We start from the raw sequence: 72,089 nt of genomic DNA, 5'->3' as shown, positions 1-72,089 counted from the left end.
ATCTGTTAGGATAAAGAACAAGGTACAGTTTTATCACAGAGAAAAAAAATTAATTATTTGATTAAAATGGAGTCTATGGGAGATGACCTTCCTGTAATTCGGACATTCTGGATAATGGGTTTCCCATACCTGTATGTCCATGGGTAACTTGTACATGAAAAGCATGTACACAGAGACGATCAATGGTCAAATATTAACACAACTCCTGGATAAGGCGGTCATTGGTTGTACAGGGGATTTATGGTGACAAAAGTTTGTTTTGTACCATCTTAGAATTTATCTCACTATGGATTCTTTGGTTATTGCAACAATCTGTTGCACCTCTGGAGAGTTAGAAACTCATTGCAGTTGTCTCCCCATCACCTATTCTTTATCATTCAGTTGCAGATATTTTGATAAAGGAAGCTCCCAATTCTTTATGAACGTTTCACCTTTTCACTTAAAGAACGACAATAAAAAAATCAACGACCCTCTAAATATTCTCCTTTGTGTTGGAAAGCGTGATTTACACTTAAGCAGTAGCAAAAATATTCTTCCAGTCCTAAGGTTTATTATACATCACTGTAGCTGGACAGCTTTATTATCATTTCTATTTACTTATCGGTAACTAATATGTTTTATAACTGTATGAATAAATATATTTTAAAATAGGCATTTCACTGCAACCTTTTCCTTGATGTAAATTAAGGAAAATGGAGGGACTGCGACTTATTTCGATGTATTCCTTTTTATGATGAGCATTGTCACAAAATACAAATGGGCCCTTTATAAAAAAAATTGTCTCAATTGGGCTCATTTTTTAACCATTGCAGCGACAGTAGTTTTAATAGAATGAAAAATTGCAAGATTACAAGACAAGATATAAGCAATTACCATATTTTCTTTATGCAAGCTGGTGCCATGCTGATCTGGTAATGTTGGCTCATTCAAGAAAATAATTATCATTAAGTGGTGTGAATCACTGTAAGAACGGATACATTTGCTCATAAGGGATTTAATTGCAGAGTCATACATGAGTGAGTCAAACCAGTCACTGATCTCCAAGCCAAGCCCTTGTAGTTTTAATGTATTTGTACTTTGTCACAAATACAAAATTGACATGATTGCATGTCTCAGACATATTAATTTCTGCCACTCTTTAGAAAGCCTGACCATTTTTCAGAGTGTGGACATTATGCTAGCACTTACTATGTTTCCACAGTTCTGTGGTATATGGCGAAATTCATAACATTTCTAGTTGTTATTGTTAGCAACCTTCTTGCTGTAGCAATATATGATATCAAAAAAAATTATACAGATATATATATATACAGTATATATATATATATATATATATATATATATATATATATATATATATATAAATAATCCTCATATTCTAGTATAAATTAGAGGACAATACACATTGATTTTACTTTTGGAAAATAGTTTATGTATAAATGAGCAAAGCACTAGATGGACGGCACTAGAAATTTCTTTCACAGATTTAAGGAATTTTATAGGAAAAAAAAAGGAACAAAACCTGAATTAAAATTTTGTCTGCCACTGACAGAGCTGCCTCTGTTTAGAACGAGTCTGTAACACTTGAATAGCATGATGAGGGCAGGTCAGTCGAGAGGTCCGCAAGCAGGGTGCAGAGTGAAATGAGCACAGTGTGTGCCTAATATTCAGCCACAGTTAGTGCAACATTCTTTTCTCTGGTTTACAGTCACTTGAATGCACTGAATACAAGAAAAAGAATTTGAATGTAATTCATTGACCTAAACTTTGTAAATAATCAAACTGGAGCTTCCTGTGGTTTTTTTAAAAAGCACATTTCCTTTGAAACCAGCCTGTAACTAGTCATGCATACTGGAGTCAATTATCTGGCCATGTACAGTTGACCACAGATTTATTAAGTAAGTCCTACCCACTAACATCTGAGAGAAAGTATGCCTTTTGGCAAGGCTCCTTCACAATCACGGCCAGACAGTGTTCTGATTTATTGCCAAAATGCTCTTCAAGTAAATTGCACCAACCTAATCCAAACTTGTTTAAATCATCTACAGTGCAATCACATAATATTAGCTGCTAGTTAAGGAATTTTCACATTTCTACAACATATCTTTTCTACCTGTTGTTTGCTAAATATAAATTCTGTGACATTCGATTGAGTGTAGCTAGTAGACTTAGGGGCTGATTCACTATGGGTCGAATATCGAGGGTTAATTAACCCTCGATATTCGACTAGGAATTGAAATCCTTCGACTTCGAATATCGAAGTCGAAGGATTTAGCGCAGAAAATTCGATCGAATGATCAAAGGATTATTCCTTCGATCAAACGATTAAATCCTTTGAATCGAACGATTCAAAGGATTTTAATCCAACGATCGAAGGAATATCCTTCGATCAAAAAAACTTAGGCAAGCCTATGGGGACCTTCCCCATAGGCTAACATTGACTTCAGTAGCTTTTATCTGCCGAACTAGGGGGTCGAAGTTTTTTTTAAAGAGACAGTACTTCGACTATCGAATGGTCGAATAGTCGAACGATTTTTACTTCGAATCCTTCGATTCGAAGTCGTAGTCGAAGGTCGAAGTAGCCCATTCGATGGTCGAAGTAGCCCAAAAAAACCTTCGAAATTCGAAGTTTTTTTACTTCGAATCCTTCACTCGAATTTAGTGAATCAGCCCCTTAGTCTAGCCTGTTCTCACATAACAATTTTATGTGGAATTTGTGAGAAAAAATTAATTGGACTATAAACAATGATTATATATGGGAATTGCCATACTGAATATCTTCAGTTATTCATTGCCATAATTCTGCTATTCCTGTACTGAATAGTTGTTTTTCAGGGACAACAACCTAGTTCCAGTTGTGCAATACATATAAACTCTTTCTAATATTAAACTTTTATAAAATCTATTGCATAGAATGTCCCTTACCATGTAAGAAACCAAAAACAATATTTGTGTGTATGAGTGAGCTGAATCTGTTTGACTCTTCAAGCTGCTTTTAGATGTTATCCTTGAAACATTTAGGGGTAGATTTATTACAATTCATAACTGCGGTTTGAGCTTTATGTTGTAAGGAAATGCATAAGAATTCTTAATCTTGCTCATGTTTTCTTGCATCAATTACTTTTTTTCACCAAGATAGTGTTTAAAATCCATAATTGGATTTTTTAAACAAATAAAAATGTACCAATTAAATAAATTTGCTCTTTAATGGAGCACTTGGATTCCACTGCTTTACTTCTTGTTTATCTCAGACAAAAATATTATAATCGCATAGGAAACTACTATATTTAGAATTACTTTGTTTTACTTGCCTTCAGCAAGTTTATTACAAAGAAATTCACACGTGTGCTTTTGACTAATTATTCCTGGAATAGAGTGCAGAAATATCATCACTGCTTTAGGTTTTTGGAACTCCTATATGGTGGTATTATATGTGCTTTTACTCAGGTGTAATTACAACAGATATCTGTATTGGCAATACAGCTGTTCGTTTTTAGAAATGTTACTATAACACAAACCATACCACAGCACTGTAATATAAGTGGGTTTCTTTGTCTTGTAGATTTTCATAAACAATGAATGGCACAATTCTGTAAGTGGAAAAAAATTTCCTGTCTACAATCCAGCTACTGGAGAGAAAATATGTGAGGTGGAAGAAGGAGATAAGGTACGTTGTAATAGTCATGCATTTGTGTTGTAAAAATTGTTGAAAATGTGAAGACAACTAGGTTTTTGAAGAAACTGTAACACAATTTAGTCTTTCTCTGGAGTCCCAGTGTCAGAGGAAGTGTGTTACAAAATGCAGCCTTCCCTTTACAGTGTCCCCAAGTTTGCTGAACTTCTTATCACACCCAGGCTCCCCTTTAAATGCCTTACCTGCTGACTAACTGGCAACATAACTCTCCAACCATGCTCCAGCATCTTAACCTGTCTTACCCTGGAGATTTAGAGGAGCCAACCTCAGCCTGGGTGCTATATATCTACTATCATACACAAAATTCCAACTAGGACAACCCTAAGTAGGCACATTTTACCGTCACTCAGGCCTACTTATGGCATGCTACATCTACTATAATTTATGTCAAAAAAGGAGAAGATTCATATGCTAATACTGAACTCATCCAATTGGATGTTTAAGATGGAAAAATCTCATTCTTATCTTATCTTAAAGTGTAATGTTTGAGAAATCTTCTGGTTCTCTGCTTAAGTCAGAATGCAATCTACGCCAATAGGTCTCAAAAAAACTGTTTAATTCATATGATGACTTTTAGAGCCACTCAGTGGTGTTCTACTGCAACATTTGGAAGATCCAAAGATAAAAAAGTCGACATTAAACAGAAACAGTTGTGCATTTAATTTGCATAAAATAATTTTTTGCCTTTTAGGAAGATGTGAACAAGGCTGTGAAAGCAGCAAAAGAAGCTTTCCAGATAGGGTCTGCATGGCGAAGGCTGGATGCTTCTGAAAGAGGCAGGATGCTTAATAGGTTGGCTGACCTTGTGGAACGTGATAGGTTGATTCTAAGCGTGAGTATTTCAAATTGCTCAAATTCTACCAGGTGAAATTAAAAAAGAAATTGTATGAATTGATTATTGAATAGTAATGATTCATGCCTTCAAAATTGTCCGTAGCAGCTCTCCATCTTCTGATCTTGTTAAGGTATCTTTTGCGTGTCAGTGGCACTGCACATTGAGAAACGAAGCCTAAGGGATGTCAGAAGCTAATATTATAGGACTGATTGTTAATAATTTCTGATGTGGAATTCTATAATTTCTTTAATTCCATGTAATTTGAAACTGCATTAACTACTAGTCATATATTGACTGGTCCCTAAGTTCAGGTTAACTGTCTAGAAGCCTAGAGCATGTTCTGTAAATCGGCAGAAAAGAAGTCGTGCAGGCCTCAGATCTTCACTACTCTTTTCTGCAAATACACAACACATGAAGACTGACTCACAATATACAGAATATATAAAAAAATTCACATTACAAGACTGATTAGTAATTAATACAGACTTTCACGACAGCATAGAAACAAGAGCGCAACAAAGTATTCAATAACAGATGCTCAACATCAACAATAATAGGGGTAACACTGATTTCATGGACAGCATTGAAAGAGCATCCAATGGAAAAAATCCAGTAGCACACCAGTAGTGTTGAAAAAATCTTCAGTGTTTTATTAGCCCATACATACACACAGAAGGGCAACGTTTCGGGCCCAACTGGACCCTTTATCAAGCTTAACCCAGCTTGCAGGCAAAGGTCCTCCAGTTTAGCACCTGGACCTACACAGGTGAATATAAGAGGGTAGAGCACTCCTAAATACTTGTTGTTGAGCATTGAAAGAGCATTGAAAAAAAAAACATTTGTGTACAGGGTGTGGCTTCATGTATAGGGCCCCTTTGAGGCCTGCGCCCAGCACTCCCTAACTTACATGTCCGAATGAAGAGCAAATTGTGGTATAGGAAGGGGGTCTATGTGCTTTCCCCCCTAACCTCCCCTTATAAATACAATAAAGCAGAAAGCAGGGGCCCTGTAAAGCACACAGGTATCTGCACATTAAAATGGAATGCTAAGCAGCAATACTTAAACCTGCAGGCTAGGGCACAAAATGCAGAAAACCAAAAAACTTCTTCTATAGTATTAATAATTTCATACAACCCCTAAGCTTAACTCATCAGTTGCAGCCCTAAGCACACTGAGCATGTGCCAAGCAAATGGCACATAAAAGATGGCCTTGCAAGGTGAAAGAATGGGAGCTGTTGTGGCAATTTTGAAGGCTTGGAAGGTTATTGTTATAGGGCTACTGGATGTCTCAGTAAGTTCAGCATATTAATAAGCATTTTAGTCATAATCTGTTTTAGGCTTCAGTTCTGTGTCAAAATATACTGAGTATCATTCATAAATAAGAGAATTTAGGAAATTTTTGTCATGATTCCTATTTTTGACAGGCATGCAGGTGGCAGAGTTATTTATTCAATTTGACACTTAATAAATGTAAAAATTACATGCATTATCTTACAGAAAAATTTAGAAAAGCAGGCAATGGATGGCCTATGCAGAATATTGATGCAGTAATGAGCACATTTTTTAGCCAGGTTTCGGTGCGAAAATGATGTCCATAGACTGTAATGGGTGAAAAATGTTGTCACACATCAAAAATTTTTTGTCGCCCATAGATGTTTGCCATTTTGCTAATTTTCGGCAAAGCAGAATGGGTCAGATTCTCCCATCACTAATTGCAAGATATCAGGAAAGCAATGAAATTGATAATGTAATTTATTTATCAATGACAGTCAACTTATTCCGCCGTTTTTAACAATATCATATGGGGACATTCAGAAAAAATATGAAAATACAAATGGTATTAAACATCTTTATATATATTTTTTTATTATAGACCATGGAATCTATTGACGGTGGAAAGCCATTTGCTGCATCCTATTATGGAGATATACCTGGAGCTATTAAATCACTGCGCTACTGTGCAGGATGGGCTGACAAAGTCCAAGGCCGTACAATACCAATGGGTAAGGCAATTTATCATATTATGTGGTATTTTTTATATGATTTGATAGCATTTGCAATGACTTTGTTTGTAGTTAAAGACGTCATATGAGCAGGAGAGCAAGAGCTCTGTGCAATAAGCAGCTGCAGTCATTTTGTAAAATATATCACCTGGGGTACACCCGAAGCAATACAGAAGGGGATATGGACATTATTGCTTCCTTTAGCTACTTGCACCTCAATCTAGGTTGCTATAGGCAGCATCATTTCTATTTGATTCCTGTAGCTTTTGTGGAGATTTATATACTGTAAATTGTGTTTGTAATGCCCTTAAAGGAAAATGTTTTATCAGCTACTCTGATAGAAAAGTATTATAGGACAATGTAATAAAAGTTGAAAATGGGTAAACAAATCCATAAATAAAAAAGTAGAGTTTTCCATTGTAACGTTCTCAATTAGACTGTTAACACAATGCATATTTAAATTGGGCATAGCTTAATTATAGCATAGTTTTGGTGGAATATAATATGTATGCGTATGTATTTTACAGTGGTACATTTATGCAATTTGTCTTCTGTCTTTCATTTTAGATGGGGACTATTTTACTTTTACAAGACATGAGCCTGTTGGAGTGTGTGGTCAAATAATCCCAGTATGTTAAATTTTATTCAAATGCATGCCTATATCTAAAGAATATTTTAGGGCCAGCTTTACATGGGTGACTGATGTTGCTGCAGTGTGACCCTTTACATAGTGGTGATATGAAGTAGCTAGTGTAATGTATCTCATGAATCTCTGGTAAGGACTGGTAATCAAGCTCAGTCTGGGTCATTTGCACTTCGGTACTAACCCAAAGGAACCAGTGGTTTGTTCAACCAGCTGCAGGAAGAATAATAATAAGGGTGACTATGGGCTACTGCAATAGTGAGAATTTGCCCACTGTTAGTAAATAAGCCCCAGTGAAGCCAGGCAATCCAGTTCAGGATGCAAAAAGATGTTTTGAAGGTGTAATGCAGCCTGGTGGTAACTACAGGCTCCAGCTGCATCTTGTTCCTGTCTACAGTTCCTAGATTGTGTGTATTAACTTCATCATTCCCATCATGAGCACAGTGCTGCCAAATGCAGGCAGTGTTGTATTCATACAAGATTCAACAAGAGTTTTTTCTTGCAGCACGCCACTTATTTATCCATACAGGGTGCATTTGTATCCCAAGCTGCTTCCAAGCCAATTATGTCATCCAGATTGTGTAGGGAAGAAGCACACCAACTTTTTCTAGCAAAGCCTTTATCTAAGTTTCTTGCAGAAATTTGAAGCACAAGCTTTCAGGGACCAACCCCTCCCCTAAGGCTTTGCCAGAAAAAGTTGGTGTGCTTCTTCCCTACACAATCTGTATTCATACAAGAAAAACAGGTCTTTGTGCTCTGTGATGGAACACAAAGATCTGCATGTAGGGACCCAAGTGCAGGACAATGTTCAGACTGCAAAAAACATGACAGTTTGTTCCTTTTTAGCACTTTTCAGAACTTGCACTTAGTGAATAAAGACTAATGCATCTTATGGGAGATGCATTAGGCCCCATAATACCATAATGCTTTTATTTGTCAACATATAATATAGTCAATATAATCACAAATCATGGAAATACAGGGCTTAATGGTTGTGGTTTTAGACAGATTGGGTTGCATCTCTGCATAAATGTTGGTTAGGGTCATTTCCTTGAATATGCTTTTTTCCCAATGTTAGGAGGCATGATAACTAATTGTTAATGTATTTATTATACAGTGGAACTTTCCGTTGTTGATGTTTTCTTGGAAAATTGCTCCTGCTTTATGCTGTGGTAACACAGTTGTCATCAAGCCAGCTGAACAAACTCCACTGACTGCTATCTACATGGGGTCTTTAATAAAGGAGGTAAGAATAAAACTAGTGCTTTTGTCCAGTTATGGTACAGATCGCTCCGTCTGTCTATCTCTCTATTTAGTTTCCATCTATCCATCTATCTATTTACCAATTCTATTATCAAATCACCTATTTATCATCTGGCATCTAACTACCTATCTATCCATCAATTATCTAACTACATATTTAATACAATAATCATTCTAATCCCTTTTTTATAAATTGTGTAGTAGGGAATAATATTTACATAGCTATTTACATAGCTCAGAGGATGATATAATGGTAGGGGGTAATTAACCACATAAAAGGCAGGGTGCAAAGTACAAAAAAAAGTGCAATTTTTTTTTCATTTTGTTGTTTGCCTTTCACCTTAATCACAGCTGCTATTTAGAGCACACAGACCTACAGCTGCCTCATGAATATAGCACTGCCTACAAGCAAATACACATTTTATCTCTCTTACAACCATTAACCTGTAACGCAAATATGAATACTCTGCACATCTAGGGTAACCATTTTAAAGCCTATCTCCCTTGTTCATAATGAATTTATGCAATTTAAACAAGGCTGACAGGATCATAACAGAGACCATATTTCGTGTGTCACTAAGACAGATGCATCTTGTATCATTTTACTTTTACCAAAAGCAGAAGTATTATGACAAGGGTGTCAAAAATGGAGCTGATTTTTCTAAATTAGTTATGTGTGTTTATATCATCCATCTCTAGCCTAGTCATATTCTTTTTGTATTATATTTACACTCTGTTTAATCCCACTATTTGTTTTCCATTGAAAATGTAAATAGCTTATTTTATTCTTATTCTTTCAGGCAGGAATTCCTCCTGGGGTAGTGAATATTGTACCAGGATATGGACCAACAGCCGGAGCAGCTATATCTTATCATATGGATATAGACAAAGTGGCTTTCACTGGTTCAACAGAGGTACTGAGGACTTTTGATAAGAACATGAATCTAAATAGAGCCCCCGAAACCCACCCACAGATGTTTATATTTGATCCACCTGCTGGATCACTGTCAAGTTTAGAAAGAAACATGGTAGCTCAATGCATACATATCCTAATGCAGTATTTTAGCAGTCACATGAATCACTATAAATATACTGAAATAACAGCCTTCACTTTCATAATCTGCACAATTTATAGTTTGCTCGGTTCATGTGTTCACATGATTTAAAAATGTGTACATTATTGTTGGTTTGTGTGAGACAAGCCTAAGCTGCACGGCAAGGCATTTGATTAGAGGGTATCAGCAATATGTCTCCATAAAGATCTAACTTCATTTTTTTCTAAATTCAGGTTGGAAAGCTGGTAAAAGAAGCAGCAGGAAAGAGCAACCTTAAAAGAGTCACACTTGAACTTGGTGGAAAAAGCCCTAACATCATTTTTGCAGATGCAGACTGTTAGTAGTATTTCATTGACTTTTGATATTTAAAGAAAAATGACTTTTGACATATAGTAAATATCTTAAAGGTAACTATTAAATGGTGCGTCGTTATTAAATAGTGCACATGTTTTACTCCACAGTGGATTTGGCAGTTGAGCATGCACACAATGGCCTGTTCTATCATCAGGGCCAGTGTTGCATAGCAGGATCCAGGATCTTTGTTGAAGAACCAATCTATGATGAATTTGTGCGTAAGAGTGTTGAAAGGGCCAAAAAACGTGTACTTGGAGATCCTCTTACTCCTGGTGTATGCCAAGGACCACAGGTAGACTTTAATATATTCATTTTCAAGTAACCTACTACTATTGTGATGTGTAATGTTTTTTTAAAATGTTTCCTGAACCGGTGATATTAAAAATAAATACTTAATTGTATGACCTGTGATCCTAAGAGTACTTCTAGATTCATGTTCTCAGATGAGGCATAATCTTAGCATGAGTTAAAAATATAAATATTTATAATAGGTAAGGGTTTGTTGGTGTTCTATGTAAAAACAGGCATGAAAAGTTCTTAGGTAAAGGTCACCATAAATGATGAGCCCCTTATGGCTGTAGGCAGCCTGCAGCAGCACCAAGTGTCAACTAAGATGCCCATTCAAATAAGTTGCAAAGATAATCAAGTAAAGGTGGCCATAGTTAAGATTCTTTGACCAATTTTCGTACGATCAGACAAATCCATCAAATTATCGTAAGGTTAATGGGGTACCGAACGATCGTGCATCTAGCGATTTTTGCCCGATAAATGTCAGAAAATCGATCAGTTAGGTTAGAAAATGTTCAGTGGTCACAGTGAAATGTATCCAGTGTCCAATTGTTTGCAGGGCCAAGCAGGCAACTACCCACAGTTTCCTAGCTTAAACTAGACAATAACGCTCGAAATGGTCTTTTTTGTTAATGGACAAATCGTACATTTAAACAATCATTTCAGGTCCTACAGTAATGAAGAGATATTTGAAAAATCTTAACATCTATGGCCACCTTATGTTTCTCTGGGGCGACTGAAATCGGTTTTTCATCAAACCTGGAGTTTGACAAATAATGGCCTGTACCATGGAACTTCATCACAGTGAAGCTTTGTACATTGTGGCACACTAGCAGTGATAATAGAGCAATGGGTATTACAGTTATAGGACCTGTTATCCAGAATTCTTGGGACCTGGGGTTTTCTGGATAATAAATCTTTCCGTAATTTGGATCTTCATACCTTAAGTCTACTAGAAAATGATTTAAATATTAATTAAACCCAATAGGATGGTTTTGCTTCCAATATGGATTAATTATATCTTAGTTTGGACCAAGTACAAGGTACTGTTTTAAGTTTACAGAAATAAATAAAATCTGAAAATAATTTGGATTATTTGGATAAAATTGAGTCTATGGGAGATAGCCTTTCCGTAATTTGGAGGTTTCCGGATATATGTTTTGTGGCCGAGCATCATTCTCTAAAGACTGCAATTGTATATGCATATAACGTGTTACTAACAGATCATTTGCTGTTACAGTTCAATTGGTAGTTCACATGTGTAAAAGTATAATGGGGCAAACAAGGGAAAGTTGTGCTCACCACTATTTTTTAAAACCATTAGGCGGGGGTGCAATGAGGGTGTGACCACAAAATACATATAGTCAAATACAAGAGTCCTCTGCACTCAACCCATTATCAATATATTTAAGACAGCGACATTTTGTGCATACTGCACAACTTTCCCTTGTTTGTTATAGTTCTACAGGAGCAGTGACCATCTCTATGTTGTAGCTCCCACCCTTCCCAGCTATAATCAGGTGATCCCACTGGTGTCTAATAAAAGGGCAGCCAAGTTTGGGAGTTTTACTTTGAAAGCAGCAAGTTAAGTTGCAGGTAAAACCAAGTCCCTTTGTAAAATGTATAATGAAGCAACAGAATTCTTAATGAATCAGATGAATATTGAGCGTAGGACTGGCCAGATATGGGATGACTTTGACGTAGTTGGCCAGCTTAAATATATTGCAATATATGGACAAACAATCCCTGTTTTGTTTAAAGGGTAAGGCATTTTTTAGTAGCAGTATGCACAAAATGTCTCTGTCTTAAATATATTGATAATGGGTTGAGTGCAGAAGTATAATGGGGCTCATTTATAAACACTGGGCACCTGGGCAGTGACCCATAGCAACCAATCGGTGATTAGCTTTTTTCAAGAAGCTGTAGGTTGAAACCATCTGATGCTGTGGGATACTGCCCAGAGGCAAATTTCCCAAGATTTTATAAATAACCCCCTCTGTGTTTGGAAGGAATCATCATCCAATTAATTATGATGCCATCTTTGTTTATATGGGGTCATTTGAAATGGAGTTTTTAACATGACTGGTTTGTAAATAGTTTAATTTGCCACTGTTACATTTAATGTAATACTGTCATATTTTGGTTGCCAAAATGTAACATAATTTATGTAAGGAATAATTGGAGAAATGGGGCTGGTTGCACCTCTGTCCAAACTTCTTTATATTTTAAGGCAAATATGAACTACACCACAATCTTCCTGCCTGTGGACCTACAATTGGGCAGTCCTGGTGGAAAGCAGAAATATCTTCCAGTCGAGCCACATTTAACACTGTAGAAGTATAACTGGAACTTGAAAAATATATCAGAGTGAAATACCTTAATATTTTGGCTAGTGACCCTGGGGATTTAGCTTTTCCACAAAGAAACTTTTTTTAATGATTTCTATTTGGTGATACCTACTTATCACTTGCTAAGCTTGATATCTCATGCTATCAATACATTTCTATATTATATTCCTGAACAAAATCCCAGTTACGACTGTTGTGCGCAGCTGGCTAAAATCTTATTCAGAGTATAGTCAGATTTTTATTCATTACGTTATCTTAATCAAGACCAAATGGCATTAAGATTATATATGCAAAAGAAATCCAGCTGTATCACTGCAATGTGAATGTGCCAGGTTCCCAGGCTTTTTCTGCTTAGGGATCAAAATGTGCAAACAAATCACTAGTCTCCTTTGGCATGGTTCCAAGGTGTTGTGTTCAGTCCTTGGCCTATCCACATGATTAAACATCTCACTTGAACTGCTACTAAGTAGAATTCTGATGTGTACTGTGCATTTATCTTTATAGGGAAAAAAAGAGATAAGAAGACTATGTCTTAGTTCAGAGATTATATGCAAGAACTTTGAGCTCGTTGATTGTGCTATTTTAACAAGCAGGATTAATTGTGAAATCTAACTGTAATTTTTTGGCCAAGTTTAAATTAGGTGCCTAATCATACTATCGCTTTTCATGACAAAAGATCTAAAGCTTTAAATCCCATTTGAATTGTGTGCACTGATAAGGTGCAGCTGTATTGGGAGGTTCAGTGTCAGGGGTAAAATATCGCTTCAGAGATTTTTTTAAAGAAACTATTTGCATTAAAGTATTCATAATAGAACTGCCTGAGGTGAGTTTCTCAACTTGCCTATTTGGCCGAGCGCCCCAGTGGTTACCAGGGGCAGCAAATATTTTGCTCCTGGTAACTTTAAGAGCTGTATTTCCAGTTTTCAAAGAGTGAAATTTGTGCTCTCTCGCTACCATCCTGGACTCCCTCAGATGGCATTGTGGACCCCCTAACACCAACATTTTGAACAAGGGGGGACAACAGCAGCAAGTTTCCTCAGGCAGTAGAGGGGCTAGTATTGTCCCTGACTAGAGCTGCAGCAATCAAATGTAAGTGTAGCTAGGCATGGCCAAGACACAAATTATAGGCAATAGCTGAAAAGTCTAATAAGGGGAAAAAAACTAAATAAAGAATTCATAAAAATGGGACTTACCAACGCTGGCTAAGTTTGCATACCCACGGCAACTAGTGATTACTTTAGTTATCCATCTGAAGGAAGAACAATGTACAACGTTGTAAGCAAAATGTAATTGGTTGACATGAGTTACAACCCCAGGAAAATGAGCCTGACTACTAGTCACTGTAATTCTAGACTACATATAAATCATTAGCTAATGTGCAATATGGGGTATAATTTTGTCATTCAAATATTTAAATAAAAATCCAAGAAACAGTCAATGCAACAATGGCTCTGAATATGATAAACTGGAGGCCAACAATCCGGTCTATTAGAGTGACAAAGTATTAAGTTCACTGCACATCAAGAGTAGATTTTCAATGCTCCATCCTAAGTGAGGGTGTCCGCTTTGGAGTGTAAGGGGACAATTGTATCTGTGTCTTAGATGGGGCAAAAAGGTAAACAACTGAATTCATTGAGCAGTATGAAGACACAAAGAATATGCTAAACTAAATAAATGGTTGTCTCCTTTCACCAATGTTTGTTATTTAGATACTGTAACTATAAATATTAGTTCTTATATAGTGTTTGTTTTGCACAGATTGACAAAGAACAATACAACAAAATCCTTGAATTGATTGAGAGTGGAAAGAAAGAAGGCGCAAAGTTGGAATGTGGGGGAAGTGCATGGGGTGAGAAAGGTTTCTATATTAGCCCCACAGTCTTTTCAGATGTGAAGGATGATATGCGTATAGCCAAAGAAGAAGTAAGTTACTGTGTGTGTGTATATATCTATGTATATATCTATATATATCTATATATATATATATATATATATATATATATATATATATATATATATATATATTCTTTTCTGAACAGTAGAAAAGAAACATATACATATGAAATGTTCCCTATGTTTGCTGTATTGCACTATATGATTCTGTTACATTACAGACACGTAATATTCTTCATGCACTTTTATTCAGCCTATATTTAACTGAGCTGTAAATCTGTGGTTTGACATTCTGAATATTTGTAATACCGTAAAGCCAATGCAATAGCATACACACATTCTCATTGCCAGATAGGGCACCTTAAGGGGCATATTTATCAAAGTTCGAAGTTAAAAAAACTTCGAATTCAAAAAGACCAACCGAATGGTGGACAAAGTTTTTTTGGGTCGAAGTAGGCCTACTTCAAATCAAACGAATCGAAGTAGCGCTACTTCGATTCAAAGTTTTTTTAACTTCAACCTTCGATCTCCCAAACTCCCCCAATTGCCTCCATACGGGTTCTAGGAGGTTCCCCATAGGTTAAAACAGCACTTCGGCAGCTTTTAGGTGGCAAATGGTCTAAGTTGAAGTTTTAAATTAGACCTTTGAATTTCGAAGTTTTTTTCAACTTTGAATGGAAGTTGGACTATTCTTTGGTAGAAGTACCCAGAAAATACTTCGAAATTGGAAGTTGTTAACTTCGAACCTTCACTTCGACCTTTGATAAATCTGCCCCTAAGTGTTTTATTGTCCTACAAATCTTCAGAAAGATAAATATGATGCATACCTAACAAGTGTGTATGTTTGACTGTTAGTATGCCAATGGGAAAGTTAGCAGTAAAACACATCCTCTGAAGTAAATAAGAAGAAGGTAGATTCTTGGGAATGGATTCTGACCCACCTATTTCATTACTGCCCCTCTCATTTTCAGATGTTAGGAGGGATGGATATAGAATGTACACACAGCACAACTCACACACACAGAACACATACATAGCAAGCTATTCTCCAAAAGAATTCAGGTATTTTAGGATATCTTAACATTACACCTTGGAAACAGAAATAGTCTATCATGCATCTTCCTTCATTGGTAGTACATGGGACTTTATGAAACTGTCTCATTCTGATCAAGTTAAAAGCAGAAAAAAACCCATATGGAACAGCTGTCACTTAATCTGGACTTGTGTTTCAGTAACTGTGAACTTTTATGTATTTAGATGAAAATAGTGTTCCTCTGCAATATGCTTTAAGACAGTGCTGTCCAACTTACTACATGCAGTGGGCCAGTTATATGTCAAACAGCATGTTGGAAGTCTGGTTTGAATTAAAATGATTATGTCATTTAGTGAAGCCGGTGGAGCCAATGGCAGATTTGGGGCCACAAAAATTCTTTGGAGGGCCACCTCTGGCCCACAGGCCTCCAGTTGGACAGCTCTTCTTTAAGCCATAATGCTGTAGTAAATTGTGCTTTCTCTGTATATAGTGCCCACATCTGCAAAAACACTTTTGAACAGATAATGGGCAAAATTTAAAGGTGGCCATAGACGCAAAGATCCGCTCGTTTGGCCCCCGATATGCCACTAACAGGCATGGCTATATCGGGGGTAATCTGAACGTTCGTCCGATTACGATGCGCAATGGGCTCCAATCGTCCAAAGAACGATCTCCGCCGGACGAAAAACTTCAGCACTCTCCACACATGGTCCTAAAATCGTACGATTTCTAGATTCGTACGATAGGATCTTTGCGTCTATGGCCACTTTAAGACACCACAAGTAAAACCCTGTCAGCTTGTACATGCAGTTCCCATAAAAAAAGATAAAACACAATTTATGTACAGACCAGACAAAAATTTGGAATTAATGAACTAGAGATAAAAACATAGATCAAGGTCACAGGAAATTCAATTCCTCACATTAATGGTTCAAGTTGTAACTCTGCTGAACCAAAGATAAGGTTTTGGATTATTGAACACATGATCAAAGAGAATTTAAACCAAAGCCCAAATGAGAGGGAAAAATAATATCTTTTTTAAAATTTGCATACACAATGTACAATGGAAACTGGCTCAAGTATTTCCTCCTGGCATTTTATATCAAGAAATTGAGAAACAGAATGAAAAGGCAACAGAGAAGCACAAAACCACGGAGTAGAACATTAGGAGACAAAGCAGGACTTTGAAACCAATACAAGCAAAGCCCTCTGAACCCCCCGCCACATTTCTACATTTGATTGTGTGCTATTTGTGTGTTTAAGTGGCACTAAAATATCTCCACAAAATCATGTCGCTTTAAAATAATACTTTCCAATAGGTTTTTCAAATAACAATTTATTGTATCCCAATTAAAGCTTGAATTCTGAAGCATTCTATTTTCTAGTTCCACTAGCGTACTATCTGTTTAAGAGGTTGGGTTAAATTTTATGTGCCAGTGCCACCATCTATATTTCCTCTTCTTAAATATATTTTTAATGGTTAATATATTTTCAGCACTGAGCAGTTTGAACGGGATCTGTGATATATTGATTGTGCATAAATACTTCTACATCTTACTGTTACCAAAATGTATTTTAATATAACCTGAGTTAGCAAACATTCTTTTGTGTTTCGTTTATGAATATTTGTTACATATAGATGCCTTCACAGCAATTATTTTACAGTGAATCTACAGCACAGGGATGGACAGTATTTTGTAAGTGCCTTGCATTGTTGAAAAGTCAGGCTAGGTTTTTTTGTTTGCAGCTTGCATACAGCAGAACAATAGGTTTAACCCTGTAAATTCCAGTAATTATGCAGAAAAGATATAATAATTAGTGCCGGCACCAAGTATTACCAAGATTATGTCAGTTTCTTTACTGTGAAAAATCTCCTTTACTTTAAATTTGTTTCCTATGTAGAGGAATGGATGTCAATTACAACATATTTTCTAGTATTCCACCAAATTATGACTGGCTCAGCTTGCAGTTTGTTGGCACCCATTATCTCACTGGCAAGCTGGCCGCAAGCGTCTTATCGCCATCTTATATGGCACCTATTATATTTAGATCCCCATAACAAGAAGCCAAAAATGACATATCTTAAAGGAGAAGGAACTGGGGGTACCAAATTGTAGGAACTCCCCAGTCACTATGAACGCTTATCCAGGGCCGGATTTAACGAAGCGGCGCCCCAAGGCCGCACGATCCATACCCTTGCTGCTTCCGGTCGCGCCGCCCTGTGTCCGCAGGGTCCTAGCACCGGCTGTGACGCTCGCTGAGGCAAAAGCGCTGGGGAGCGTTAAGTCCCCAGTGCTTCAAAGATGCGGCTGGGCAGCGTGCCGCCCCAAAAATTTTGCAGCCCTAGGCCCGGGCCTATGTGGCCTTGCCACAAATCCGGGCCTGCGCTTATCTGAGCTTGTGGTCCTGTTAGCAAAAAACTGCACTGGCCTCAGGAATTTCTGAAGGAGGACTGTGGAGTAATGATGGGCGAATTTATTCGCCAGGCACAAATTGACGGCGAATTTGTGCGATTCGCCACCAGCGAATAAATTCGCGAAACGCCTGCGAAAATTCGCCCGAAAAAAATGGACGCCGGTGTAAAAAATGGAGTATCATGTAAGTAATTAGAAATCATGGTATGTTAGATAACCTGGGCGACATTTAACAACCTTTAATGAAAGATACAATAAATCTATTCCAGCATTGAGTATTCTTCGGTATTAAGCACAATTAGTTGTCCCTTTGATGTAACTCTGTTTTTTCTTTTTCATAAACAAGATTTTTGGGCCTGTGCAACAAATCCTGAAGTTTAAAACAATTGACGAAGTTATTAAGAGGGCAAACAATACCAACTATGGATTAGCTGCAGGAGTTTTCACCAAAGATATGGACAAAGCAATATTAATGTCTACAGCTCTTCAGGCTGGAACTGTTTGGTAAGTAACCATACACATCATTTGCATTAGGAAAGCATTTTAATTTAGCAATCCTTTCATATTTTAGGTTCATTTTATGTTCTTTAGATTTGCCATAATGCTGTGAATTATCATAAATGACTTGCGTTAGAACTGATGTTAACGCATAGGTGGAAATTCACTAACGGGCGAAAATTCGCCAGCGCCGCCTTCGCCACACTTCGCCAGTCGCAACTTCGCACAGACAACGCTAATTCACTAAGTTGCGAAGTTTCGTCGCCGGCTCCGAACGCTTGTGAAGTTGCGCTATCGTTACTATGGCAAGCATAGCAAAGTTGCGCTAGCGTTAGATAATTTGCATACGGCAGGAAGTTAAATTTCAATGGATGTATATGTTGCAGCAAATACATTACACTACACAAGCCCAGGGAGCCTTAATAAAAGAAAATAGAGTTGTTATATTGCCCTACACATGTGCTCAGTGTATAGTTTATGTACCATATGTAAGGAAATGTAGGGGGGGAAGGAGGGTACCCAAAAAAAATATACAATCTTTTTCAGCCTATCACCCAGTAAAAAGAAAAAGACGCCAGCATTTTTTGGGACTTAGAAAAAGTCAACTTTTTTTGGACCAAGTCCTATCTACTCTATTGCACTTAGCCTGGTCTGAGGTGGCGAAGGCAAGTCTGGCGATAGAGGTAACATTCAGTATAAACAAAAACGTAGTGAATTTGCGTAGTAACGCTCTTTCGCCAGATTGAATTTACGCCTTGCATTAGCATGCGAAGTTGCGCCCGTTAGTAAATCGGTGAAGTGCCGAAATGACGTCACGCTGGCGAATTTTTGCCAGCGTTAGCTACTTCGCCCTTTAGTAAATTTCCCCAAAAGTTTTCCTGTTTAATATCAGTGGCGTAACTGCATATACAGCAAACCCCATGGCTGCAGAGGGCCCAGGTGACATGGGGACCGGGGACCGTGGGGTCTGTTCTATGGTATTCCCCTCTCCCCAGCTGCTCTCCTACTTTTAATTTAGCTCAAAACCAGAGGCGTGGAGTGAGTGGGCCGGCGGCATTGGGAGGAGCAGCTGTTTATGCCGGGCCCTTCAGATTTTTTGTTTGCAGGGGGCCCAGCTTTTGCAAGTTACGCTACTGACCTGAATCACTTCAATAAAAATCATGTCATCAAAATAGCAAGAGTTTCTTTGATTTTCTATCTTTAAGAGACAAAAAGTGCAATGTTTCCCCAGTATTTGAACTAGTTCTGAGAAAACATAAGATCATTGACACATTGCCCCAATTTGTCAACAATGTTTCCACGAAACCCCAAGTACCAGTTTAACAGAGTTCACAGTGTGTGTCGCTTTGTGGCAATGTTTATAACCTGTTAAGAATAAAGCAACAGGGCTAAAACAGTCGGGTCCAGCTGGCCATGATTTTTATTTTGCTTATAGTAAATAACTGAGCAATTAACAGGTTAAAGGCAAAAAGAAAAAACCTTTAGTTTACCTTGGCAGGTACATCAAGAGCTTAACTGAACTTGGCTGAACATGCGAGTAAGGAATAGGTTACCAAAGCTCTTGCAGTAACAGGAATTTAAGGTTAAACGTCCAGAGTTTGTTTCACAGTTAAACATGTAGATTTATATGGCTTCCAAAGCCAGGCCTTTCTGCCTGATTTAATGGGCTAGATCTTATTTCACAGAAACTATTGACATTACTAATGTCCATCCAACACATTTACCAATCCTATGTCTTGGGCAAAATTTAGGGAGGATGGAATTTGGAGCCGACACAGGGGGCACTGTATACAGAATGAAGCACAACTCTTTGTGCTTCATTTCATGATTACAAAACTCCCAACTAGCAAAATGCAAAAAAACATAAATCGTTGTACTTTGGGCCCACTGGCTTCAAGGAGAACTAATGCTTAACAAAAATGTAGGCATATTTTGTTTTGAGCTTCCGTACCAACTCAAAGTATGTGTCTCACTTTAAAAGCCATTGTTTACTCCAGCATGAACGCTTTCTCTTTTTCTTCTTTTCTGGTGCTGTTGCCAATGCGATTGCCAGTGCTGCTCTGTATTTGGCATTCATATATACCGGACTCATTTTTTAAAACGCGAAAAAAAAAAATGTTTTCGAAATAAAGAGGACATCAATGAATCGTGCACATGATCGCTCGTGGTACGTTCGTTTGAATATCTAGTGCATTCGTCCATTTGAATACCTAGTTTCCATTTAAGCAAGGACGTCATTTACGTGAGCGTCATTTAACATATGTAATTACTGTTTCGGACGATTTATGTCTGTCAAATAATGACCAGAACATCTCCTGACTTGTAATTTCTCCAACTTTAATCCATCAATGTAAATCATTACGTTAGTTTCAGGTCGGCGCTTTTGTATAAATGATCGTCCTTGGAACAATCGTCGGACGGCACATGAAATCTTTGCGTCTATGGCCAGCTTAACCTTTACTGGCAACTAATTCTGCAGCAATCTATAGCACCAAAGGGTTTTTTTTTGTTGTTAATAAAATATTGTGGTTCTTATCAAGCTGGTTTGATATCAACACCATAATTTAATATCAATTTGTATAGACTTTTTTTTTAATTTATGTATTAAATGAGGCAGCCCAAAATTGTGCATGTAAATGATGTAATGTTCTTCTAATACTGTTTGGCTGTGAGCACAGAAATGATCTTTTGAAAGCACACTTGTGTGTGTATGCATAATGGTGGGTGTGCCTAAATCAATATTAGAGTATGCATGTATAAGTATGTATCTTAAACTCTGTTTCAGTGGTCACCAACCTCAGTCCTTAACTAATAACATCCAGTCAGCCCTCAACCCTCACTCACCAGATCCTCCTTGAAGTCCTAATGAGATGCAACTTTCTGCAGATTATTATTATTATGTAACAAAGTCATATTATGTAGCATTTACAGGGATTAATCATCTTTTAAATTGATAATTGGCCTAGTGAAGCTTATAGTCTTATAAGGCCCCTATAACTTGTAAACTAAGATCAGTGTCATCGGGAGACAATTTTTCATTCTGTATATTTTTTGGTTTGTAACAAACCAGAGGAAACCCACCCAGACACAATGTGATCAAACAAACTTTGTGCAGCAATTGCAATCTTTATGCTAACGCTAAGGGAACAATATGGCCGTTCTCACTAATTCTGCATGCAGAAAGCTATGATGTTAGAATTGAAATTACCCCTTAACTGTCTGCTCTCAAAGACATACTTTATCTGAAGCAATGGCTATACATAATTTATATAACCTTAAACAGACAGTAATGTATGATGTTATTCTCTGCATAGTACAGTCTTTCCCTAAAAATATGTATTTATATCTCTTAATGGCAGCTAACACCTTGCTTTGGCCTTGGCCTTAGAAGCTGCAGAACAGCACTGTCTTTTGCCCATAATTTTAATCTGCTGCCTTAATGTCAGTGTGTAAATGTGAATTTGTATCATCAGGTGAAATTCCATTCCATTCATTTGAGGTGAAATTCCATATTTTGCCATCTGAGAAATATTTTGCGAAACTGCAGCAAAAATTCGCTGAGACAAAAAAAAAGTCGCAGCAAGAAAAAACCCATTGACTTTAATGCATTTGGACAAAAAGTCGCCAAGACAAAAAAGTCAGCACAAGAAAAAAAAAATTGTTGTGCCTCAAAAACACCTATTGACAACTTTTTTGTGATTTTTTTTTTTGCTGTTTCTCAATTTTTTGGGCGATTCCCTCATCACTAGTCAGTGGATTTGCCCTGGAAGAATATTATGACAATTAACATTGTTAACAAAACCGTTCATGCTGTTTGTTAAAAAATCGAAGGGGCCCATTTACTTAGTTCGAGTGAAGGAATAGAATAAAAAAAACGTAGAATTTGGAATGATTTTTTGGGCTACTTCGACCATCGAATTGGCTACTTCGACCTTCGACTACGACTTTGAATCGAACATTTCGAACTAAAAATCGTTCAACTATTCAACAATTCGATAGTCAAAATACTGTCTCTTTAAAAAAAAACTTCAACCCCCTACTTCGTCAAGTAAAACCTACTAAACCTCAATGTTAGCCTATGGGGAAGGTCTCCATAGGCTTTCTAAGCTTTTTTTGATCGAAGTCATTTCGTTTGATCGATGGATTAAAATCCTTCGAATCGCTCAATAGCGATAAATCCTTCGATATTCAAAGTCGAAGGATTTAAGTTTGACAGTCGAATATCGAGGGTTAATTAACCTTCGATATTCGACCCTAAGTAAATCTACCCTTAAGTGTTCGCTCCATTATACTTTTCCATGTAATGTCTTCAAAAGAAACTTTTTTTATATATATATTTTGTTATTTAATTCTATAAGGAAGCTGCACAGTTATTATTGTTTTAAAAAATGATTTAAAACAACCACAACCTATGCCTCTGCATGACTGACTGTTTATTTGTTGAAAAATCCAGAGAATAAAAAGTCTCATTGCCAGTTGGACGTAAGATACAGTCATAGCTATTTCTGCCCTTCAGCAAATCTCTCCTTTAACCCTCTTCTTTTAAATGTACTCCATCTGTGTTAACTGTGTGTCAGGTTTGTGCCAGCTGGGATCTCATCATCTAACTAAGGAGAACTAAACCCCAAAAATGTATATGGTTAGAAATGCCATATTTTATTTACTCAACTTATTGATCCAGCCTAAAGTGCGTCTCTATAGTAGTAACAATCCAGGCCTTCAAAGTTGTCACAAGAGTTTCCCATCTTGGATTTTGTTAGGAGTGTCTGTGACATGCACATGCTCAGTGTGGCTTGAGCAGCTGTTGAGCAGCTAAGCTTAAGGTTTTTTCACAAATATCAAGTGACATGACAGTTCCTACCAATCATCTGCTCATTGGCAATGTCTCGAAGCAAGTGGACCTTTCTAAATATGGCCATCTTATATGTCCATAATCAAAATAATATACTGTAGCATACATTTCTTCAAACACTTAGTCACAAAAATGTACAGTATTAGTTGGAAAGTGTGTCCAAAGAGCACAATATCTTGACAAAAAAGGTAATTATTTAGCTAGAACTACTTCAGCTACCTCTGTTAATAATTTCCATGGACGTTACAATAAACTCCTTTAGAGCTCAATAAACCCACCAGAAACCTTTCAAGTAACCTACACATTAACTTGCCCTTACAAACTTAGAAATGCAGAATATATATTTTTTGCATTTACTAAGGGGTATACTGATAAAAATATTAAAAATGTTTATTTAAAAGAAAGCTGTAAAATATGGTGTAAAATAAAAGCCCATTTGGCTCATAGGTTAGGCACCCTAGCCTAACACAATGCTGTCTATGGCACAAATGTAAATGTGCAACGGAGCACCTCTTTATACATTTTAATTTTACAGAAAGCTATACATTTGCCTACAATTATTACACAACTATTTAAGCATGCAATAATTATAAATGATTGATTTATTGAGGGTATGTGATGTTAAATGTGATGTTATTTGAAACACCACTTTAAAAAAAAAAAACATTGCAAATAGTTCTTTTGGCGTGCATTTCACACCTGTGAATTTGGAAACACCACTGTAAATAAGAGCAAACTGTTATTGGGTTTGAGGGAGGGGGAAATGATGTGTATAGGAAACTATCTTTCCTATATGCTCAGTTAAATAGAGAGTAAATAATAGTGTTAGTTCATTGGTTAACACTGTTGCTTGCAGTAAGGGCTTGGTTTTAATTACAGCCTGTGCCCTGCAAGGATTTTGTATGTCCTCCTCAAGTCTCATGGTTTCCCTTTGGGCAACATGATATTGTCCCACATTCAAGACACATACAAGGAGGTTATTGGCTCCTGATGCATGTCAGTGTCATATGAACCTTCGATTGTGACTGAGAAACAATCTCTGAAATGTGTTGCATAAAATTCTGTCAGTACCAAAAACCTGAACTGAATTAAGAGAACTTCTTTTTAATTTGCGCGTTTTTTACAGGGATAGTTTTCATTGTTGCTGTTTGTATAATTTTTTTTCTATTTTTATATGCTGTGAAACCTAGCTAACAATATTAAAACTTCAGAGGTGCACAAAATGCATCGATCAAATAAAAGTTGTGAGGGTCTAGGGGTGCAGGCTCTTTAAATCCAGCCCTGATTGCAAATGCCTTTACCACATTTTATTGCAGACGTTGTGCTTCAACATCTGCAATAAAATGGGATAAAGGCATTTTGGTGTGTTTCTTCAGCATAAGCAAATGTTGTGCTGCAAGAAAGAATTGTTGTTGCAATTTGCTTGGTGCAACTGCACTGCGTCTACCACAGCTGCAGGCGATCTTCCAAAATAAACAAAACAGCGCATGCATTTCATTGCAAATCGGGCACCGTTGTGCCAAATATTTTCAAAGTCTGTCTGGTATTTCCAGTGTTTACTGCGCGAGTGACACCTGCACCTGATTCTGAGTGGTGCCGAGCACAACTACACCACAGTGCAAGTACCTCTAGGTGCAACTGACTGCACTGTGCTTGTGGACATAAATGAGCCCTATTGCTTGTGCTACACACAAACATAACTTAAGCTTTTTGAAAAGTAAACATAATTTCAAGCAACTTTGTAATATACATAAATTCAAAAATATGCAGAAGTTTCATGATATTTAATGGTTTGGAACAGTTCTCTAAGCCTAGCCCCTGCTCTCCTGCTGATTGGTCTGACTACTTTACTGAGCTGGCCGACTACTGTTACTTTGTATCAACAGCCATCTGTCATTAGTCTGCATCAGTGATCCCCAACCAGTAGCTCACAAGCAACATGTTGCTCACCAACCCCTTGGATGTTGCTCCCAGTGGCATCAAAGTAGGTGCTTATTTTTGAATTCCAGACTTAAAGGCAAGTTTTGGTTGTATAAAAACCAAGCAGAGCCTCCTGTAGGCTACCAGTCCACATAGGGGCTACCAAACAGCCCTTATTTGACATCCCCATGGACTTTTCCATGCTTGTGTTGCTCTCCAACTCTTTTTTACATTTAAATGTGGCTCACGAGTAAAAAAGGTTGGGGACCCCTGGTCTGCATCCTCCAAACCCCACAATTCCCTGCACATGTGATTTCAATAAGGAACAGAACATCACAGTGCAATGCATTGTGGGTTATGTAGTTCCTGCATGCTGTCTGTAAGCTGTGGAGTAGTTGTTACAATTTGTAACATCAGTGTTTTAGTCCCTCCTTCCCTGTCAGGATTTCAAATGATGCAGAAAGAGAAGAATTGTTAAACAACTGGATTTCAGCATAGAAAATGGCATTTATTCATTCTTTTTGAAGAAACGGGTAAATGTGAGGGGTCTCTGTGTTATGTGGGCCTCTTTATCATATTTTGGTTTGGAAGCCGGAGTTCCACTTTAAATGGTAGATGAGGGTGAAAAAAAGATGCATGTAACCTTGTGACTTTTCTCCAAGGAAGTCTTTATAGTTTAGTAACTGATTTAGCCTATCAACTGCTGAGCCCACACAATTGTCATTGTTTTGGCAGAGTGCTGTGTGAATTACTTTCTCAGGATATGATCATACACGATCTAGAGCTAATCTGCTGGAATACGCCGCATAGTTTCTAGCAAATGCATTTTCCATGGTTTATGGATTTTCATTTGTTCATATCTACGGCTAGGTTTCAAGACAGAAGTTGACTACAAAATCTTGACAGAGTATGATAACTATCTTTCAGATCAAACTCTTGACTTTAATCACGGGAAGCTACTTATTATCTATATCTAGGGATGGGCAAATTTTTTCGCCTTGTTTCGCAGCGGAAATAATGGCCATAGACTTGTATGGCGTTGTGCGTCAAAAAAAAAAAGACGCTGTGGGTGAAATGTCGCAGACGCCCACTAAAGTCTATTGCCGCGCGTCCAAATTTTTTTGACGCCCATAGACTTTAATGGTCGTCTGCAACATTTCGCCCGCGGCAAATTTTTGGCCAAACGAAACAGGTCAAATTCGCCCATCCCTACCCATATAATTAAATGTGTTTCATTTAAATATTATTACCCTCTCCCAAGCATTGTGACATAAACCTAGAATAAAGTTTTATTAAATTTACTGTCGACTTATGCAGTTATTCTGCTGTACTTGCACTGAATTGATCATCATTGATATGCAAAAATATAAATACACAAAGAAAATGTTTTTTTTTAACATTCTATGCTGTCTGATTTTAGGATAAATTGCTACAGTGCCATGTCTCCACAAAGCCCTTTCGGCGGGTTTAAGATGTCCGGAAATGGCCGTGAAATGTAAGTAAAATGACAAATTCATTTAGTATGTCCAACGCACAACATCAAAAGAAATAATACTTTCAAGAATTTCAATGGCTTCAAATCACTGGTTTTAGGGGAAAAAAAGATTCTGCATTTTAGTGAACTGAAATTTTTCTATGAGATGAGGGAGTGAGGAGATGCTGATATACTTGTATATGATGAGAAGGTTTTTTGATCACCATTCTCTTTGACAGGACTGCATGCTATAAAATGCTATAGATTTTGTCTTTTTTCCCCCAGCATGCATGTTTAGGTGTTGAATTTGTAGCAAGACTACATTAGAAATGTGGTTTTACACGTGCAACCCTTTCAGTGCCGTGATTGGCTCTCTAATCAATGCAAAAGGTTGCCATGTAAACAAACGCAGAATAGATAGCGATATGCCAGAGCTATAGATTATGAACTCCAATTCATCTTGTTTTCACTTTTTCTGCTTTTATTGCTGTATTTCTACCCTTCAAATACCTAGCTTTTATAGTTTTCACACTCAGTCTGAAAGTTAATCTTACATCATACGATATGCTAACATCAAGTGGCAAATAGTAACAGTTCTGATCCACGCCAATGTTTCTTATGCGCTTAAAAAAAATATCAGCAAAGGTCAACTGGCTCCTTTTGTTTACAACAACAACCGTTGTGAATCATCCAGCCATTTTATTTAAGAACAGGAATACTAGAGAAGTTAAAGGAATTTAATAATGGTATAAGTGATTTCAGTCACGTCACTCTCCACATGAGTGGCCCTGATTTAGTTTAGCCACAAGACTAGGGCTGAAACTACTTTGCTTAATGGAAGATCTGAATCATAAATAATAGCTGGAAGGCTTTACTGTATTACTAATGTTTGTCTGTGAACCTTTGCACAACTATGTTTTACTGACCAAAGTACACACCAGCACCTTATATGAATATAGTTGATTCAGATATAACAATATTTATTAGTAAGCTAACTGCTAACTCAGGGTCGGACTGGGAGGCATGGGGCCCACCGGGGCTACTGCCCCAGGGCCCCCTCCAGCCGCCACTGCCGCTCCGGAGTGCTGCAGGCGGCTAGTGCGCATGCGCGCGGCGCCGCGTTTGTGCGCATGCGCGCGGCGCCGCGTTTGTGCGCATGCGCAGCCCTTCTAGTCTACCGCGACCCCAAACAAAGTGGGGTCGCGCCGCCCCACTAAGTAGCGGAACTGGGCCGGCGGGGCCCACAAGAGCCCGGGGCCCACCGGGGTTTTTCCCGGTGTCCCGCCGGCCCAGTCCGACACTGTGCTAACTACATTCCTACTGTAGGAGAATACCTTGTAGTTTAAATTGGAATTTTCACGGTAGGACAAGTTGTATTGGTGATATAAATATCTTCTCTTGGAGCAATTATATATAAAGCACAGTATACAGATTGTAATACATTAGTCCAATAATTATAGAACCCAAGATACAGTGAATGCAACTAATGGTACCCATTAGATCTTTTTATAACTTAGCCACCCACATACTAGGCCAAATTAGGCGCATCTGCTATTTTGTCCTCTGGACCAATGATTAGTGTTGGAGGCCTTGGAAGATACTTTGGGAAAGGACAACATCAACATGCAGATGTAGTCCTCTCCAGTGGCGGTTGCTAAACTGCTTAATTGATATTTAGCTGATTTTAAGCCATATATTGGTCAGGCAGACATCAAGTGACCCACATATATTGGTCAGGCAGACATCAGGTGGCCCACATATACTCAGTCTTGGGAGGGACAATTTGGCACCTTTTATCAGCCTGTGTATGGCCACCTTAACCCTGATGGTAAGTCAGTTTATGTATGGGGGATGCACCTCAGCAACTTTGGACTAGGGGTAATAATTCTAATCAACTTGTATTTCATTCACCCAATCAAATAACTATTGCAAGCTCCCGCCCCCCAAAAACAAAATACAAATTAATTTTACGGCTCCAAATGTATCCTGAGGTTAGAGACTGAAATCGTTTGGGCCTCATGGGGCCCCTTATAACTTCTGGGCCCCCTGCAACCAAAGGGTTTGCTTCCTCTGTAGTTACACCCCTGCTTTCTTATTATAATAGTATTAGGAGTCTAATACATGAGCAAATATACTTGCTAGTTGCCCGCTTTGTTTAGAAGGTGGCCAATTAGATAAAATACTCCAACTGCTTCTTCTGCCTGCCAAGCAAAAGCGCAAGTTTTTGATACAACAACTAGTTATGTCTGCGTAGCAGAGCCCATAATAACATAGGTGGAAGGTGACCTTTTTATTACCTTTTTCGTTCCTTACTACAGGCAGGCAAAGCATAATATTTAATATTCTCAGCCAGAGCTTGCTAATATAATGCTTTTATTTAGGGGCGAATATGGCCTGCATGAATACACTGAAGTCAAGACGGTTATCATGAACATTTCACAGAAGAATTCCTAAAGATGTCACGTCACCAATATCCTGAATGCCTGGAGGATCGTGGAAACACTGTCATATTTGTGTGCATAAATCTCATGATAACAACAGCTGCAAATATTTGTGGTGCTGGTAAAAAAAAAAAAAATCTTTATTATAGTGAAGTTGACCACGGTATCAATTGTCAATAAGTCTGGAAAACAATAGACTTTTGTTCTACTGATCCTGCAGTGCATTAATACATTATCACGGTTGTAGAGAAATCATATATACCCGCCGTGTTATGCTGCCCTCTGTCACAGTCCTGTGTTGTATGTTCTGGTGCAGAAATCGTTCAATGATTTTAATCAAGCCTCATTTAACCCCATTCAACTAGTGTTTTGCTAAGGAAAAGCATATATGAACTATATTGAAACATATCAGAAAAGTCTCTTTGCAAAGATAAATATCCAACAAGGGAAAAAAACCACTGCAAACTGCTGCCATATTTATAAAGCAAATATATTAAGAACAGGAAAGTCATTTGAGTTTGATGATAAATCTGCAACCACCATTTGCACTACTTTAACTCTTTTAAATATGGCTTCTAGTTTTACAGAAAATGGTGTCACTCTAGAAGGGAATCCAGCTACGATCAGCTGCTATATGAAATGCTTGAATGCAGAACACGAAAACCAATTCCTTTTTATTGGGTAGATGCTACAAATAACAGCTTTTAAAATGTATTATGTATTGATTTTTCTCTCCATTTGGAATTGAAGATAATGTGAATTTAATTTTTAATTCAAATGTTCCATTGTGCTTGGCAGTTGGATCAAATACGATGTAATAAATATTCTGTTGTTCTATCGGAGGATAAGGCTTTTGCGTTTGGTTTTACTTTTAGTGCCTGAGTCTTCTTAAGCTTAAAAGACTTGCAGAATAATGTAATAATGTAATAAAAATACACATGCTACTGGTCTTATCGCCCATTGCAGTCAATTAGCAGGGATTATTGAAGGATCACCTGTTTAAAAGCAAACTGGTTGTTATGGGTTACTCTGTATATATACAATATATATAGGTTATATGTAGGGTTACATGGGTGTATATTGATAGCCAGTTTCTTAACCTTGCACATGAGAGTTCAAAGTTCATCCTGGAAAACTGCTGAAAGTTTTATAGACCTGTTTCTTAACCTTTGGTCCCCAGATGTGACTGGAATACAATTCCCAGAGTTCCTGAAATAAGGTTTAAAAGTTTCTCTGACTGTGATGCAGGTACTAGGTTTTCAGCAGAGGAAGTGAAATACAACCAGAGACACAGCACCCTCTTTTCCCAGTTTCAGGTCCCGCTGCAGGAAAAACACATGCCTAACATCGCAACTAAATCAGCCATATCCCTGGCAGGAAAAGAGTTGAGGTGTGTTGGGAGTTGTAGTTGAACAGATGGAGTACCACATCCAGCTTCTTTTCTTCAATATTCACTTTATTATAAAATCATTGGGGTAATTTATGAAAGCAAGTGCTATGTGCAAAGTGCATTTTTAGATGCAATTCACTATAGTTTACCCAGAATGTTGTGCTGAGATCTGTTGCAATTGTGCTTGGTCACTGTCACAAGATGTGTGCACAAGTGTATATTTTGACAGACTGCCTGCAATTGCACAGAAAAGATCCACAGCCCACAGTGTGAACCTGGAATTAGACTGTGGCAAGTAGTCTTCCCTTGTTCCCCAAGCCTCTCCAAAAAGCGAATGCCCTGTGTTAGTTGGAGGGGTCGGAACCTCTACCAAATTAATGCAACCAGGAAAATACCAAACACTGAAGGCAGGTGTAGCGGAGAGATCCCCTGCAAGTTTATTAGTCAATCAATGTAGCGTTTCAGAGGCGTGCCCTGGAATTAGCACCAGCTTGAAGGTGTTGGTAGCTCCAGATTTCCCTTGCATCAGCTGGCACACTTGCATGGAACAGAAGCTGGGACATACACTGGCACCGAGTGCAACCGTAGAGAAGTACATAGAGCATCTTTGGATACAAGTACCTTGCACACTAGTGAATAGTATCAATGTGCACAAAGACTGTGTATATTTTCATGCAACTGCAGTTGTAAATAAGCTCGTGTGTCTTACATGATGTTTTGGGTCAACAGGACCCTTACTCAAGTGTGTTGTAGTCCAACCAATTTGTTGAAGACCAAAGGTCAAGAAATAATGTTACACAGCATAATTATTTCAGTGTACAGTATACATGGGAAAAACAGGAATCTGCCCTGCTAAAGAACCATCTGTTTGCCTACTGATTCACATTTCACTATACTGATAATGCCAACAGTGATCTCAGTGCATCCATGTAAGAATTTGCATTACTGCCAGCCTGATGGCATCATTGAGTCAATCCAACAGTCCGCCTCCCTTCACATGAGCTGTATTGCAATAAGTGCAATGACTAAATGGCCTTTAAGTTGCAGTATACAAATAAGAATATAATAAGAACATAAAAATAAAATGAACAAGAATACATTTTACATGCATCAAATTTGCTCAGGGCTCATTTTTACATTATGAGAAAATCCAGTAAAAAGGAAATGTGGATACAGATATATGATGTATTATCCAAAATACTTGGGGATTTCTGGATAAGGGATCTTTCTACAATTTAGATCTTCATACTTACTACAAAATAATTTAAACAGTAAGTAAACCCAATAGTATTGCTTGGTCAACAATATGGATTCATATAGCTTAGTTACCAATATCATCAAGCCCAAGCTACTGTTTTATTATTATAGAGAAAAGGGAAATGATTTTTTAAAAATTCGATTTGTGTAATATTCAGAGATCTCTGGATAACAGATTTACATATATGGGATCTCGTACCTGTACTGTGACTTTTTCTTTCCCAGAAAGGGCTAATATCACCAGCCAGTCACACTCTCAATGGCTCATTCAGATAAGCAGTAGTACAGGTATAGAATCTATAATCCAGAATGCTCAGGATTGCCCAGATTAGGAATGATTACATAATTTGGATCACCATACCTTAAATCTGTTAAATGTAACACAATTTAGGAATCTGGGTACCTTAAGCTCTGAACTACCCCAAATGAATTACCTGAACCAAACTTGTTACATGTGACTCTTCTACTTACATGGGCCCTTGCTGTACTGCTGGAGGAAGGGTTAACCACACTGTATCTCACTACAAAACAGATCTTTGAAATAGCTTGGGTTCCAGCGGTTCTTAAAAACAAAATAACCCTTTATTGGACAAATGTTACAAAATTTCTTGGAGGATGCGGATTCAGATGGTACAATATCAAATCAGTAAATGCTTCCACATTAGTTTTTATTGACACAATCACAGCTGTAGTGTTCACAACACCTCAGAGGTAATATTAACGGCCTTGTTTAAACAATCACCATTACTAGGCGAAGCTCATAGTGGTGTATTACTCCAGGGATCTACCTATCCCTGATCCTGACAGATTGAGTCCCTAATTTGGCTGCCTTTTTAGCACAGGGTACTAATTCTTACTAGCCTCCTCGTTGGAGCCTCTGGCTGTTCTACTAACTACCCATATACTGTGTCTGTCCCTTCAGCACACCACCTCCTCCATCAAGGGGGACCAAAAGAGAGAGAACTTGTGCTGGCTTCCCCTTTTATAAACTAGGGAACCCTGACACCACCTGGCTAATTACTGAACTTCCAAAGGGCACACTCCCCCTCTCAACTTTAATACAGATTTAATCCTTTGCAAAATATTTGCAAATATTGAGTTGAGAATTGGAAAAAATTGGTCCAGGCTGACAGTAATTCTAACTGGCTAACTAAGGCCTATGTGCAAAGTTACTGTACATTAGGGGAATAAGGATCTACAGACCTAATATAGTAATGCTTATGTTTATACCCACTGGTCCAATATGCAGCAATAGAAGAACTAAGGACTAAACCATGGCCAGTGAGTTTTCTGTTCTTCTTCGACATACTGTATGAATCCAAATTATTTATACCACAATACAATCATTGCATTAAAAGCACAAGTAGATTCAGGCCCAGGCCCTGGTATCTATGGCATATACTGGAAGATTCTGGCAAATGCTAGAGGGGCTGCTGTAAGATGCTATAATAGACAGTCACTATTAATTGGGCCTGTGGGGGCTGTTCGGGCCTCTGTGTTCTTGAATATCATCCTGGATGTGGGTCTGTTTTTCTGTAATTGAGTGTTCCACTGCTTTAAATGCATCATCCTTATTTACAGTACACCAGGCAAAAACACATATGCCTATCTTTGAATAAACACTATACAAATGTCTTTATAATGAAAATAACAATATCGACGTATTGAACAGATAAAAACAAAACCTCAATACTGCAACAGGTCTTCAAAAAATCATTTAATAATCACTGACGAGTTCGTCCTCTTCCTTTTGGTTGTTGCTCTGTTGCTTGCACAGCTGGTTGCTTTGGAGCTGGAGGTTTTGTAACAGCCACACGTGGTACATTTGATGGTACAGTTAGCATAGCGGGCTTGCTTGTTGGGTCCCTTTTTGCTGCCATATTGCTTTCTACAAAAAATACATTTTATGAATACAATATAAGGCAACCAGAGACAAATTTCCATGTTCTACTTACAAAAAATACATATTTGAAACAATATATATATATTGTGGTTTACAGTATCATTTTATACTAAGGATGAATACATTTTTTAGAGTGCACAGTTGGTTGCAGGGTTCTGTTTCTATCACAAGGTGGCAATCATCTCCCACTTCATTTACTGTTAGTTTTATATATTTTTCTTTGGTATTATTAGAGGATAATTACACCGCACATTTTAATATGTTTATGGTACAGTGTTCTGTGCCTGAATCTGTAGCACTGCCCTACAGGATTACTCCAGGTCTGAGGTAGTGTTGAATAATGGCCTCATTTTTGTTGTTTTTTAAGCTTAAAGTAGCAGGAAAGGCCTATAAACTTGGGGATGCCATAAGTTAGGCACCCCCAAGTGATTGTATATACTTACCTGAAACCCCAGGCCAGTGCTCCTATCAGCAGAAAACTGCACCAGTCTGGGGTTATACCAGTGAGCGATCCACTTCCGTCTTCCTCTTTCTTCAAATTTCCCAGAGCAGACACATGTGCGGTAGAATGAAATAGCCGACTTATTCGTTAAAGTTCAGCTTTAACGAAGAATCACTCCGTGGTGTTCGCCGGAAGAACCCCTGAGTCTGTGCAGTTTTTTGATGATAGGAGCAATGGCCCAGGGTTTAACGTAAGTAAATACAATCACTTGGAGGTGCCTAACTTTTGGCACCCCCCAAGTACATAGGCCTTTCCTTCTCCTTTAAAAAAGAAAGAAAATACTCTTGTATACATGCTGTGATAAGCTCTTTGTAACAGATCATTTCTGCAATTAGAATTGCACTTTGCACAAAGTGCATTTGGCATCAATTATTTTAAGATCCCCTTTACCTCTTTAACATAAATTTAACTAATAGTCTTTTTTGATCCATATCTAAATAAAACTGATAGCAATTCTCTTTGTAACAGCTGATAAATACCTAAAAAGTTATGAGGTGATGTTTTACAATTATTATGAACTCCTATGTCTTATTATAAAAATGTTAAAACTTTGAGAAACAATGCACATTGTGAGGAGTAGAAATAATGGTCATTTTCAGTCAATGAAAATGCTTCTCGTGAGCTTCGTACCTTGTTCGTTTTGCTTCCGCAGTTCCTCTCTGACACCAGGGGGCAGCAGATCTTCTAAATCTTTCATGGTTTCATTGGTTGTGGCTGTATTATTTCTTTTATTCTTTTCTTCTTCTCGTTTCTTCATTTAAAAAAAAAACCAAAAGAAGGGGAAAGTAAATATAATTCTAAAGTATTCATTAGTTTTCATGGCAGATAGGCAGGAATACAACCTAAATATGAAAAAGCCCCTTCTCTCCCTGCCCCAAGTCTGATATCGCAAAATTAAAATTAATTGTTGGGGCCAGTTTTACATACTCTCAAACATTTCCAAATGGAAACCCCTGATATTTTAGGCCACACCCTCAATTTAACCCTAGCATACACAGTTATCTCATACACTCCTATAATTGACCCTGAAATCTGCCTACTTCTGGGTGAGGCCTAAAGGTGGCCATACACGGATAGATCCGCTCGTTTGGCGATGTCGCCAAACGAGCGGATCTCCCTCCGATATGCCCACCTTGAGGTGGGCAATATCGGGCTGATCCGATCGTGGGCCCTAGGGCCCAACGATCGGATCCTAGCGTTCGCCAAACTGGCGGTCGGATCGCGGGACCGCATCAACGAACAGATGCGGCCGCGATCCGACGGGATTTTTAATCCCATCCGATCGAGATCTGGCCGACTTTCGGCCAGATCTCGATCGGGGAAGCCCGTCGGGGGCCCCCATACACGGGCCAATAAGCTGCCGACACGGTCTGTCGGCAGCTTTTATCGGCCCGTGTATGGCCACCTTAAGTGGAAATAGTACAGGCAACAGACTGTCCAGTTCTAAACTGCCTGTCCAGATTTCAAAGGTTTTAAAACTGTACAGAACTCTGACTGATGCAAAATGCAGCCAATCGCAGATTAGGTCTCTGAGCTCAGTCTTGGAGTTCAAAGACCTGCAGTAGGTGGCCACTTAACCAAGAAAAATTATGCTTCATGCAAACGTTATTAATGGGGCAGAGAGCTAAAAATATAGAAAAACCAGTATTTTGTTCCAAAAAATGCAGCAACACAAAGGGTAGGGCACTAAGTGCAGAAACCATGACACTTTGTTTTGAAATTTGAACCCAGAGCTGCACTTGTTCAGTGACCCATTATATTTTTATCATAGATGAATTATAGATATCATCATTGTAGACAGACAGACAGACAGACAGACAGACATAAAGAAAGAAATAGCAAATAATATAAGTTAACTTACAGCCTGCATTTTCTTCTTAAATTCAATATTGGCATTCATGTAAGCTTTAGATATGGCATTGAGATAATAAATAGCCAAGCTAGAAAAATAGAAATAAGGAAACTTTGATCACTATGGGAAAACATATGGTTATGGAATGCATAGCAGTATAGCAAACAATGATCCGTTTGGTTTTATTATACAAGAGAAAGGTTAAACCTTTCTTCTGGCAGGAAGGAAGGCCACATGCAGAGGAAGCAGGCAGAGAGGAGTGATTCTTCTACGTGTAACACTTTATTGGCTGTGTTGCTTAAATCCAGTTTGCTCTTTGGCTGAACACTGTGTGTGACTCTCTCTCTATCCCAGATGAGTCCTTGCAATAGTGGAAGCAGTCTGAAGGTTGAACTGTGACTCTCACAACATACAAGGTTTAAAATAATGAAGGGCAGTAGTGGTTCTCAACCTAAATAAATTAACTATTAACTGCTAGCATCAAATTCTTCTCAGTATATTCAATATTTTAGGTACAGTAGCACAACACACAGTTCTGGGAGAGGTGGTGGGCTTGACATACCTAGGGATGCCACCTGTCCAGCTTTGACCTGGACACCTGGTATTTGGAATGGCTGCCCGGGTCAAAACTTCTTGGCTGGTTTTCCAAACAGGGAAAAACCGGGCTGGATTCCCCATGGCTTATCTCTGTGTCATAGTCCACCCCTTGTTGCCATGGCCCGTCCCTGCCACATCTCCACCGGGTTAAAAGGTGGCAACCCTATACATACCGCAGGTGTCTTCAGAGTGGATTTACACAGTGGCCGCCCCTAGGCCCACTGCCGCTCATCGCCCCTGTCCCCTCCAGGGGGACAGGAGCAATGGGGATTGGCGCACGGGAAATTTAAAAAATGATTGTATCTCCAGCGCAACCCCAGTGTTTTTGAACTAATGTGGGTGTGGTTGGGCAGCATGCCGCCCCCCTAAATTCCTACCGTCTTAGGCCCAGGCCTAGGTGGCCTTTCCAATAATCTGGGCCTGGGTGTCTTAGGTGTTGCTGTTACAGGATCTTCTCCACCTTCTGCACCTCTTTCAGGGGGTGCCTTTAACCTCCTACACTAAAGCTGATCATACACATGGAGATCTGCTCGTTTGGCAAGGTCACCAAACGACCGGATCTCGCCCCAATATGCCCAAGTTGAGGTGAGCAATATTAGGCTGATCAGATCGTGGACCCTAGGGCTAGGGTTGCCAACTGTCCGGTTTTGAACCAGATAGTAAGGTTTTTGCACCTGCTGTCTGGTTTGAAAATACTGAAATGTGAAGTCTGAAAACCGGGCAAGCCTGTTCCCTGCTTCCTGGGAGTTTTGGCCAATCACCGGCTGCCACGTCACAGGCCCACCCCTTTGCATCACAGGCCCACCCCTTCACATCACTGACCCACCCCTTTGCATCATCGGCCCTGCCTCTGATGTCAGGGGTACAGCCCCCTGCCTGGATTCCAAATGTAGAAAAGGTGGCAACCCTACCTAGGGCACAACGATCGCATAACAATGAGGAGAATGCAGGCAGTCGGATTGAGGACTTCATCGACAAACAATGCAGTCCTCGATCCAACAGTATTTTTAATCCCGCACGATCATCTGGCTGACTTTTGGCCAGATATTGATCAGGAAAGACTGTCTGAGGGCCCCATAGGGGGACTTAATGATCTTCCCTCCCTTAGGTCAGAACTTCTTACTGCAACCTTATGCTCCAGGATCCCTGGCATATGCAACGTGCCACCAAGAATAGTCTAAAGAGAAAGTGTCATGTGTGATCCCTTCCCATAAAGGAGAACTAAACCCTAAAGATGAATGTGGCTAAAATGCCATATTTTATATATCGAACTTATTGCACCAGCCTAAAGTTTCAGCTCCTCAATAGCAGCAATGATCCAGGACTTCAGACTTGTCACAGGGGGTCACCATCTTGGAAAGTGTCCACGACACTCACATGCTAATGGGTCATCTTTGGAGACACAGATCTTCCCTGCTAACGGGCTGTGGTTGCTTTGGGCTGGTACAGAAACCCAAAACATAATGTATAACATTTCTGCCCTACTTCTTTAGCTAGGCTTTACTTCTCCTTTATATTTTATATTTAGTAGTTGTGATTGTGGTTAACAGGGTGGAATATAACAGAATCCTATCCTGACCCTGAGTGGAACCACCAATTTATTGTTATATCTGCTCACATAGCAGAGACATAGGGGTATATTTATCAAAGAGTGAAGTTAGAGATCACCACAGTCCGCTAGAGTGAAATTCCGCCACTCTCCATTCATTTCTATGGTATCTTTAAAAGAGTACAGTAGTTATCAATGGGTAAAATTGAAAGTTCATCCTTTGATAAATATGCCTTTCAAAATCCCGTAGAAATGGATGGAGAGTGGCAGAATTTAACTCTAGCGGACTGTGACAATCTCTGAATTCAATCTTTGATAAATATACCCCATAGAACTTTGAAGTGCCAAAAAGTGATATGAGTGAAGTAACTGCCACTGTAGCAGAATAATGCTACACTGAGGTAATGAAACATTTTAAAAATGGGGAAAAACAAAACATTCCCCTTTAATCCATGATAACCAGACATTGTCCCCTACTGCTTCACTTTATGTTGAATGGTGTGTGCACTTGGAATTGGGGGCTGATACAAGTAAGTACAAGTAAATAAGGATTGGTAAATTCAGGGAGTTTTAGAGAATTAAATTTAGGCCCAGGTGATACCTTTTATTGACTAAATGAATAAGTAACAATTGCAAGCTTTCAGGACACACAGGCCCCTTCGTCAGGCAAAATACAAATGAAAGGCGGGAAAGGCTCATTATATCTACTGTTAGATCATTGATAAAGGGTTTATGGGCTGGGCAATAAATTAGAATGTTACAGACAGACAGAAATAACTTGTAGAGATAATTGAAGTAATTAGGGTATGTTGTAAATAGTCCAGGGGTCTGGATTCAATAAGGTCACATAGTTTGAACTAGACAAGACTGAATAGGGTAAAGTTAACACAACAGTACAAATTAGGAATTGGACAAGAAAAAAGTAAAGATACAGGTAAGGGTTTCACTGAGTGGGATAACATATGGAACCAGAACTTATCCACTTCACACGTCCATACCAGATTGTAATAAATAAACTACAAATAGGAATTGTGACTGGTAAGGATAAGACAATACTTCAGCCCAGATATTGATAAGCCCCCAAGGGTGAGCACTTTAGCTTTAGTCAAGGAAGCAAACACTAGTACAGTTGTGAGGTACAGGTACAAACCAGAGCAACTTTGCTTAGTGTTCTTTTGCAGGTGTGAATTCACCATGGCATAACATGGCGATATATATTGTATGTCACAAGGATTTCATTATGGGAATTCTCGTTAAGACACACTTAGGTAAATGTACGGAAACATACTGAACTTTGATCTGAATTATAAATGCTGTGGGTCAACTTACGCCATGAGAAGTACAGCTGCTATAATGATTCCTGGATTTGACACGTAGCCAAACACTTTGCTGACAAAAGCAGGGAAATCCTTTTCAATTGTCTCTTGAATTACATCATACATTTTAGCCTTTCCACTAAAAAAATACACAAGGTTTTTAATAACATAATTCTGGTAGGTCTAGAATCTTTTCTGTAACTACAATCACGTTCTAACAGCCAAAAGATGTAATCATGCAGTAACAATAGCTTTTGGAGAACAGTCCCTATGGCATATACAGTACATATAAATAAATATTTTTATAAACAGCAGCTAATGCCTGTATGTTTTCCTATTTTATTTTATACATACTGCAAATAGGGTATTATTACACTGTTTATATTGTTACTTTGGTTAATTGTAAGATCTGTGAGGGCGCATAAAATGTGTATTTTCCATTAAAAGTTCTTTTAGTTGTGTTTAATTTTTCTTTGAATTGAAAAATTATGTTCCAGATTACATTTGATGGGAAAACACAGTCTTAATTCAAATTTACATTTCTCACTTGACTTCAGTGGAGTTGTCATAACATAAACCATAAGGTTCTAGACGTTTTTCCCTGTTAAATTGAGCTTATATGTAGTATTTACAGTTTACTGATTTTGCAGGCATGTGTAACATTAAGGAGCAAATTTACTTAAGGTCGAATATCGAGGGTTAATTAACCCTCGATATTCGATTGTCGAAGTTAAATCCTTCGACTTCGAATATCGAAGTCGAAGGATTTAGCGCTATTCGTTCGATCAGATTAAATCCTTCAAATGGTTTGATTCGAAGGATTTTAATCCATCGATTAAACGATTTTTGTTCGACCAAAAAAAGCTAGCAAAGCCTATCTTCGAGTTTTTTCATGAACAAGCTCCCATTCGCATTGTGAGTAAATTCGAGTTTATTAGAGTTAAAAAAAATTCACGTAACTCTAGAATTCGACCTCTGATAATTAACCACCGTACTATAAGTTAGGTCACAAGGTTGACGCATTGATTATCATATGCATGTTAGGCTTTACTGAAAAATACTGAGAATCACAGAACTAGAGAGATTCTTGCTAGAGAAAGATAAGAACTCATAGCTAATAAGTGGGTGTTATAAACCTGACCAGAAAGGACTAGAGGTCTCCCAAACCCTCTTAGTACTCAATCTGTACAAACATATTATGTTTTGAGATACTGAGATATTACATGTCACAGTGAGGACTGTATAAACTCTTTAGATACTTCTCCATATAATTTACAAAATCAGTATCTATTAGGGATGCACCTAATCCACTATTTTAGGATTTGGCAGAATCCGGAATCCTTTGTGAAAGATTCGGCCAAAAAAACCAACCTGAATCCGAACCCTAATTTGCATATGTAAATAAGGGAAATGAGGGGGAATTTTGACCTCCTTGATTGTGTGATGAAAAGTCACATGAATTTTTGGATTCAGATTTGGTTCTGCCAGGCACTTGGATTTGCCAGAATCCGAATCCTGCTGAAAAAGGCAGAATCTTGGCCGAATCCCGAACTGAATCCGGGATTCGGTGAATCACTAGTATCTACCTATCTCTCTATTGCAAAAAACTATCCTTTAATTACATTTATTTAAAAAACTTTCATTTAAAAATAATGAAATCTATTGATCTTCTATCTAAACTCATCAGATACTTTTCTTTATCATTTACAAAATCAGTATATATCTATTTATCTATCATCTACTGTATATATAATTTATCTATCTATCTATCTATCATCTATCTATCTATCTATCTATCATCTATCTATCTATCTATCTATCATCTATCTATCATCTATCTATCTATCTATCTATCTATCTATCTATCTAACTATCTATCATCTATCTATCTATCTATCTATCTATCTAAATAAGAAAGTGTTACAGCTTAGTCACAGGCAGCTTAACATGTAAAAGTTCTATCTATAATTCTTATCTATCTATCTATAATTATTATGTAAAATCTGGTTACCTGAAAGGTCCACAGTCAAACGAGGGAGACAGAGACATAATGGTGTATGCAACTGGAAGCAAACTCATGAAAAGAACGAGTAACAGAAGCCCCATGTAAAAATTGTTTGATTTTGATGCTTTGAAAACACGTTCATGAGGGACATTGCTGCTCATTACAGCCCAACACTGTAAGTACATGGAAGATAAAAGACGTAGGACATTCAGGCCAATTAATCCAGGTGCATAAAAGGAACCCATCCTAATGAGGGAAAAAGGAAAAAATCAATATCACCAAGTAGGCAACTCCTCATTTAGAGGCACTGAAGAAGATTTCAGGCACTGGAGGACTTTGGTATAATTTATCAGATTTTGTTCTATAGTTTCCATACATTCATCTTAAGATATAATGAAATTTCTCAGTACCTTCCCTAGCCTGTACAGTGGGTTATAATTTGAGGGGTTTTAATCACTATGTTTCTTCTTTGAATGCAGTGGACAAAAACAGGATTTTTGTACTCACCGTTAAATCTGTTTCTCTGTAGTCGAAAGGGGGACACAGGGACCGATGGGGTTAAGCTCCATCCTCCAGGAGGCAGGACACTTGAAGTAATTAAAGTGGGCGTGCCAGGTTAGGCTTAACCCCACACACTGTACTCAGACTTCAGTTTGTTCCAAAGCTGCTACTAGAATTACTAAACTTATAACAGGCAGAACTAGTAAACCAAGGAACCTATTCAGAAAAACCAAATATGGTCTGTAGCTCATCACTGGGCGGGAAGCCCTGTGTCCCCCTTTCGACTACAGAGAAACAGATTTAACGGTGAGTACAAAAATCCTGTTTTCTCTGTCGTCTTTAGGGGGACACAGGGACCGATGGGGACTTATCAAAGCAGTCCCAAACAGCAGGGTGGGTGCGAGCATAGACCGAAACTGCAGAATTACTTAATAACTGCTTGCAACACCTTACGCCCGAGAGAAGCCTCGGCCGAGGAAAAGGTGTCAACTTTGTAAAACTTGGTAAATGTGTTAACGGATGACCAGGTAGCCGCCTTGCAGATCTGCTCCAAGGAAGCAGAGTTACGCCAAGCCCAAGAGGCACCTACCGATCTAGTGGAATGAGCCCGGATACCTTCAGGCGGTGCTCTTCCCTTTGTAGTATATGCTTGCTTGATAGTTTCTCTAATCCAACGAGCAAGAGAAGTCTTAGAAGCCGCCTGTCCTCTTCGAGGTCCAGAGGGAATCACAAACAATGACCTTGAAGTTCTGAAGGCTTTTGACCGTTCAACGTACCAGCGAAGAGCTCTGACTACGTCAAGGCTGTGGATCCTGCGTTCCTTATCGTTCTTAGGTTCCGGACAGAGGGAAGGAACGATAATCTCCTGATTCAGATGGAACTCCGAAACAACCTTCGGCAGGAAATGTGGAAGTGTGCGCAGAACAGCCTTGTCTTTGTGAAAGATGAGATATGGAGAGTCGCAAGACAGAGCGCTAAGTTCAGATACTCGTCTAGTAGAGGATATTGCCATCAGAAAGACCACTTTCCACGTCATCCATGCATCGGAAATTGAACCCAGGGGTTCAAAGGGAGGATCAAGTAAGGCTTCCAGCACCAGATTGAGATCCCATCCAGCTGTAGGCGGTCGGAATGGGGGTGCCACGTGAGCGACTCCCTGTAGAAAGGTGCGAATCGTCTCCTCAGTAGCTAGGCGCTTTTGAAATAGGATAGAAAGGGCAGAAACTTGCACCTTGAGGGAGCTGAGTTTAAGCCCTAATTGGAGGCCCCGCTGAAGAAAGGACAAGATTCGAGGGATACAGGGCTCCATGAACGAAAATTCTGACTCATTGCACCACTCGAGGTAGGAGTGCCAAACTCTATGGTACGACTTGGAAGACGATGGTTTTCGAGCTTTGAGCATAGTAGCAATAACCTCTTCCGTCAATCCCTGATTTCGCCAGATGGATGCTTCAACAGCCAGCCCGTCAAAGCAAACAGACCGGGATTGTGATGAGCTATGGGCCCTTGCTGCAGAAGGTCTGGCCTGCCGTCCAGCCGGACCGGTGGAGCCACGGACAGTTCTTGAAGATCGGAGAACCAGGTTCTTCGCGGCCAGAAGGGAGCTACTACGATTACTGTGGCTCTGGACTGCTTGAGCTTCTTGAGCACCCGAGGGAGCATTGGAAGTGGAGGGAAGACATAAGCCAGCTTGAACTGCCAGTGTTGTGTCATGGCATCTACCCCTGCCGCTAGAGGGTCTCGGTATTGTGCAAAGAAGGTTGAGACTTTTCGATTTCGCCTCGACGCCATGAGATCTATGCTTGGTCTTCCCCAGATTGACACTAGTTGATCGAAAGCCTCCGGGTGAAGCTCCCACTCCCCGGGATCGAGTTGATTTCGACTGAGGAAGTCCGCCTTTGTATTGGCCACGCCTGGTATGTGAATGGCTGATAGTCTGACAGAGTTCTGCTCTGCCCACTGCAGAATCTCTCTGGCTTCTGCCAGAGCTTTTTGGCTCCGAGTCCCTCCCTGTCTGTTGATGTAGGCCACCGTGGTGACGTTGTCGCTTTGGATGCGGACTGACTGTAGCCGAAGGAGGTGGCTCCACTGACTGAGTGCCAACTTCACTGCCCTGAGTTCCAGAATGTTGATAGGAAGTCTGGACTCCGCGGGAGACCAGCGGCCCTGCGCAGAGTGGTTCTCCCAAGTTGCTCCCCAGCCCTGAAGGCTGGCATCCGTGGCCATCACCCTCCAATCTGGCGTCGCCCAAGATTGTCCTACTGCTAGGTTCTCGGGGGACAGCCACCACCGTAGAGCTTCTTTCGTCGCCGGAGATAACCGGACAGGTTGGTTCAACGATCCCCCCTTCCAGGTGGCAAGAATGCTGGACTGAAGAGGACGAAGATGTATCTGTGCGAAGGGGACAGCCTCGATGGCTGATACCATCGATCCGAGGACTTGCATTGCTCTGTGTACTGTGGACACCGGGCTGTCTATCAGAGACTGTACCTGACCCCTGATTCTGTTCTGTTTGACCAGAGGTAGACTCACGGTCTGCGTGAGGGTGTTGAATTCCAACCCGAGAAAGGTCATGTGATGGCTCGGAGTCATATTGGATTTGGACCAATTGATGGTCCAGCCGAAGCTCTGGAGAAGTGAAATCGCCCTTTGGAGATCCACCCTGGCCTTCTCTACTGACCGGGCTTTGATAAGTAGGTCGTCGAGATAAGGTGTCACCGAAATCCCTTGCAGTCTCAGGGTGGCTGCCGACACTGCCATTAGTTTGGTGAAGACCCGCGGGGCCGAGGACAGGCCAAACGGTAGTGCCACAAATTGGTAATGTCTGTTTTGAAATGCAAAGCGGAGGTAGCGATGATGAGGAGGCCAAATGGGAACATGGAGGTAGGCATCCCTTATGTCCAGGGACATCATTAGTTGACCCTGTTCCATGCCCCGAATTACTGATCTCAAAGTCTCCATTTTGAAGCGCACAGAACGGATGTACTTGTTCAGTCGCTTGAGGTCGAGAACAGGTCTGACCGTGCCGTCCTTCTTTGGGACTGTAAAAAGGTTGGAGTAGAACCCGGAGAATCTCTCCGGCTGAGGTACTGGTGTGATAACCCCCGATCTCTCCATCTTGTCTATGCACTCCAGAAAAGGTCTTTGTTTTAAGGGATTGGAGGGTACCCTGGACATAATGAATCTCCTGGGAGGCTGTGCCGCCAGGTCGAGATGGTAGCCCCCAGAGACGATCTCCTTGACCCAGGCATCTGAAGAGTGACGGATCCATTCCTCCCGGAATCGTAGTAATTTTCCGCCGATCTGTTCCAACGATTCCGGAGGGATTGCCCCGTCATGCCGACGTGGGCTTATCAGCTGATGGTTTGTTGTGAGGTCGATTACTCTTCCACGGGGGGCGGTTCTTGTCGTTGGTTTTGGAGCGAAAGTGGGATCTTTGTGGCGGACTACCCCGCCGCGCGAACCGGCCACGAAAAAATTTTCCCCGTCTGTTGGCTGATGATGCTCTACTTCTGGCTTGTGGAAGGAAGGTGCTCTTACCACCTGTCGCTTGTGAGATAATCTTCTCGAGTTCCTCGCCAAATAATCGTTGGCCCTTGTACGGAAGAGAAGTTAAGGACTTCTTGGAACTAATGTCCGCTGACCAATTCTTCAGCCAAAGCGTTCTGCGTGCGGCTATTGACAGAGCCGAAGTACGTGAAGTAAGCTGTGAGGCATCCAAGGAAGTATCACAAAGATAGCTTGATGCTTCCGCAATTGCTTGTGCAGAGGACAGAAGATCAGTTCGGGGAACACCACCCTGAATGTCCTTGACGAGTGACTCGGACCAAGCCTGAATGGCTCTTGAGACCCATGCTAAAGCCAAACAGGGCCGCAGTGTAGATCCTGCTGAGGAATATATTGCCCTTAAAAAACCTTCTAGTCTTTTGTCAGATGGATCCTTGAATGCCGCTGCGTCAGTGACTGGCAGCGTGGTAGATTTAGAAAGTCTTGACACTGGTGCGTCGACCACCGGGGGGTTAGACCACTTATCAATAAGCTCTTTAGAGAAGGGATAGGACTTTGTGAATTTCTTAGTAGCTTGAAACTTCCTTTCAGGAGCGTCCCACTCCTCTTGAATGATCCCTAGTAACTGATCATGTTCAGGAAAACAGACTGTAGATTTATGCTGTCGTTTGAAAAGAGATTTTGTCTCCCCTGTTTTAGACTTCGGTGAAATGTTAAGTACATCGAGTACCCCTTTAATAATGCCCTCAACATCATGAAGGCTATCCTTTTCCCTTGCCTCATCTTGTTCTTCTTGCTCATCATCAGAAGAAGCAATAGATGCCGGTATTTCTCCCTCTGACTGGGAAGAACCCTGTTCAATAGAGGAATCCTCAGAAAAATTGTGAGTAACAGAATCCGCTTTTTCGTCATCAGGACGTTTGCGTTTACCACCGGATTTGTGGTGAAATTTAGCCAGCGCCTTTCCTAGATTATCAGCAATGGCTGGCAATCCCTGAAGAGAAGCCAGTGACTGTGACAACTGTACTGCCCATAATGGAGGGAGTGGGTCTGTTGCTGGCCCATGAGATAATTCCTGAGAAGTGCCTTGCACTGTATCTTCAGCTTGTGTTTCTGGTAGAGCCCCAGAGACCATAGCTGCCCCCTGCCCCATGGTGCAAGTTCTGCAAAGCGACTCACCCTGTGCCCCCTGAAATTTTTGTTGACACTTAGCACACACAAAAAAATTCACCTGTGCTGTGGGGACTCGTCCCCCCGCCCTGCTGAATAGCCCCCCTGGCCTACCTTCTGCCATCCTATGTAGAGGGTGTGGGGTAGCCAACCTGTGCCGTCACCAGACAAGAGCTGTGCTGTGTAGCGCTGCTGAGCCGCGGGAAAAGACCCAAAATGGCCGCTGGAACGCACATGCGTTCCACTCGGCGCGCGCGTGTAACAGCCCGCCGAGGAAACCCAAAATGGCCGCTGGAACGCATCATGCGTTCCACTCGGCGCGTGCTGTAATACAGCCCGCCGAAGAAGCAGACAGCCGCCATTTGAGCAGCGCTGGAACGCTAGACGTTCCCTCGCTGGGTTCCTCCTATCTTCCTCCACCCACACTACTAAGGGAGAGTAAGGTATGGCTAGTCAGTGAGGCGACGGGCGGGCGGGGGGGCGGGGGGGGGGTGGGGGGGGATGTTGGGGGTGAAGGGGGTCACCGGAGACAAAGTCATGCAGAATCAGCAGACATAGTGAACATACATTATATAACATATATGTAGTCACTTACCCCCCCCCCTCACACCGGCCAGACCCTCTGCGCTAGAATTAGAACAGGCATACGTCTGGGTGGTCTGTATAGCCCACAGGCTAGAGTTATGACCCCGGTGGATGTCCTCGCGTAGGGGGCTAACCATATAAGTACAGGTAATCCTGCCTTAGGTGTCACCCCTGGTGTCAGTCACAGACTGACCGTAGATTTCTCTCAGAGATAGAGATGTCCATCCTCCAGGTAGCAGGACACTTAAAAAACTGAAGTCTGAGTACAGTGTGTGGGGTTAAGCCTAACCTGGCACGCCCACTTTAATTACTTCAAGTGTCCTGCCTCCTGGAGGATGGAGCTTAACCCCATCGGTCCCTGTGTCCCCCTAAAGACGACAGAGAAATACCCATTTTGACAATACTATTAGAGGAGAACAAAAACCTAAAAATTAATATGGCTACAAATGGTGTCTTTTATATTCTGGACTTACTATATCAGCCCAGAGGTTTAGCAGCTACATAATAGTAATGAACAAGGACTTCAAAGTTGTCCACAGGAGCTTTCCATCTTGGAGCTTGTTAGAATTTGTAGTATTAGTGACGCTCACATGCTTAGTTTGCTCTGGAAGCTAATCTTAGGCTTTTTGTAAATTATCAAGCATAAATTAGACTCATCTGTCATATAAAATGACAATACAGGGCAAATTATTACATTCTAATACATAGGTTTCTAATTTTAAAAACCTAGCCATTTAATGTGGATCTGAATCACTCCGTATCTGAATTAATTACAGTATATTGTGAGTTGGTCCCTAAAGGTGGCCATACACGGGCCGATAAAAGCTGCCGACAGACCGTGTCGGCAGCTTATTGGCCCGTGTATGGGGCCCCCGATGAAAAATCCCGTCGGATCGCGGCCGCATCTATTCGTTGATGCGGCCCCGCGATCCGACCGCCCATTGCTATTAGTTAGGATCCGATCGTTGGGCCCTAGGGCCCACGATTGGATCAGCCCGATATTGCCCACCTCGACATCGCCAAACGAGTGGATCTCTCAGTGTATGGCCACCTTAAGCTTAGGAAATTGACGGTTGTACAGAGCCTCTGTGAGTAAATCATTAGGAAAAGAAAATGGCACTCTATAGTGGGCATCTTCCGAGTAACAGATCTTCACTGATATGGCTATAATTAATGTGGGCTATAATATAATGTGTAGCATTTCTAGCCTATTTCTTTCTTCTATTTTAATTGGCACTAAATCTGTTTAGATGGTAAAAAGCACTAATTCCTTTTGCATGAAAAAAAAACTTCTATTCACATAGGAGGCAAAGGTCTCTTTGTAGAAGGACAATTGTAAGTTATGTATAAATTGGTATTTTATTTGAATCTTTTTAAAAAGCAGAATTTTTGGAAACACTAAATACATCTAGAAGGAGGTCAGAAGGATACTTCATACTTTACAATTCTCAAAGAAAAATCTTATTTGTAAACTCACCAGATCATGCCTTGATTAAAAATGAGTCCAAGGACATTTCCACTGATGTCAAATTCAGCATAAGAGGGCTACAAATAAAAATGCAACAAGGTTATCTACACTTTCAACAAGCATTAAATATGGCAATGATGAAGATTGAAGACAAAGCAACAAAAGGCTGATTATTGCCAAAACGTTTCAACAGCACATGCGTTTCTAGAAACAGATGGTAAAAATCCTTAGGGATTATTTTATTTATGCCCCTGCTGCGAGTGCAGGAGCATTATGGACATAAAGCATGCTCTTAGTAGCATTGGGAAGGTCTTTTCTCTGCCTTCTGAATGGAAGCCTCTTTTACCACTTTCTAAAATGAAATACATTTCAGCAAGTGACAGACAATGGTATGGGTATTGCTAATAGTAGAAGGACATGACTAGAAGTGCTATTACCACAGGAGAACACCACAAGTAAAAATGATATATCAAATATACTGGAAATCAACTTTTTACTATAAAACAATTGTGAAATAACTCACAAAACCAGATTCCAGATCCCAGCACCAGCAGTAGTTCAGGAATCGGACAATGACTGCCCGACCAAAATCTCCCAGAAGGATAGTTATGTAAGTCACTTGTGTATCTGATACAGTGAGTTTCACGAACTCCTGTTAGGAGAGACACAGGGAGGGAGAGAGTCATTTATGTCATATCTATTATTTACACAAAAATTCTATGAATTCCAATAAGAGTATGGATGGAATAACAAACTATAGAACTGACGACCATGAAGATGATTAGTCTCTGAGGGGCAGATTTACAAGGGTCGAATTGAAAATTCGAATTTTTGAATTCTAAATTTAAATTTGAATGTTCAAGTTTATTTTAGAGTAATTCCACTGGGCAATAGTCTAAATTCGATTCAAGTTTGTAAAAAAAAGTCAAAATTCGAAATTTATCAGGTGCTGTCCCTTTAAAAATTCAATTTCGACTATTCGCCATCTAAAACCTGCCGGATTGATGTTTTAGCCTATGGGGAATGTCCTACAACCAATTTGGAGTAGGTTGATGGTTGGTGAAAAAACTCAAGTTGAATTCCAGTTGATGGGAGTTTTTATAAACTCCTATAAACTCGAACTTCGACCCTTGATAAATCTGCCCCATAATGTCTGTGACTTTATGTGGCCATACAGTTCTCTCTTGTGATCACTGGTCTCTTGCTGTTGTTTGCAAAGTAAAAAACATTTTATAAAGGTGGAAGTAAGGGACATTTTGTATTCTCAGATGTAGTTGTTGGGCACTATCATATAAAAAAACTGCTCAAGATTGAATCCTAGCAATATTGTTTTACTTATTTTATTTATCTAATATATACACAGAAAAATTACACATTTACTCACAATGCCTACAGTTGTTTCCCAGCATGGACCTCTTGGGACATCTGCTGGGGCCATAGTTGGATTTGCAGAATCATTGTGCATAGCTGTATAATTGGCTAATATCGCCTGTGTCGCGTTTTTAACCACCACTTCTTGAGCCAACTGAAACAACAGAACACACTGATTATCCGAATGTCATTTCTAGGGGGTCTATTTATCATGCTGTGTAAAAATTGGAGTGAAGCATTACTCACTGATTGTTGCTCATAGCAATCAACCAGATCTTTGCTTTTGTTTTCTAACTGTCGAAATGTAATTGCTGATTGGTTGCTGTGGGCAAAATCACCAGTAATGTTTTACTCCACTTTTACACACCATAACAAATAGGCGCCTAAAGTGTCTCAAATTCCAGAGAAAATAAATCATATGCTGTATAGTAGCACCTGTACAAAAAAAGGAGGAAAGAAGGAAAACCTACAATAAGTCATGTTTATTATTGAAGAGAAAGTTTCAGAAATGTATCTTCAATACACAGTGCAAAAAATATTTGTGCAACATATACAAACAGAGCAACTGGTCTTAAAACTAGGTTGATGAAAATAGAAGCATAACTGTCTGGGACAAGATCTAGAGCTCAACTTCTATATTTGGTAACATTTGGTAAAAGGCATCTTTCAATACCACTGCATACATAAAGAGTATTCATTTATGTGCCAAATTTGATTTGGTACAAGTAACTTATTTTCCTCTTTTAAATACGTGTGTGCATTTCCATTATTATGATGAAAATAACAGTTACAAAAATTACGGTAAAGCAAGAATAGGCAACGTTTCTATTCAAATGTTACAGAATTGAAACTCCCAGCATTATTTTACCACCTCAAAGGATAGCTGCAATTAGTGATGTGCGGGCCGACCCAATACCCGAGTGACCCGCCGGTTTACCCGGTCGGGCAGGTTCGGGTCGACCTCGCACTGCTCCTCGCGGGTGGCGCCAGCCACCTTCAAATGCCCACTTCCGGGTTCCCGTTTTATAGTCTCGCGTCTCCTTGCCCTGCCCTTTTGTCATTGGTGGGGCGGGTCTATAAAAGGACCCTGGAAGCGTGGGTGCGGACGGGCGCGGGCTGGAGCAGGGCGGGTTAGGGTCGGCAATGGTTCCTCTGATTTCTGTTACATAAATTGTATTCACCCTCTGATTTCAGTAAGAAAAATTATGTTTCATGCAAATGTTGGGACAGATTCAATTCAGTGAGCATAAGTTTTGTCACTGAATTGGATCTGGCCCTTTGTATGAAGAAAGGTGGCTGTGCGCACCATCATTTCTTTTTTTTCCCTTTGCTCTCAATTTGTGATGGAGGTTGCCAACAGTAGATGACTTCTACAACATTATTCTTAATTTAGTCTCATCAGAAATATTTGGATGTTGCTACTCCAATGTAATTTCAGTCTCAGTTTCGTTAGTTTTTCAGATACTGCTGCTAATGCATTACCTTTGAATTTACATCATCAATTAAAGCCAGCAAGAATGTGTACAGATTTCCCAGAAACAGAGCGAATATTCTCCCAAGCTGCCACTTTAAGGCCAATCTAGGGTGATAGTCTTCCATAGCAGCAATGGTTTCAAAAAGTGGAGGGCAAAACATTGATAGCAGAGACATAACAATTTCTATCTACAACAGAAGAAATTTCATTAATCATAATGTGAAACAAAACAGTGATTACATTGTCATTTATTTTGTTCATTTAAATTGAGTTATTAAATACACTTTATGTGGAGGCTCATTTAGTAGAATTTTAATTTTAGTGGTATTAGAGCTTTTTGAAATCACAATTAAATTCTATTTCTCTTAAACTTCTAATGCTATGAAAGTTATTAAAAGATCTGAATAAAAAATGTATGAATGGAAAAAAAACGCTGAATGATCTGAAAAAAAAAAATAGGAATACATCTAAGGCATGTAAAAATTCAAATTTTTACTAGCAAAAACAAATCTGAAAGCCTCTGAAAAGTTTAAAAAAGGTCCAATACGATCAGCTTAGCTTCCATTAAGTGGAATTAGAGTTTTTCATGGTTTTTATACTTGATAAATCTAAATTTTTTAGAGTTTTATTGAGATCAAAAAAACTCATTTTCAGGGAAAAAATATGATTTGTGAAAAATATAGAAATCTGAATTTTAGTAAATCAGCCCCTTAAAGGGGACCCGTCACCCAAAAAAATATTCAAAATCCTATTTTATCACATTAGTCAAGGAAAATGAACTTTAATTACACTGTATAAAATATTTGAATCTTGTTTCCTTCAGTCTGGGAATTAATAATTATAGCAAGCAGGCAGGAGCCACTTGTGGACACTGTTATTAAGGCAAGCCTTGTGTCATCTCAGAATCTTGTTTGTGGGGGGGACCCGATGCCCAGGGCATAGAGGAGGGGCAGACAATATTTGATTGACAGCAGAGATTTTTAAATGAGCTTACAACAGCTATGAATGATTTAATAAAAAATAGAAATTGAATTTCATGTTTAATTTAAAAAGGACGTCTGGGTGACAGGTCCATTTTAATAAAGTTAAAAGGACTCAAACGTGTCACATAAAGCACATATACATGCCCCTACCATTATACTTTCTTACCTCATTATTCTGGTACCAAGTTGGGTTATCTAAATTCTTGAATTGCTGTGACCGCTTAACAACAAAATAAATAAGATAACCACTCCCCCCCAGGCCAATTGTAATTAGAACATTTGATAGGACTATTAGAAAACGCCGTAGGTGAATATTTTCTTCTTTTGCATTCTCCTGTTCATCCACAATAGATTCCTAGAAGAGAAATAAAATTAACAAGACAAATAAGACCTTTTAAACCTGTAGTGTCACATATAGGAACAGCCTCTTCACATGTGGCAAGACACGAGGTTTTTGAGTGCAGACATTGTTGCCCACAACTATCATGGCAAGTCTTGGAAATACTTAAAGTGATACTGACACTAAGAAACTACTTTTAAAATATGTACATTAAAAGTTACCTATAGGTCATGTTGATCGTTTTTTGCTGAGAGGTTTATTTTTGTAAGTAATTGTTAGTTGAAGTTTCTAAACCTGACTGTTTTGTCAACCTGACTGTCTCATCTCAGCCTGTCAGTTTAAGTTACCAATGCTAACGAACTCCTGCTGCACAAATATGGCAGCCTCCTCATACAGGAACATGGGGGATCAGACAGGTAATGTAAAAGCTTTCAAAGGCAATATTATGATTATGTAAAAAAGAGTTTAATTTCTGGTGTCAGTATCTTTTTAAGACATCAGACCAAGGTGGTAAGTGTTAAAGTAGAAGGAAAGTTACAATCCAAGAGGTGTGCCAAATGTTAGGGTTAGGAAATTAAGCTGTTCAATTAAATCTCCTCTTTTTGCACATACCTTGAAACTCGTGGTTATTGATGCATACTTGTTGTCTGCTGTTTCAGGGTTTCCAATGAGATAATCCCAACTTGTGAACATTTTCCAGCTGAACATAAAAGCATCATCGTCCCCATCTGCAGTGCTCTCATTGATATTCTTTGCCATTCTGTGTCAAAAAGATGCAACAACAGGAAAAAGTTGACAAAATTGCTATTTATATCCTTATCATTAATTAAGTTATTACTGGTGTGAAAGGTCCTACTTCCATATGACTCCACTTTTTAGAGTTTTGGTTTTAGGGAACCCAATCAGCACCCTCAAAGTGTGAACAGGTTTATTTTATAGGTACCTTTCTTTTTGTATCAAGTCTATATCATTAGAAGAAAGATTGAAGAAATGATGATTTTGCATGCAAAGTAATACTTACGTTCTTATTACAACGATAAGACTGTATCCGAAAACCCCTACACCAACGAGTAAATATGCCAGAGGAAGTCTATATTTTAGGAAACCAATAGTCCGTTGGTCATTGTAGTAGCCATAGAAGAGAGCTGAGTATTTTAAAATTCCCTAGAAAATATGAAAAGTAGTCAAACTGACTAAAGCCTTAAAAAATACATTTTATGCATTTTCTTTATTTATATTTGTCTAATGGAAATATTAATAGGTGAATATATAAGTACAGGTATGGGATCTGTTATCCAGAATTCTCAGGACCTGGGGTATTTCGGATAATGAATTTTTCTGTAATTTGGAAAAGTTAAGCCTACTAGAAACTTATGTAAACATTAAATAAACCCAAAAGGCTGGTTTTGTTTCTAATGAGGATTAACTATATCTTAGTTGGGATCAAGTACAAGGCACTGTTTTATTATTGCAGAGAAATTGCATTTTTAAAAATATGGATTATTTGGATATAGACTAGACTACTATAACTCTCTATTAATTGGCCTTCGCTGTCAGAGACTGTCACCTCTCCAGTCTAGACTACTGTAACACTCTATTAATTGGCCTTCTCCGTCAGAGACTGTCACCTCTCCAGTCCATAATGAAAACTGCAGCCAGGCTTATACACCTCAGCAACCGCCCCTGCCATGCCACTCTACCATTACCTGCACTGGCTTGTGCCAACTTTCAGAATAAAATTCAAATTATTGACCCTGACATTCAAAGCACTTCAATTCAACTCTGCCCCTCCCTACATCTCTGAACTCATCTCTAGATCCTCAACCAACCGCTTACTACGCTCCTCTACTGACCTGCTACTCAACTCCTCTCTCATTAACTCCCATGCTCGCATTCAAGACTTTGCAAGGGTTGCGCCTCACCTCTAGAATTCTTTCCCATGGTCTGTCTGACTTTTTCCCAACCTTTCTGCTTTCAAGAAATCTTATTTAGAGATGCCAATCCTCACTCTGCTTAACTACCAAATGCAATACCACATACAGTACTACATCTCTCACCCACTTAATTCTGATCTTGCCCACTCCCTTACTTTGTGTCATATTCCCTTCCCTTTAGATTGTTAGTCCTTTTGAACAGGGCCTTCCTCACTTTTGTACCCATATTGGTTGTGATGTATGTAACTCCATATGTTCTACGTATGTATTTCATGTGATTTAGCTGTATAAACACATTTACTTTAAAGTGATGTACAATATGTTGTCCCTCTATAAATAAATGTTAATAATAATAATATTAATAATAAAATTGAGTCTATGGGAGATAGCCTTTCCATAATTCAGAGCTTTCTGTATACTGGATTTCCGGATAACAAATCCCATACCTATACTGTTCATTTATCACCCTAGTTTTTAATAATGGTGAGATATTTGTCTCTAAGTTAAACATTTTAATAGAATGGAGGAGTTATTTGTCCGACCCACAAAAACCTCTTATAAGCTCAGTATCCCTAGGGCCACCAGCTGCTTTACTTTATAGAAAAGAATTACATATCCAAACACCCAAAAGTGCTTAAAGTACTTAAAAATGAAAAGGAAAGGTGACAGTGGGAATTCATTTATGGGGGGGGGGTACTGTTGAGTTCAAATGATCAGCAGAATGAGCCATGTTTTTTCCCACAATGCAGTGTTTCCCAGAATACCAGAATAATTCCATTATTGATAACTCTGGTTGGTGATTAAAGTGCATGAAATTTTGTCCCATACAAAATGGGTATGCAGGGGGCAGGGTATAGGCACATATCTGTGCACCCCTCAATGGCATGTGATTTTCAAAATAAAAACTGAGCCGCCTAACTCCTAGTCGATAGCCATTGTACAATGTGGGACTCTCTTACGAAACACGTAGGGCCTATGGAGATGCATTTATACTTTTAATTTAATTTATACTTTTGGCCCTGTGGATGCCGGATAGCCCTTTTTCAGTCACAAGCTTTAGCTGTAAGAAACTATATGTAAGACATTTTACCCCTAGCTGTTGCAATGAGATCCAGTATCATGTCAGTTACACTGCATCTTTCCTCTGCACTCTTATTACATTTATTGTAATATTGTTTATTCCCTAAATTTACAGAAATTCCTGGTCATATAATTCTTTCTTATAAAAAGGTTGGTGTTGTAACTCTTTTTCAATTACAGTCAAGTGACATTTGGTCAGAATGATAAAATGCCCTTTTGGGCACAAGTACAATGAAGGAAAAAAAATCTAGTTTGCTCAGTCACGAATAACTGTTGGGGTTTTAAAAAAATAAAATGGGAATTGATAGAATTAAAGTACTGTATTTTTCTATTAATCTTAATTCTTCCAAATTTTAAGGGTCAGTTCATAGTTGAACATACTGAGGCAAGGAAACATATTTGTAAAAAAAAGTAAAATGTTTACTTCATTTATACAATTTGCTGTATTTGGTCCTTCAAGCACCATTGTAGGCAGAAAAAAAGTGTGACTTTCTGAATTCAAGCTTGTTTGTTCCCGATTCTGTTTTGTAAAACCTTGGTGTATTTTTATTTCCATAAGCAGGTTTTACTAGAATTACAAAGTTTGCCGGGATTTAGGTGTCAGGCTTGTGTGGGGGGAAATGCATCAGGTTTCTTTTAAAGGTCATTCACCTTTTCTGCTTTTGTTTAGTCCAGGCAAGATCATTGAGGGATCATAAATATGCCTCTTACTGTCATCCACAACATTGCTTATTATATCAATATGATAATTGATATAATCCTGGTTTTTATTAACCAGAATGCTTGGGATTTAGGGATTTCCAAATGAGGGTTTCTTTTATAATTTGGATCACCATGCCTTATTCAAGTCTTCTAAAAATCAATTAAACATCAATTAAAACAAAAAGTCATATATATATATATATATAGAGAGAGAGAGAGAGAGAGAGAGAGAGAGAGAGAGAGAGTCATATAATTTGTTTGTGAATTTCAACTAATGCATCTAAGGTTTATTGGAGGCATACTGATATATCTGTAATTACGCATTAAAATAGTCATATTATAATGAGTTTTTTTAGAGCTATTTTACCCCAAACTCACTGAGCACACCATAGTTCATTGACGTTGCTTGCTCCTCTCTTGGTATGGTTTTTCTTGGTATGCTTCCAGCTGGTAATCCCATCAGAACCTGTGTTAATGAAAATGTAGATAAGAGATTAAAATGTACTATGCCTTTGAAAAGTCACTGTATTAGAATTCACCTTTCACAGACATGACCATCTTAAAGCGATATAGAGACTCATTTATAAACACTGTGCTAATTTGCACCTGGGCAGTAACCCATGGCAACCAATCAAAGTTTTGCTTTCAATATTCAACCTGCAGGTTGCTGAAAAAGCCAGCCATTGATTGGTTGCTAATTTGCAAAGTGTTTATAAATGAGCCCCACTAACACCAGAAATTAAGCTTTTTATATATAACATTGTCTTAGCATGTGTTGTATAATTATGCTGACCCAATGTAAGGACAAGTCGAGCTGTGCAACCTGATTCTGCACTTGTCACTGAGCACCAGATTTTCTTGGTCGTGCAGGGGGTATATGCTTGCATTTGCACCCTGGAGTCATAAATGACTTCTGAAATGTTTTTGCTTGTTATAAATAAGGAATTTTATATATTTTTAAATAGACTGCTCCATATAAGTCAGTAGGCCAGCTTAGTTCATGTCACAGAGTGCATATATTTGTAAACTGGCTGATTTATTAACTGAAATGATACTAGATAAATATATTGTAGGAAATGGTTAACTTAAATCTAGCTGTCATTTTAGAACCTTTCATATTTCAAGGTGAAATGCAAACATGACTTTGGGGCTGATGAGTGGTGAATTATTCAGTTATTCAATTAATTAGTGCAAAGTGCAAAAAACCAGTGCACTGCCATGCACAAATAAAAATTGCAGCAGGTCTCGGCTCTGTGCAGAGACCTTGCAGAATTACCTCTGGAATAACGATCAGTCCAAATACCAAGGACAAAAGGATTAAATTCAAACCATACATCCATCTAAGAAAGATAAAGTACGATGCCACAGAGGATCCAAAGTGACCTTGAAAAAGAAAACAATTCATATTTGAGCAAGAGAAATTACAATGCACAAGTTTTGTGTAATGATCGGCGCGAATTTGCGGCGAAAATTTGGTGCCGTCAAAATTTATTTGACGCCAAAGACAATTCCGACACCGGCGACAATTGACCCATTGACTTTAATGGACGTCAGAATTGTCGCCAGCGTCGGAATTGTCGACGGCATCGGAATTGTCGCCGGCGTCAAAATTCGTGTTTCACCCATCACTAGTTGTGTGCTAATACAATCTCAAGGTTATATTGTGTAATCTTCCAGAATCTTTATACATAATATATCAGGCTTTTTAAGCTGTATACCCCTCACTATCAAGAAACCCATTTAAAGACTATATCCAACCTGTCTCATGTGCTTTAGAATACAAATAACCATGTGCAGCAATGTACTGAATGTAGTAAAAAATAAATATCTTATATCACTTCAGGTTGAAATACCTTAACCCATAAAAACATAAAGCAAGTCACTGAGTTTTGATGGGGCCCTTGACTTGACCAAATGGTCTATAACTGTATGTGAATATATAGAATTAGTTCCCAGTAGGAAAAAGTTTTGGTATTATTACATAGCATTAGACACTGAACAGGTCTCAGGTCTTTTAAGATGGGAATTGTAGTTAGGGTTACCTTGCCCCGCTGTTACCTCCGGAGAGCTCATGCGGCAGTGACAGATGTTTTGACCTGGGCAGCCCTTACGAAAACTGTCTGTCCAGGTCAAAACCGGACAAGCAACCCTAGTTGTAGTTCATTTATGGTGTTAGTGTTCACGCCCCTCAATATACACTGAAGTGTGGGAATACTCTGGGGTATATATATATAAAAATTCAAGCATGTTTTTTTTTTTTCGCTTCCCCCCACCAAAGAAATTTAAACATATGTGAATGTGGATATGTGTAAGAATAGTTGCATGAAAACTCACATGAAAGCGCCCAGCAAGTAACAGTAAAAGCTGGCGACTTTCTATAGACGTAAATGGAAAATTGGCTCAAACAACTTTTTTCCCCCAGTTTACTAAAACATTCCAGATTTTCAGTCTCAACGAAAATTTATGGAACAGTGTGATTTTCTCTTGTGTGTGACTTGACTTCCACAAGCAAACATGACTGTGACTATTCTGAGTTTTTTCTTACATAAGCTAGGAAGCCAGAATAAAAAAAGTGTTTGTGTGCGGTTTTTTTCAACGTTTTCTTCCTGCAATAGCCATTTGTTATACTCAAATTTGAAGATTGATGTATCCCAGTTTACAATACCAACAGATATAAACTGCATGTGTCCTCCAGTATGATTTTCTGCCAAAAAAAGATGGTAAATGAGGGTGCCACTTACTTTCAATTTCTTTAATTTTCATTTCCCATGGAATACAGGCTGTTTTGAAGTTCTCAAAATCTCTTTTAAACTTCAGCCATTTCTGAAAGATTAATATGCATACACCCATGCAATACATTAGTTATTAATCATTATACTCCCAAGTAATCACATTCATGTTTAATTTGCCATTCATAACTTCCTAGTATCCTCTCTAATACATTTACTACTAAGAGCAACATCCTATTAATTGTGGGCAACATCATCTTAAATATACATACAGAATGCATTACCCAATGAAAGAACAGCTATTTTTTGGTCATTTTGCATCACAGGGAAAAAATTGTTAGCCCGAGGTATGACAGTAGTACAACGTTTAAAATACAAAACATAATATTATTAGAGCAAATAATGAAGCTAATTATATGCACAAATTATTTTGATGTGATTCAGGAAAGGTAGTGGCAATATATATAATTATTACAGATTATGGATGATCATTTATCTTTGCCTGACCAAAAAACACATGCAAACTATCATACAAGCCACAGTATGCATCTACTCTGCGCTACCTCAACTATCTCAAATTCTCATTATACACTGATAAGGGTAGCACTGAGTTTAGCATAATGTATATTTAAATACAGAGTATACCTTGGCCATCATGACTTTATATGCATATAGTCTTCTCCCTTTTCCTCTTCCCAATGCACCCTCAAATTTTTCTATAAAGTCCTGAGCTTCCCTGGTTAATGGAAGAGACACAAGGTTAGAGTATAAAATACATAATTGAACATTAGTTTACCTAGAAAGCATTACAGACAGTGTTTTTACAAAGAAGGGCATAAACAGTGGCAGATTAGGATTATCAGGTTACTTACTTTAATTCCTTTGCTATGCAAGAGAATAAAGATTTTAAGGATTTTAGGATGTGAAAGGTAATATTTAGATGCTCTTTGGGTTCACAAGGAGCAGATAAAGTGGTTTAAAGAAGAGCTTTCAGCTTTAGATCCTGTGACAGAAGCGGAACCCCCAAACAAATTGGTGGATAATAGCCCCAAACCTGATCAGGGAAAGTTTTTTGTGCATGCGCCAAGGTTTGCTTCTAATACTGGAAACAAGTTTTTTCTTTTCTTCAATCTTCTCCATCAGCCTTTCTCTTTCACTCTCAGACATACTTTCTTCATCTGAACTTGATGATGATGATGAGGAAGAGGAGCTAAAGAGCAGAGGTGGAATTAAATTAAAATATGTATTTGTAACTTAAAAGCACCAGTACATCTTTAGGGAGCTTGATATGATCAGTCAGATAATAAAGTTCTTATAAATAATGGAAAGAAATAAATATGTAATAAATATAATAAATAATTTAATTAAATACATTTATTAGAAATAATAAATAAAAGAAACGGTATTCATAATTAGGTGCAGTAAATATAAAGCACAGCTGTTTGTCCTTATACACCCAAACAATTGTAACTTCCTTACTTAAATACCTGAATAGTGATGGGGATGTTTGAACATATAACTAATAATATATATATATATATATATATATATATATATTGTCTATGGAGATACGAGGGAGAAGAAAATATGATACAATAGTGATGATAGGATTGAAACAATAGGGTAGAAATGTAAAGAGCAATGTGGGGGTTTGTAAAGCAAAAGACAGCACAAAGTTTAAAGCAGAAGAGGGAAAGTATAGTGAGTGGAATAGTTAATATAAAAGTAATTTTGGAGGGTATGAACATCTTCATAGGAACAGTAGAAAACGTTGCACCTTATATTATTAAAAAAACATAGTCCTTTACAGACAAACATTTGAAAAGGTTACAGACTTTTCAAATGTTTGTAATGTTTGTATTCTGGCACATACAGGTACCTGTATGGAATTATGGATGTGAATGTAATTTACTTAAAGGGCCGGTACTGTCAAAAAAGTAAAAATTGTTTTTCTTTTTTATTTAAGTCATTAGAAATTTGAAGGAAAAATAGCACTGCAATGTTGGAAAAACCAATAAGCCTTGATATTTAGCAACCTGCTTACTATTTGTTCTTCTTTTGTTGTTTCTCTGCTGAAACTATTGGAAAAACACATTTCTGCAAAGTCTAGAGCCATTATCAACATATATTTATACATTGCTGACATATTCTTTACATCATTTACGTCAATGCCCCAGTGAAGTTTACAATCTAAAATCCCACTCAAATCCTGGTTGCAATCAAACCTAGGGCCACAGTGCTGAGACATCATTGCCGAAATCAGACCATTCAGGCCCATATAAATAATCTACATTATCTTAGAGCTGAACACAGATATATTCTTCTAAAGTGCTCATCTAATCTGAAGTCTATGACGAGGAATGCATAAAAGACAGGCCTAGCTACTGTGTTTACAAACAGCTGGATTACTGACAAGGAAGCAGTTTAGAGTTCACAATGGAACTAGTAAAATGTCTGAACAGAAAGATAAGCAATAAGAAACAAAACTGAATAGCGATGAGTGATTTTTTTCACAGTTTAGCTAATTATTTTGAATTACTATATGTGATTGTCAGTGACCCCAACAATCACATGGCATTTTCACTTGCTGTCTTCAAAGAGGCAGGACATTAAGAGAAATAGAAAATATATAGACTAATTCTAGAGATAAAATTATACAATGTCATATTATATTATTCCTTTAACTAACAAAACATTTAAGCCTCAGCTTTTTGTGTAGATTACTACCAGAATACAAGATGCACAGCCATAGGGTACATAGTACCATTTACTGCAGGCTGCATTTATAGCAGGCTGTATAGGTTACTGCATCTGACAAACTTTGTGCCTTTTATTACATATGGGGTTATATCTTGATCAAAGTGTTCCTCTCAGCGGATTGGATTCAATGAAACTGCTTTCTCCTGCCTTAGATGGATTATTAATTCAGAGACTAATGCGATTTACCCTGTTTGTGAGACCAACACACTAGCATTAAAGCTCTTTCAGGCCCATAAATGATTGTAATGTTTCAACAAACTTCCATTACAACATCACCTTAGTCACTGTTCCTTGTAAGATGTCATCAAGATAAGCAGCAGCCCAACAATAAGCTTTCTCAGAATAAGTGAGGGTTCTTCACCCCTGGGTCCGCAGAATATTGGGTCTGTCCAGTATTTCTATACAAAACCATCAACATTGTGACGGTAACAGATTAATTGACTCAACATGAGTTCATAAGAAATGGCTTATTACAAAAATGTAAGAATCAATTTGTAGTTTAAACCACATATTTATACCTGCTCTTTTTTCCTTTCTTTTTCTGGTTCTTTTGATTTTTAGCATTTCCTTTTCCATTCACTTCCTTTTTCACGTTTTTGTTGACATTCGTGTTCTTATTTTTTCTGGTTCTGCCATTACTAGTGGGTGGCTCAACATCATCTTCATCCTCACTTTCTGTCTCTTCTTCATCATCATTTTCTCTTCCTGTTCTTTTAATGTTTTTTTTCCTGACTATTTTTTTCCTCCTCGGCATGGAAATGTCCTCATCATCATCACTTTCACTCTCCTCGGTATCTCTTGTCTTCTTTAAATAGCGATTCTGGCGACTGTTTGCAATGCGTCTGGTTCTTTCCTCTGTAGAAATAAGAGGGTGGTTTGTCTCCATAAACGAATTCCATGCACTAAATCATTAAACAAATTTATATTTTTATTTTATTTGACAAACCTTTTTATAGCTAATGTGGTTTGCATTTTTTGTACACCTATTATTTAAGGTACAGTCTGATGTGACAGTGTTCTGTAAATGAGCATCATTACCCCTTTTCTTGGTTAGTTACAATTGCTTTTATGATCTTAATGTTAGTGGCACACAAAGTATTTTGACTAATATCATCTCAAAAATGTATCTCAACAGCCCCTTCCCTAAAATTATCTATTGACTTTCTGCAAATCAACCAAGTACTCTGGTCTAGTCTAGTAATATCCCTAGTAATAGCCCTTTTTAATGTCAAATCTCCTGGTACAAATAGGTTTACTTTGATGCTAAAAAACTATTTTAAACTTTCACAATACCACTGGATGGTATATTTTTGTACTATAAAGCAGTGGGTTGATTAAAGAAAAGATAATCCTGTACAGGGTAGAACTGGCCCACGAGGATACCAGGAAAAATCCCAGTAGGCCCCAGTCCTACAGGGCCTCATTAATTGCTGATCACCAGCTGCTATTCTGGGCCCTTTCATCAACCATTCCAGGATGATGTTATATGATGTGCACCCCCCCCCCCCCGAAAAAAAACATGTCTGCTTATGACTCAAGTCCTTTCATCAGCAGCTGTTCCTATATACTGAGTGATCTGGTAGCCACTCAGGCTGGAGTGACAGAAGGCTCCAACATAGCAGGGCCCCTTAATAATAAGCTTCTAGCAACTGGCCATTCTAGGGTGTCCTCATTGGGTAATTTAAGTAGTAGGAGCACAAACCAGATCTGGAAGATATTCTGAGCATCTGATAACTTATGTTTGATCATAAAAAGTAGCATGCCAATATTTGCTCACATTACATAAATACTGGCCTACTTTTTCCAAAAATGCCAGATAAATCATCCAGCATGTGGAGTAAAAAACACAATTTCACACATTTTTACATATAGGCATAAATGAACCTATCCGTTGAACCTCTTAACCAGTAATTACATCCAGATAGTATTGAGGCATTCATTCACTATTATTCTCATCACAAGAGCCAATCACTGTAAAGCTGCTCGAGGCATCAACTGCCATAATTATTCATTTCAATTATCAAATCACTGGGTATATTAGTGTAAATGCAATGCTCTTTTACATATATGTAAGACAGTTATTCTAGACCACAAGGGTTGTTATACTGGATACAATGAATACACATCTAAAAGTAGAATGTCCAAATCTCCATGTAGTAATAGCTTTAAGTCCGCTTACCAAAGTATTCACAGATTTTACTTACCCTCACTGTCACTCTCAGTAGTACTCTCCACCTGTCCATCAATATCTATTCCCACTACAAATGAATAAATGAATCATGTTATTAGATTTATTTTTTATTACAGAGGAACCTTTAAGCTTGTACAGGTATGGGACTTGTTATCCAGAATGCTCGGGACCTGGGGTTTTCCAGATAACGGATCTTTCCGTAATTTGGATCTTCATATCTTCAGTCTACTAGAAAATCATGTAAACATTAAATAAACCCAATAGGCTGTTTTTTGACTCCAGTATGGGTTAATTATATCTTAGTTGGGATCGAGTACAAAGAACTGTTTTATTATTACAGAGAAAAAGGGATTCAGTTTTAAAAATGTTGATTATTTGAATAAAATGGAGTCTACGGGAGATGGTCATTCTGTAATTTGGAGCTTTCTGGATAACGTATCTCATACCTGTATTCAATACATAAAGTCCAAAGTTATATATTAATTATAATAATATAAAAAAAAATATTTGGGTACAGAGGCAAAAAAACGTCTGCTAATAAAATGTAATTCTTATGCTCAAGTCACTCATGTATATTAAAATAAAACCTTACTTTCTGAGAAATACAAGATTTTAAAATAGTAAAACCTTTAGAAGGTTAAGGATGTTAATTTTGCTAAGTGTCTGTTAAACCAGAGCATCCAATCAGCAGCTAGTATTTACTGGTTGCTATTAGTTACTAGAAATGCAGTCTTTTTTTATTATATTACCCTGTTATAGAAACAAACATATTAATGTGAACATGGACATAAATTGTTAGATTTGGAGTTGATTGCAATTCATTTCAAATTGTTATTACAATAATGAGACATAATGGGCTGCCAAAATGCATGCACAATGGCATACACAAGATACAGCTACCAGCATGTTAGTTGCAACTCTTTGCACACAACAAGATACTGTGTTCTACCATTGAATTTTTAGTTTAAGATACAGTATATTTTACCATTCTGAAATAAAGTTGTTTCAGCACTTTGGCACCAGGAAGTCTCTGTTTATCTTAAGACCTTAATTACTTAAGGTTTGCTACAATATTGGGATACTTTTTTGATTTTTAAATATTTATTTATACAAATAAGTGTCTTCACATATGTCACTGTGAGCGTTGCCCTCCCATTCTCTTATTCTACTGTGCTAATATGTATTGTATATATGTATTGTATTTGTATACGGTATTTTACAAACAACACGTAATACAGACAATATTTCAGCAAAAGGATTTTCTATCTGGCTGGATATCTTAAATGTGTCTGATGGTTAACTATTTTAAGCCAAATGTAGTGTTTGCTTTAAAATGTAACCTGGTTATCAGACACTGGATTGGGATCTCTCCAGATTACAACCTACTTTAGGACATTCACCTACCCGTATTGCCAGAATTCTGGTGTCATTGCAGTTTGAAATTGTGGATTCTATTGATTTTAACAGCAAGAACGAAAAAAAGGTGAATCTGAATAAGAATATGAACTCCTCAAAATACGCATTTTTGTAAGAATGTTTGTGCGATTCTAAACAAAAACTCCACATTTACATACTTACCCTCCACCATCAGACTCTCCATGTGACTTTTCTTTTTCACCATTTTTGAAAGTTGAGGAAAATGTGAGGCTTGTGTATATCCTTTTTAAATTCACCTTAGGTCTTCTCACTTTCTTGAAAAGTGTCTTTTTGGTGGTGAGAACATTTCAGTATGTATGCTGTATAGTAAGATAATCCATACTAATAATAAATAATTAAGAGGCAACCGCACCCAGCCCTTGTCCCAGAGGTGTTTTTACAGGAGGAGGTGACATAACTACTTTAGTTTGTGTCAGTGTCTAAGGCAACAGCCATTAGAAAGGAAGAACTTGCAACCCTAAGTACTTCAATTGTCTTTGAATCGATGTACTATGACTATAATTTAGCTAAAATATATGAATTTGCTGTATTATACAAGACAATACAAGGGGTTCTCCAATTCTGACTTCTATGACAACTGTATATTTTATTACCTTGTAATCAGAAGCTATAGCATATACCGTAGGTATATACATTGGGTTTGCCAAAAACACAGCTTCTAATTTAGAAAAGAGATAACTGATATTCATTTTTTAATGATGGAAAGAGAGAGATGGTGCAAGGACTATGGATAAAGCTGGAATATGCAACTGAGTGTCATGTAATACATGTTACTGTCCAAAAGTCATGTGTTATCCAGAATGCTCAGGACCTGGGGTTTTCCAGATAACTCCGTAATTTGGATCTTCATACCTTAAGTCTATTAGAAAATTATGTAAACATTAAATAAACCCAATAGGCTGGTTTTGCTTCCAATAAAGTTTAATTATATCTTATATTATATCTAGTATTACAGAGAAATTTGTAAAATTGAGGTTTCACTGTATTTCCCAATATCCATAAAACTGTGCTCTCAACATTTAGGTAACTTCTGTTTCTCTTTCTCCATCTCTTGTATAGCATTTTTTCAAGCTCAGCTTTTCCCTTTGCTAAGCCCTTGAACCCAGCTCAGGTAACATTTACCATCAAGAAAATTCCTTCAAGGAAAAATAAAAAACAGAAGAGCTAAAAGTACTACAAGGTAAAAATATTATGGGGGAAAAAAGGGGAATCCCAATATGCCTGAAAAATGATATCTGGATTCAGCATTGTTGTTTTCCTATCATCTGTAATTGATTCCAGCCTTGAATTATGACTTTTATTCAAACACCTCAAAATGTATTCATAGGTACAAAAGCAGTTGATTGTCATGTAAGACACAATGCTCGGTTTAAGACAGTACACTTAACGGCATCTCAATGGAAATGTGAGCATTCAGGTGACCTAAACATTAGATAGAAATGTTATTCATTTTTAATGAATGGATACGTTTTAGCTAAAGACTAACAGTAGGGCACATATTATATAACAAGGCTGCAGTGGGAACACTTAGGAAATAAAATCCAATGTCAAATCATCAAATTAGAATTGTTTGCAGACAGTGCACATACAGTACATGGGTTTTGCTGGCATAGATTCTCCTTTGCTTCCTCTTCCTTCTGCATCCATTGTGTTAAGGGCAGGAAACTAGAAGAGTAAGACTGCTATTTTGATCACTGCAGGATGTTGGAGGAAAGTCTTGCACTTGGATTTAGTGTGAATATACACATGCAGTGAGACTTGGGGGCAGAAGTATTCATATATTATATTCATATTGTATTTATTTACGGGTTTAGTTATCAAAAATCCAATTTATGGAAAAACACAATTTTCCGAGTTATAGGCTTACAAACCTTGAATACCAAATCTTTTTCTAGTTGATAAGCCTAAAAACCTCAAATCTGAGAGTTTACAAACTCGAAGACTGGAAAATCTCGAATTAAAAAAATGGCTTGAATTTTGTCATTTGACTTATACATGACCACGCCAGCTTTTAGATTCAAATTTGTGTTTTTGAGTTTTTTTGGTGCTTAATAAATACCAGACATTCGAGTTTTGAAAATATAATTAGAATTTGTGAGTTTTTGTGCAAAAAAAAATTTGAATCGTGGCAAATTTGGACCTTGATGAATCATCCCCTTAATCTTATTCCAAGCATAGGTACATCTGTCAGGGAAGTACAGCACAGGTATAGGATTTGCTATCTGGAAACCTGTTATCCAGAAAGCTCTGAATTACGGGAAGATCATCTCCCATAGACTCCTTTTTAATCAAATAATTAAATTTTTTAAAAATGATTTCCTTTTTCCTCTTTTTAATAAAACATGTACTTGATCCCAGCTAAGATATAATCAATCGTTACTGGAGACAAATCAACCCTATTGGGGTTAATTATTGTTCCTGGGTTCGAGCCCGGGTGGAAAGCTTTTGGTGGAAGTTGCCTTTTATTCATCACATTAATGGGTAACCAATATTTACTGTTCGGTAAAGTGCCAAAAGCTGCATTTGCTAATCAGCTTACAAATGTTTTTTTCCAGCCTTCTACAGATCCCTGTCATTGTTAAACAAGGTCAGCTGCGAGCTGATGCAAAGCACGCCCCAAAAAGGGCAGTGGTGGAATCTTACATGCAACCCCTGTAAGAAAAAGGGCATCCAAATGGAGTTTTGTCAAGAAAGCCCTTTAGCAAAGGATGCTGCCAACCGCCATGTTGTATTTTAGCAAGGCCCCATCACAGGCAGGCGACCTTCCCCCCCCCCACACACACCTTAGCAATCCCATCGACTGACCTAGCAGCAGACTGCGTGCCCCCCTAGGTCGGTCTCCGCCAACCCCACTTATTTGTTCTGTGGCACATGCAGCAAATGGCCTGGTTTTTTCCCCCAGAGGGCCCTTGGGTTCGGTCCCCGGTGGGTTCATTTTGGCTGATTCCAGCTAAGATATAATCAATCGTTACTGGAGGCAAAACATCCCTATTGGGGTTAATTGTAAAAAAAACAGGTATAAGGGATCTTACACATGAGCATTCTGACCTGCGCTCCCCTGCGTTCCGTTTTTTGGTGTTCAGCCGCAGGGGAGCGCAGGAATAGACGCAAGTCATTATTTCAAATGGGGCTGTACTCACTCAGGCGCGTGTAGGCGCCGAACGCAGGTTCAGACGCAACATGCTGCATTTTTCCTGCGTTCGGCGCCTACACACGCCTGAGTGAGTACAGCCCCATTTGAAATAATGACTTGCGTCTATCCCTGCACTCCCCTGCGGCTGAACGCCAAAAAACGGAACGCAGGGGAGCGCAGGTCAGAACGCTCATGTGTAAGAGCCCTAAGGGGGTATCATTCCATTGTGTGCTCAATTGGTCCTATTTAGTGTATTTTATCCCATGTTTACCATCCAGATTACCTAGCTCATGAATCTGATTTGTACCAGGTAGGAAATACAGTAGATTGGAGGTTTGTTTAACCCTAGAGACTGTAGTATATGACCTGGTGAGGCAGCTTTTGTGATAGCTTTAGTATGTCCTGTTTACTCTACTTACTTTCTACTGTCTAGCCATCGGGTGGCCTCTACCAGCGAGGCAAAGAAGTCAACGCAACCCATAGTTTGGCAGGATATACCATGGTGTATTGGAGGCCTGCGTCACGAAATTGCCGCTTGACTGAAGTAAATTGTTGCCATTGTTTGCGTATTTCATTTGAGAATTCAGGATATAGAGGTATAGTTGTATTTTCAAACTTCATTTCCCCTTTGCATCTAGTAGCTAATGGGCCGCATCTCTTTCTCTAAAATTCAAGAGCAGGGCTATAATGGGTCTTGAAGGGTATTCTGACTCGAAATTGCTGTGACAATGGCTGATTTCCTCGTGAGACCTCCCTGCTGGGCCTGTATGGAGCTGTAACAACCACTGAGGGCAATCTTTGCCAGATACCTGAACTCGCCAGACACTTGTAATCCACAAAGCTGCTTTATTTGAGGTGGATGGACACATGTAGCAGTTAATGAATAAGTGCTGCAGGTCAAAAGGAATATTCCTTTCCTAACCTTTGAGCTAAAGTTCATCTCTGATGAAAGGCAGGAACACAAGAGGATGATGGGAGGAACTGACATCACACACGAGGATGGAATAGGAGGAGGGTTTACAAACAAGGAAATACAGAGTTGGCTGAATAGCTTTGGTCACTAGGGGGCAGCGTAACAATGGTTAAAGGAAAACTATAACCCCCAAACAATGTAGGTCTCTATAAAAAGTTATTGCATAAAACAGCTCATATGTAAAACCCTGCTTCGTGTAAATAAACCATTTTCATAATAATATACTTTTCTAGTAGTATTGGCCATTGGGTAATCATAAATAGAAAAAATAACGGCCGCCCCCTGGGATTCTAGGATTCACTGTGCACATTTTTAAAAGATCCGATCCTCACCGTGAGACCACGATTTTCTCGGTACGAACTGACCATCAACTAAAAAGACCAATTTGCCAGGAAAACAAAGGGGAGCTGCCTGCTTGGCCCTGCAAACATAGATAGATTGCACTGGGACCGACAAAGATTTTTTGACCTGGCCGATCAATTTCCTGACAGATGTCAGTTGAAAAATCAGTTGATGTACGATCGTTCGAATCCCACTAACCACACGATAATTTCAAAGGATTGGTCAGACTTCCCTAAAATCGGTCGTTCGGCAAGAAGAATAGTCGCCTCTATGGGGAGATTAACTCTACAGTTAGAGTTGTAGTATTTCTGGTCAGGTGATCTCTGAGGCAGCACACAGACCATCACGAAATGGAGGTTCAAGGCAAGAGATTTACTTAAATATATATATTTAGGTATGACAAGATTCTTTAATATGCCACTTAATTTGACAAACTATCTGTTGATCAAGTATTCATAACTGTTGGGACAGTACAGAGGAGCACCCGATGGCAATGGCCTAGCAGTTATTCAATGTGCTCACTCGATGATGAATGCTGGCGAGAAGGCTTCAGTACTGCATACCACTTTAAGCCAGTCCTCTGTAAATTTAGTGGCATTGGGCCCTTCAACTCTTTCAGGTAGCACGATTATCCTGAGATTATTCCTATGGAGGCGATTTTCTAGATTGTCGGATATGGCCTCCGCTGACTCCACCCTGCTTTGGAGTTGGCCTATCCGCTCAGTCACTCCCTAGCCTTTTGCAGATCTTGTCGTAGGATAGCAAAGTCCATGTGCAGCTCTTCAACCTTAGCCATGGTTGCTTTGTGGCAGGTTTGGATCGTATTCTTGAGGACCGAGGCTACTCCCGCCAATGTAAGATCCTCTGCATCATAAGCCTCTGCTAGGCCTTGTATATTTGTGGTTAGGAGCGAGGTGGTAGGTACAGGGTCAGTCATGTCGCATTGATCCTCTGTCGTACTCACAGTTGTGCTTTCTAGAGAGTCGATAGATCATGAAGGTCTGGCTTGTTGTTTCTTAGGTGATTCTGGCCTGGGCGGGTCCGCCATTTTGGTAGTTCTCGACGAGTCATGGAGATGGGCTCTGATATCAGAGGTCTCCGCCAACAGTTGCTTCTTTTTACCCATTAGTAGTTTTCCTGGGTTTTGCTTAAACTACAGCCAATTATTTACTGGATTAGTCAGGATTAGGACCAGAGTTATATGAGGATGCCATGGAGCTCAGCTAACATACGTTTGCTCACATCGCTAGTTGGCCACACCCCCCAGAACCTCGTATTTGATCCCAGCTAAGATATGATGAATTGTTACTGGAGGCAAAACAATACTATTGGGATTAATTCATGTTCAAATAAATTTTTAGTAGATTTAAGGTATGAAGAACCAAATTACGGAAATATTCCTTATCCAGAAACCCCAGGTCCCAAGCATTCGGGATAATAGGTTCTATACCTGTACTTTAAATTAGACTTAATGAATTCAGATCCTTAAGTTTTACTCTACATTTAATCACTTGTATACAAACGTGTGTTCCTTGTAACATTACAAATGATTAACTGAAGAAAATGGTATGTTTTTTTTAACATATCTTTTTTTATTTCGTGAATAAAATGTGAACAGTACAATTTTGTCATTGCGTCATTTTTCACATTTCGTGTTACATATGTAATATACATTGAAAGATATTTCAACAATATGAACTTACGAAAGCATAAGGTGAGTATTACAACTTCACTTAAACAACAGAAAAAGACAAAGAATATAAACCAAGAACAATAATAAAATAATAAAAAAATAAAGTAAAAAAAAAAAAAAAAAAAAAAAAAAAAAAAAAAAAAGGAAGAGTAGGGAAACCTGCATAGTTAAATAAGTCAGAGTAGGCAATAGTGTGACTACAAAGAGAATAAACGGGTGTCTCTCGAATTGCTAAGTTTTCCATTACTGGGAAACCGGTGTGTTGTGACAAGTTGTATTCTCAATTACTCTGGAAAAGTAGAATTACTCGTGGGGAGAAATTGAGTTAAGGAAACAA

The 72,089-nt window shown here is 38.7% G+C and overlaps 2 protein-coding genes across 3 annotated transcripts in view; one reads left to right on the top strand and one right to left on the bottom strand.

The window, feature by feature from the left end:
- The window catches only part of aldh1a1.L (aldehyde dehydrogenase 1 family member A1 L homeolog), a 34,842-nt gene extending 4,992 nt beyond the window's left edge, over nucleotides 1–29,850 (top strand). The window contains exons 2-14 of one of the 2 annotated variants that reach the window (XR_005962149.1): nucleotides 3,563–3,667; nucleotides 4,386–4,526; nucleotides 6,403–6,532; nucleotides 7,100–7,161; nucleotides 8,293–8,421; nucleotides 9,239–9,352; nucleotides 9,727–9,829; nucleotides 9,955–10,139; nucleotides 14,242–14,406; nucleotides 18,170–18,327; nucleotides 26,514–26,588; nucleotides 28,949–29,363; nucleotides 29,397–29,850. Coding sequence is in view for 1 of the 2 variants with exons in the window: in NM_001087771.1 (NP_001081240.1) it covers nucleotides 3,563–3,667; nucleotides 4,386–4,526; nucleotides 6,403–6,532; nucleotides 7,100–7,161; nucleotides 8,293–8,421; nucleotides 9,239–9,352; nucleotides 9,727–9,829; nucleotides 9,955–10,139; nucleotides 14,242–14,406; nucleotides 18,170–18,327; nucleotides 26,514–26,588; nucleotides 28,949–29,021 (1,440 nt within the window). In the remaining variant the exon portion in view is untranslated. 2 annotated transcript variants of the gene reach the window in all.
- A 2,515-nt stretch (nucleotides 29,851–32,365) lies between these two features.
- On the bottom strand, nucleotides 32,366–65,795 carry LOC108695514 (transmembrane channel-like protein 2-A). Its single transcript, XM_018224080.2, has 20 exons — nucleotides 65,753–65,795; nucleotides 64,188–64,241; nucleotides 62,502–62,838; nucleotides 60,278–60,433; nucleotides 59,869–59,959; nucleotides 59,236–59,317; nucleotides 57,771–57,877; nucleotides 56,862–56,960; nucleotides 53,800–53,942; nucleotides 53,391–53,538; nucleotides 52,605–52,793; nucleotides 51,464–51,643; nucleotides 49,995–50,135; nucleotides 49,134–49,262; nucleotides 48,620–48,687; nucleotides 41,386–41,625; nucleotides 39,388–39,513; nucleotides 35,922–36,000; nucleotides 34,691–34,811; nucleotides 32,366–33,543 (listed from the first exon to the last, which is right to left on the bottom strand). The coding sequence occupies exons 1-20, from the start codon at nucleotides 65,793–65,795 to the stop codon at nucleotides 33,380–33,382; spliced, it is 2,697 nt and encodes an 898-aa protein (XP_018079569.1). The 3' UTR covers nucleotides 32,366–33,379.
- Nucleotides 65,796–72,089: the final 6,294 nt, after the last annotated feature.

This window comes from Xenopus laevis, chromosome 1L, assembly GCF_017654675.1.
Source record: "Xenopus laevis strain J_2021 chromosome 1L, Xenopus_laevis_v10.1, whole genome shotgun sequence".
NCBI classification, from domain to species: domain Eukaryota; kingdom Metazoa; phylum Chordata; class Amphibia; order Anura; family Pipidae; genus Xenopus; species Xenopus laevis.
Note: the sequence above shows the minus strand (reverse complement) of the source record. Positions and strands in the feature narration are given on the sequence as shown.

Bases quoted from the DNA above. Each gene is read 5' to 3' on its own strand.
- LOC108695514 (XM_018224080.2), bottom strand. From the start codon at position 65,795: ATGGTGAAAAAGAAAAGTCACATGGAGAGTCTGATGGTGGAGG. The intron at 60,434-62,501 runs GTATAAATATGT...TCTGCTCTTTAG, and splicing joins AAGAAAGGAAAAAAGAGCAG to CTCCTCTTCCTCATCATCAT. The intron at 36,001-39,387 runs GTAAGTTGACCC...CTATTTTTCTAG, and splicing joins GCAGCTGTACTTCTCATGGC to CTTGGCTATTTATTATCTCA.